General features: G+C 38.9%; 1 pseudogene; it reads right to left on the reverse strand.

The window, feature by feature from the left end:
• Positions 1-28,290: 28,290 nt before the first annotated feature.
• LOC112860718 (interferon-gamma-inducible GTPase 10-like) lies at positions 28,291-35,481 on the reverse strand (annotated as a pseudogene).
• Between the last annotated feature and the right edge of the window lie 36,608 nt (positions 35,482-72,089).

A 72,089-nucleotide genomic window follows, 5' to 3' on the forward strand; every position in this document is an offset into this window, starting at 1 on the left:
TAAGATCTCAGGATACAAAATCAGTGTACAGAAACCCACTGCACTTCCATAAAGTAATAATGAAGCAGCAGAAAGAGAAATTATGAAAAAAAATCCCATTTATAATTATGCCAAAGATAATAAAATACATAGGAATAAACAACCAAAGAGGTGAAAGACCTGTACCCTGAAAACTATAAAACATTGATGAAAGGAAGTGAAGATGACACAAACAAATGGAAAGATATTCCATGCTCAAGGATTTGAAGAACGAATACTGTCAAAATGTCCATACAATGCATAATGATGTAGAGATTTAATGCAATCCCTATTAAAATACCAACAGCATTTTTCACAGAACTGGAAAAAGCAATCCTAAAATTTGGGTGGAACCAAAAAAGACCCCGAATAGCCAAAGTAGTCTTCAAAAAGAAAAACAAAGCTGGAGGCATCCCAATTCTGAAATTCAAGTTATACCCAAAGCTGTAGTGATCAAAACAGTATGGTACTGGCACAAAAATAGACACAAAATCAATGGAACAGAGTGGCGCCTGGGTAGCTCAGTCAGTTGTGTCTGACTCTTGCTTTCAGCTCAGGTCATGATCCCAGAGTTGTGGGATCAAGCCCTGCATTGATCAGCATGGAGTCTACTTGAGATTCTCTCTGCCCCCTTCCCTGCTCATGCATTCTCTCTCTAAAATAATAACAAAATAAATGGAACAGAATTGAAAGTCCAAAAGTAAACCCACATGTATATGGTCAATTAATGTAAAGGAGGCAAGAATATGCAAAGGGAAAAGACAGCTTTTTCAACACTGGTTTTAGGAAAACCATGGATAACTACATGCAAAAGAATGAAACTGAACCACTTTTTAAACCATACACAAAAATAAACTCAAAATGGTTTAAAGACCTAAATGTGAGACCTGAAACCATAAAACTCCTAAAAAACATATGCAATAATCTCTTAGTCATCTTCCTTAGCAACGTATTTATGAATATTCTCTCCAGGCAGGAAAACAAAGGGGAAAAAAAAACCTATTATGAATACAACAAAATAAAAAGCTTTTGCACAGAGAAGGAAACCATTAACAAATCAAAAAGGCAACCTAGTAAATAAGAGAAGATACTTGCAAATGATATATCTGATAAAGGGATAATACAGCAAATGTATAAAGGAATTATACAACTCAACACCAAAAAAAAAAAAAAAAACAATTCAAGTTTAGAAAGGCAGTAATCATCAGGAAAATTCAAATCAAAACAATAATGAGGTATCATCTCAAATCATTAGAATGGCTAGTATTAGAAAGATAAAAAATAAGTGTTAGTGATGATGTGGGAAAAAAGGAACTACCATGTATTGTTGCAAGATTGTACATTGGTGCAACTACTGTAGAAATGTGTATGAAGTTTCCCCAAAAAATTAAAAATAGAAATATTATATAATCCAGTTATTCTACTCCTGGGAATATGTTGTGCACCTGGCGGTGCTCACTCTCTCTGTCTCTCTCTTAAAATAAGTAAATTTAAAAAGAAAACAAATTAAAAAAATAAGTTGTGCACCTGAAACTAATGTAACATTTTATTCTTCAATTAAAAAAAAAAAAAGGAAGGGAAGAAACTCTACACTGGAGGAGAGCATTGCTACTTGCAAAGCATCACCAGCCCATTTCTTCATCTTCTTTTTTAAAATGTCAGTTTTATTGAGCTATAGTTCACATAGGTCTTATTTCTTGACCTACCTATCAGTAAAAGAGATGTCTGTTTGAAAACACATTCACGCCAGTCAGAGTGGCCAAAATGAACAAATCAGGAGACTATAGATGCTGGAGAGGATGTGGAGAAACGGGAACCCTCTTGCACTGTTGGTGGGAATGCAAATTGGTGCAGCCGCTCTGGAAAGCAGTGTGGAGGTTCCTCAGAAAATTAAAAATAGACCTACCCTATGACCCAGCAATAGCACTGCTAGGAATCTACCCAAGGCATACAGGAGTACTGATGCATAGGGGCACTTGTACCCCAATGTTCATAGCAGCACTCTCAACAATAGCCAAATTGTGGAAAGAGTGTAAATGTCCATCAACTGATGAATGGATAAAGAAATTGTGGTTTATATACACAATGGAATACTACGTGGCAATGAAAAAGAATGAAATATGGCCTTTTGTAGCAACGTGGATGGAACTGGAGAGTGTGATGTTAAGTGAAATAAGCCATACAGAGAAAGACAGATACCATATGGTTTCACTCTTATGTGGATCTTGAGAAACTTAACAGAAACCCATGGGGGAGGGGAAGGAAAAAAAAAAAAAAAGGTTAGAGTGGGAGAGAGCCAAAGCATAAGACTCTGTTAAAAACTGAGAACAGGGGTGCCTGGGTGGTGCAGTCGGTTAAGCGGCCGACTTCAGCCAGGTCACGATCTCGCGGTCCGTGAGTTCGAGCCCCGCGTCGGGCTCTGGGCTGATGGCTCAGAGCCTGGAGCCTGTTTCCGATTCTGTGTCTCCCTCTCTCTCTGCCCCTCCCCTGTTCATGCTCTGTCTCTCTCTGTCCCCAAAAAAATAAATAAACGTTAAAAAAAAAATTTTTTTAAAAACTGAGAACAAACTGAGGGTTGATGGGGGGTGGGAGGGAGGGGAGGGTGTGTGATGGGTATTGAGGAGGGCACCTTTTGGGATGAGCACTGGGTGTTGTATGGAAACCAATTTGACAATAAATTTCAGATATTGAAAAAATAAATAAATAAATAAAAATATTTGTATTATTTTATTATTTTTACTTTATTTATTTTTTATTTTATTTGTTTACTTTTTTATTATTTTTACTTTATTTATTTGTTTATTTATTTATTTACTTTATTTATTTACTTTATTTACTTATTTATTTATTTAAACAAATATTGATGTATTTATTTATTTAATACTAAAAATAATAAAATATATTAAAATAAATTAAATTAATTTATTAATATAAATTAAAATAAAATATATTAAAATAAAAATAATAAATATATTTATGTATTTCTTTATTTATGTATGTATTTATTTATTTATTTACATTAAGTTCTTGTTTTAATTCCAGTTAGTTAACATATTCTGTTTTATTATTTTAGAGGTACAATTTTTTAATAGGAGGAACTTTGAGTATGCTGATTTTGAACCCAATATCAAATGAAAAATCAAGGCTCAGGACATCGTGTAGGAATGCTGCCATTTTTGTAAACAAGAGAAAATAGATGACACGGTCCCTCTGGTACAGAAACTTGATGAATGGCCATTGTGTGTGGAGGGACATATTATTGCATGCATCTTATGGCTATTGAATTTGAAACTATATAGTGGATTTCTATTCAGCAAGCAAGTGAAAAAAAAAAAGTAAAATTAAAGCCAGAATATGGCTCCCCCTGACACAGGGCTACTCCCTATTCAGTTTCCACCCCAACTGGGTATACTGCTTTTTAATTCCTACACTAACCACCCAGAGTTAGCAGACTCCCCAGGTTTCAAGGCTTAGTCCTTCAGAAGACTGCCCTCAATTCACACACTAGCTGCTGCACTTTGGAAGGGGGAGGGGTTCTCAGTCTCCATCCCCCTTCTCCCCAGAGGTTCAGCTGGTCCAAAGTCTTAGCACTGTATTCACATGCTTGGTCTTTCTGGTGACCTGCCACTGACCTGAAGCTATCTAGGAAATTGTCAAGAATCAATTAGCATAACAAAGTCAACTCCTTTCACTCAGACAATTCCCAGGGGTTTTGAGGCTTTACTCCAGGATCCAGGGACAAGAACTAAATATATTCCTTGTTAGACTTCACTCCCTATGGAGTTTAGGCCGTCCAAGGTTAATGAAGGGGCCTGAGTGTCCTTTTCCCAGAACTCAGGGCTATGTTCTCTAATTCTGGATTCAGATTCTGCCTGACCTGGTGCCTGGGGCCTGGTTAGGGTGTCCTCTCAGGGGTCACTGAGAAGCCTCTTGCCTGGGGTTCTGTGCCCTCCTCTCACTTATGATGTCAAAAATACACAAAATCTGTGGACATGATGCCTTTCAGTTTCACTTCTTAGCAATGGCTGTGTTTCCCAGAAAAGCAACCCTCAGAACTTTGATTTCACTTTCTGTTCTTGTAAATGCAGGGCTCTGCAATGTGATGGATGCTTCTTTATTATTGGCCAGATTCATGTGAGGGTGGAGCAGAGACCAGAGACTATTTAAATCATGCCAGCTCCTCACACACAGTTTAAACATTTGGGGTGACAGTGAGCTCTTTAATCTCTGCAGTGACCACACCAGCACAAAGGACCTGTTCCAGTTCAAGGACAGTCTGTGGGCAGAAGTATTCCTGTGTGAGCTCTTCAGACTCAGTGTTTCCTGTGCTGCCAGTGGACACATTCAGAGCTCAACACTGACACCAAGTCTCTTTTCTTTCAGGAGCTGGTAAGCAAGAAATCACTTTGGATTGAGTGCTGATCTAAAAATAGAATTATAGATCTGATGGTCTAAACGTGGAAGAGTCTGGATGCTCAATTTTGAGTGCAGTGGGCTTGAAAGGCTGAGGGGAAGGATGACTGGTGGATGGCTGTGAGCCATTTAGAGAAATAACTATTTGGAAATATTCAGAGGGCGGTTGGAGAACAAACTATTCCTGTGAATTGCAGAAGGTTCATGTGAATGTCAGGGGTGTCAGTGGATAGAGACTTTCCCTAAGAACTTATGCCATCAGACACCTGTCATCTCACTTCTAAATACCTTTCACTGGAGAGACAATGTATGTTAACTGTTTAAAAATAAAATTCAAATCAACAAACTGTAAAGGGCTGATTGACTTTATTTAATGATTCATGAATTAGGCAGCAAGTTATCCAGCAAATAGAGAAGAGCTTCATTGTACTGTAGGAAAATAATGTTTTTAAAGTAAGAGAGGAGGAGAAAAAGAAATTATTAACAGTTTTTTGCCACTGTGCAGGCTTCGGCCTTGCTGCAGGGGAAAGCTTCAACCTAACTGGAAAACACACATATAATAAAGAAGAACACATTGGTAATCCAAATTCAGTGGCAAGTGATTAAAGACCAGCAGCAGGTGTTCAAAGTCCACAGGGAATAATAGGTGTGAGGCTTCCTGGGGCAAAAATATTTTTACCAGGATAATGGACCTTGAGAAGTCAGACATTGGTAGTAGGTTATTTCCACAATATTATAGAAGTCTCCTGGGTAATGTCTAGCCATAATTTGAGTCATCTTAAATTCACTTATAATGGGTGAGGGAATGAAAAAACAAAAACAAAAACAATGGAGCTTACCAGGGAGTCAGGAAGAATCAAGCAGCTGTCCTGTGTTTCCTAAAGCCATGAGTGTTCAACTTACAGCCATTGTTTACTCAACTTATTTTCTGTGACTGAAAAGCAGAGTGTTGCTATGTTACTCTGACATCAGAATGGCAAAAATCTTACAGTGTGAGGACTTTTTTGTAGCAGCAGAATGGATTTAATTCACATGTGCCATTGTCTTTGTAGATTTTTTGCTGGCTGTCTTTGCATGAAAATCAGCTGGGGCATTTTCCTGATACTCTGGTTATTTCTTTTAATATGAGCCTCAATTTTGATGACAGCAATTTCAGAAAGTAAGAGAGTAATTACAAGTAATGATACTAGGGCATATCAAATTTCCAGGAATTTCTCATAATTTCTAGAACACTTATATACCTGTACAAATACAACATAAAATACAGGATCTTTGTTTTCTAGGAAAATCTCTTAGACTGTTGAGAACTGAGAACAAACTAAGGGTTGATGGGGGGTGGGAGGGAGGAGAGGGTGGGTGATGTGTATTGAGGAGGGCACCTTTTGGGATGAGCACTGGGTGTTGTATGGAAACCAATTTGACAATAAATTTCATATATAAAAAAAAAAAAGAAAATCTCTTAAATGATAAAGGAACTTTCACAACTGTTATCAAAAGTAGATCAAATGTTAAAAAACACAAAAACTAAATTTGTGCTTTTAACAAACAGAAAACCAAATTCTAATTTTTCACCACCTTACTTTTGTAATAAAATTTGTTCATTCCAATGTGAGTCAAGCCTCACCATGCATGCATAGTGTAAAGTCTAGCTTGTCTGATATAAGTATAGCTACTCCAGCTTTCTTTTGACTTCCAATAGCATGATAGTTCTCCATCCCCTCACTTTCAATATGAAGGTATCATCAGGTCTAAAGTGAGTCTCTGGTAGACAGAAAATAGATGGGTCTTGTTTTTTAATCCATTATGATACCCTATGTCTTTTGATTGGAGCATTTAGTCCATTTACATTCATTGTTAGTATTGAAAGATATGGGTTTAGAGTCATTGTGTTATCTGTAGGTTTCATGCTTGCAGTGATGTCTCTGGTCCTTTGTGGTCCTTGGAACATTTCACTCACAGAGTCCCCCTTAGAATCCCTTGTAGGGCTGGTTTAGTGGTGATGAATTGCTTTAGTTTTTGTTTGTTTGGGAACACCTTTATCTCTCCTTTTATTCTGAGTGACAAACTTCCTGGATAAAAGATTCTTGGCTGCATATTTTTCCTGTTCATCACATTGAAGATTTCCTGCCATTCCTTTATGGCCTGCCAACTACCCTTATGTGTCTACCTTTGTACGTTAAGGCCCTTTTATCCCTAGCTGGTTTCAGAATTCTCTCTTTATCCTTGTATTTTGCCAATTTCACTATGATATGTCGTGCAGATCAATTCAAGTTACGTCTGAAGGGAGTTCTCTGTGCTTCTTGGATTTCAATGTCTATTTCCTTCCCCAGATTGGGGAAATTCTCAGCTATGGTTTGTTTAAGTACACTTTCTGCCCCTTTCTCTCTCTTCTTTTTCTTCTGGAACTCTTACAATACAGATATTGTTCCATTTGGTTGAATCACTTAGTTCTCTAATTCTCCCCTTTTGATCCAGAATTTTTTTAATCTCCCTTTTTCTCAGCTTCCTCTTTTTCCATAATTTTGTCTTCTAATTCACCTATTCTCCCCTCTGCCTCTTCATTCTGTGCTGTGACCTCCTCCATTTTATTTTGCACCTCATTTTTAATATTTTAAAATCCTTCATTACTATTTTTTAGCTGCTTGATATCTGCAGCAATAGATTCTCTGCTGTCTTCTATGCTTTTTTCAAGCCCAGCAGTTAATCTTATGACAATTATTCTAAATACTTATTCATTTATATTTCTTCTATCTGTTTTGACCAATTCTTTAGCTGTCACTTCTTCCTAGAATTTTTTTTGAGGAGAATTATTCCATTTCATCATTTTGGCTAGTTTCTGTCCCTTATGTGTTTTAAATCTTGTTATGTGCTCTGCACCTGCAAGCAAAGCTATATTAAAGGAGGGTCATACACTGTCCCAGCCTAGGCCTTAAAGGGGTGTTTTTTGAGAGTGTTACTTGCTCTCTGTTTTTGTGACTTTGGTTATTTTATTTCCCTACCCATAGTGATGTTTTCCATCTGGTGTGCTTTGATTTGTTCTTTGAAGTAACCCTGGAAAGGAAAACAGACAAACAAACAGAAAACAAAAATATGAAAACACAAAAACAAATTAAAAAATAAAAGAAAAAACCAAAACAAAAGCAAAAAGCCAGAAACACTAGCTATAAGCAAAGAACTGGTGGAGGCTGTGTTGATGAAACAGCACATACAAACAGAGAAATGACAGGGGCAGGGAAAAAGAAAAAATAAACATTGACCAGGCAGAGAGACTAAACTACTTAATCCAGAGAAAGAGAGAGAGATAAAGGAAAATAAAGAAGGAGGGAGAGAAAAAGAAAAGAAGATAAAGTTGCCCAGACAGAGAAAGTATTTGGCTTACTTATTCCAGGGAGAGAGAGAGAGAGAGAGAGAGAGAGAGAGAGAAAGGAAAGAAGGAGGTGTAGAACATGTATCAAGAGAATTGATTAAATATGTCTGCTTAAACAAACCAACAACAAGAGTAACCAGAGTAGAAGAGTGAAGTGATAAGGAGAAAACGAAAGAAGAATATATCCATATAACAAGAATTGTCTGAGAATTAATGCAGGCAGTGCAGCAGCTATGGTCTGGAGGAAGGGGCTTTCTGGTTCCTCAGCGTCTATATTGCTCCAGTAGATATGCAGTTAGCAGGCTCAGAGAGGCATGATTTGGTGTAGGCAGTCCTCCTCACTGTGGACCCCAAGGTCCAATCCCTGAGGCCCCACGTTGGTATTGGTGGGGAGAAAAATGGCAACCCTCCCAGTCTATCCTCCACGGATCTGGTGTCCTAAATTATTCCGTTTGAGCCATCCTCACCAGCCACAGGTGCAGATGAGGCGGTCTGTCTCACTCTTCGGACTCCCATGCCCAGCACTTGGCTGGGGTTCAAACTCCCAGTCCCTACATCCCCGTCCTGGAAAAGCACAGTTCCGCACAGCCTGATATGTGATCCCCGGACAGGCTTTGTCCTGTCCCACAGCACTCCAGGGAGGGGATTTCTATCTCCTACTGCAGACTGAGTCCCTGACCTAGCCACCGAGCCTGGGACTGGCTCCCCTCCTCCCCAGGTGCGTGAACAGGGCAGCCAGTGCCAGTCCAGAAAAAGCCCCGCAGTTAGAGATTAGTTCTTTCTCCATCCCAGTCTGAGGTTTTTCTCCTGTGCAGGTATAGCCCTATGCTTCCCCAGCCATCTCTCTCTTCCCCTTGTCTCTCTGCAGAAGGGGATCTCTCTTTCTATTTGTTTAATCTCTCTCAGTTCACAATCACGCATCTATGGCCTGTCAAGTTGTCCTGGAGTATCCCTGGTAGCGATTCAGTCTCTTTTCCTCCCAGACTCTTGGGGTTCAAAGTCTTTGGCTTCAATACTTCTTTGTTTAAGAGATGTGGGAAGGTCATATCCCCCTACCTGTCTGCCATGTTGGCCCCTCCTCCAGTATTCTCTCTTTATCTTTGTATTTTGCAAGTTTTACCATGTCATGGTGTTTACTTTTGTTGAATTTGAGAGTTCTCTGTGCCTCTTGGACTTGGATGCTTGTTTTCTTCCCCAGATTAGGAGAGTTCTCAGCTATAATTTGTTCAAATAAACTTTCTGCCCTCTTTCTAGCTGTTTTTCTTCGAGGACTCATATGATATGGATATTGTTTCATTTTATGAAATCACTAATTTCCCTAAGTCTCCCCTCATGATCTATTAATTTCTTTTCCTGTTTTTTTTTTCAGCTCATTATTTTTAATAATTCTCTCTTCTACCTATTCTTTCCTCCGCTTCTTAAATCCTCAATGTGGGGCGCCTGGGTGGCGCAGTCGGTTAAGTGTCCGACTTCAGCCAGGTCACGATCTCACGGTCCGTGAGTTCGAGCCCCGCGTCAGGCTCTGGGCTGATGGCTCAGAGCCTGGAGCCTGTTTCCGATTCTGTGTCTCCCTCTCTCTCTGCCTCTCCCCGGTTCATGCTCTGTCTCTCTCTGTCCCAAAAATAAATAAACGTTGAAAAAAAAAATTAAAAAAAAAAATCCTCAATGTAACTGTATGGAGTCAGTTTTGCATCTCAGTTAAAGCCTTTTTTTATTTCAGGCTGCCTAGTTCTTAGGTCTTTGATCTCTGCAATAAGGGTTTCTCTGGTGTGTTCTATGCTTTTTTTTAGACTGTTTTTCTAAATTCTTATTCAGATATATTGTGTATGTCTGTTTTGAGCAAGTCTCTGGCTGTGATTTCTTCTTGACCTTTCTTTTTTTTTAAAGAGGGATTCCTTTGTCTTTCATTTTGGTTAAGTTTCTGTCTTTTATGTGTTTTAATACCTTGTTATCTTTCCTGTACCTGAGTGTAATGCTATATTAAAAAGGGGTCATAAACTGTCCAGGGTTTGGCACTTCAGAAAATGTCCAGGGTTTGGCTGCTCCTTCCCGCCATCTATCCTCTTCAGAGCTCCTCCTTCTTCATAGTGGTGAGTTTTTGGACCTTTAACTATGTTTGCTTTGATTTGTTTGTTAAAATAAGCCTAGAAATAAAGAAAAAAAATAGAAAAAAAAAGCCTGATCCAAAAAAAGAAAAAAAGAGAGAGAATAGGAAAAGCAACAACAAGAAAAATATCAAAGAGACAGTCAACAAACAAACAAACTATAAACCTGTTTCCAAAGAAAAGAAAGGAAAAAAAGGAAGGAAAAAGAACACTGATCTCAAAAAAAAACAATAGAAAACTAAACAAGAAAACAAACTCACAGACAAAAAACTATAAGCCTGGTTCCAAAGGAAAGAAAAATGAGAAGAAAAAAAAAAAAAAAACAGAAGGGAAAAAAGAGAGTAAGCCTGGTCCTAGTTCCACTAGAGATGCAAGTTATCCTTTGAAGTACTCTATGATAATAGACTTGATGCATGCATCATGCTGCCTGTGCTGGTCTTCTGAAGGAAAGGCCCACTGTGTTGGCTCAGAGTCAGACCCACCACATTAAATATGCAGTTGCCAGGCACAAGAAAGCAGGGTTTGGTGTAATTGGGTCCACCTCCACTGGAGGCTGCTGTGTTGCTGTCTGCAGTCTCACTGTGTTGGTAGGGGGAAAATGGTGTCACCCCACTCTCTTTTCCCCTGACAAGGGATCTCACACCTCTGCTTCACACCCCTGCTCTTCAGCAACCCCTCACAGAATAGAATAGGCAGTCAGCACACCCTGTGCCACATCTCTCTTGCGTTTTTTCTTTGGTGCATGGCTGAGATTCAAAACTTCAAATGTTAAAGACCCAGCACTAAGCAGACCTGACCCCTGTCCTGGAGTAGAGCCTCTCCATGCTTTATCTGATGTCCCTTGCCACAGAAAAACAGTCCTACACCTGTGTGTTGCTTGGAATCCATGCTGTAGTACCGTGAAAATAAGCAAACAGGTTATCTACCATCTGTGCTTGCCTCTGTTCCCTGCTGATAAAAGTCCTTTTGCTGCAGCCTTCAGGGTCTTTTGTCCTTGGAAAGGCAAAATATTCTCTTCCAAATGTACCTCAGGATGGGGAATGCTCTCTCCTAGTGCAACCAAGGTGATCCCTACACAATGCTGTGGCACTCCAGGGCCAGTGCCCTCCTTCTCCCCAGGGGTGGATGACATAGCTCACTCTGGAGAAAGTTGCCCACTTCCTAAACCTCAGAGTTTGAGCTCCATACACTATTTGCAAAAAACCTATGGCACTCAGTACCCCTTGCTCCCTAGATGGTGCTCTGTAGTGTTTTTCATCTTGTGTGAACTCAACACCACACTCTCTCAACTACTTTCTGTTTCTCTCCCTATGGAAAAGGTTCCATTCCCCTTGTGGCACTACCATTTTTGTGTCCCTTAATTCACTTCCCTTCACCTTACATCTACCATGCTGTCTCCCTCCAACCATGGAGATCCTTTTGCCAGTCCTTAGATGGATTTCTGGGTGTTTTAAGTTATCTGACCTCAATGCAGCTGTGTTTGAGAGACCAACAGAGCCCAGGGTCTGCCTACTTTGCCACCTTGGAAACCATCCCTACATCTTTAAGAGAAAAGAAGCATCTCAAATAAATAACCTAACTTTATACCTCAAAGAAATACAAAAATAAGAAAAAACTAAGCGGAAGTCAAACAGAAGAAAGGAAATCAACAACAGAACAGAAATAAAGGAATTAAAGACAAAAATGATAGTAAATATTGATGACACTAAGAGCTAAGTTTTTCAAAGTATAAACAAAATGGACAAATATTTAGCTAGACTGAGGAAAAAAGAGAAGACAAATAAAACTGGAAACTACTGCTAAATAAAAATGCAACTTATATGCCAATGGACTGAATTATCTAGAAGAAACAGATAAATTCTTGCACTCATACAACCACCCAAATTGATGCAGGGGGAAATTTAGTAATGTGAACATACAGATATTGGTGAGGAAATTGAATCTGTAATCAAGTATCTCAGTAAAGAATAACCCAGGACTAGATTACTTCACTGATTAATTCTATTTTATATTGAGAGAATAATTATAATACCACTTCTTCTCCAACTCTTCTAAGAAATTGAATAGCATGAAACATGTCCAACTTGATTTTGCAAGGCCAGTGTTCCCCTGGAGCAAACCATATAAGGACACGAGAAGAAAAAAAAAAAAAATTCAAGCCAGCATCCTTAATGAATATAGTCACGAATCTTTTCAACAAAATTCTAGCAAACCAAATTTAACAGCATATCAAAAGGATCATGTATCAGAATCAAGTGGGTTTTATCCCTGGGATGTAAGCATAATTTCACATGAACAGATGAATGTATATAACACACTACATAAACAGAATAAATAATAAAAATCGTATGGTCATCTCAGTTGAAGCAGAAAAAGCATCTGACAAAATTAAATGCCTTTTCATGATAAAGATGTTCAACAATATGTGTCTAGAAGGAAGGTAACTCAATATAATAAAGCCATGCAGGCAGGCCTATGGCTAACATCATACTCAACAGTGAAAAGCAGAAATCTTTTGCTCTAAGATCAGGAACAAGACAAGGATGCTTGCTTACACCAATTCTATTAAAAATAGTACTGGAAATTTTAGACATAGCAATCAGGCAAGAAAAAGATATAAAATGCACTCAAGCCATAAAGGAAGAAGCAAACCCAAAAGATGCCACCAAAAACGATTAGAACTAAGAAACACATTTAGTAAAGTTCCAAGACACAAACTGAGTATACACAAATCTGTTGCATTTCTGTACACTAAAAATGAACTAGCTAAAAGACAAATTAAGGAAATAATTTCAATTATAACTGAATAAAAAAAATAAAATGCCATCCATAATTGATTCAATTATGGGATATTACTCAGCCACAAAAAAGAATGAGATATTGCTATTTGCAACAACATGAATAGACTTAGAGTGTAAAATGCTGAGTGAAATAAGTCAGGCTGAGAAAGACAAATACTATATAATTTCACTCATATGTGGAATTTAGAAAACAAAACAAATTTTTAAAAAGAGAGAAATGGACACTTGGGTGGCTCAGTTGGTTAAGTGCCCAACTCCTGATTTCAGCTCAGGTCATGATCTCAAGGTTTGTGAATTCGAGCCCTACATCAGGTTTGCACTGACAATGTGGAGCTTGCTTGGGATTCTCTCTCTTTCTCCCTCTCTCTGCCCCTTCCCACTCAAGATATATCTTTCTCAAAATAAATAAATAAACTTAAAAAATAAAATTTAAAAAAAGAGATAAAAAGACACCTTTATACTTAGAAAACAAACTCGTGATTGCCAAAGGGGAGGTGGGGGGGGAGTAATTGGTAAAATCAATAAATATGTGTTGTTATCTTAAGTCATTAATCTTGTGTTAATTTGTCACACAACCATGAGAAACTAATGTAGACAGTCTGCATTTTCCTGAAACCACAATACCAAGCCACACACCTTTCCATTCTGTAGGAGGAATCAGGCCGGCATATTAGAGAGCACAGAATAGCGGACATACACCAGTTCACATACACTGCAGTAAATAGGGGCAGGCCTTGTTTTATACGAGAGGCATAAGGTAGAGAAAAGCCTGCCAGGTGTGTGTTCTATAAGGGGTATAGCCAAGCACTTAGTCCTTGTGGTAATAATTGCTCCATGGCAACTTAATCTCCATTTATCTCACCTCATGGAAGAATTTGGGTGAAATTCAGAGCATGTGGTAGGAAATGGCAGAAGAAGTAAATAAGAGTTCTAATTTTCCAGATTCCTTTCTGCACCATCTTAAAACATAGATGTCTGATTAAATCATGACAATTCAAGGAAACCATTACATTATTGATGGGATCTATTGTCATCCACCATGAGTAAGGAAACTTTGATTTTAAAAATATTTATACACATAAGGTTGTCTCAGGGACTCCCAGTGAGCTCTTTAAAAAATTTTTTTAAATGTTTATTCATCTTTGAGAGACAGAGACAGAGCATGAGGGGGGAAAGGACAGAGAGGGGGAGACACAGAATCGGAAGCAGGCTCCAGGCTCTGAGCTGTCAGCACAGAGCCCGACGCGGGGCTTGAACTCACGAACTGCGAGATAATGACCTGAGCCGAAGTCGGACACTCAACTGACTGAGCCACCCAGGTGCCCCCCCAGCTCTTACCAGCAAGAGTGTGCTCAATGTTCATTCCCATCCTGCAGGTCCTGCAAGGAAATTTTCCAAAAAGGGAGAACCATGATTCTCAAAGAAATATAAAATAAATGTGTTAAAGATTTCATTTATCTGATTACTAATGAAGGAACCAGGTGGAAGATATTACTTGTTAAATGGAGAATCCCAAAGAGACATTTAAAGTGCAAGGATATTGAAATGCATAGTGAAATAGGGCAAGAGTGCTGTTCTAAGCTGAGGATGGGAAGCCAATTGAACCTCGACAGACAGATTTCACCTATATAATTGCTGTTGATGGAATGTTTGTGTCTTTCACAAAATTCATAGATGACTCATAAGCTCAAAGTTCTGGTACTTGTAGGTGGATTTTTGGGTGGTTCCTTAGTCATGAGGGCAGAGGGATCACAAATGAATTAGTGCTCCAGTAACTCCAGAATAGGAGACTGCAGATGGCTAACTTGCTGCTTCTGCCATGTGAGGTGACAGGAGATGTCCACCTTGGAAGTGAGCTCTTGCCAAATATTGACACAAAGGTGACTTGATGTGTTCCTATCCTCCAAAAGTATGAGAAGTATATTTCTGTTCATAAGCCAACCAGTCTGTGGTATTTTGTTATAGCCTTAACAGATGGAAAGGAAATCCCAACAAAAGAACTATTTTGCATTGCTACCAATTATTAAAACTCACTAAGTTTTGAAATATCTCTATGGTATAAAGGGCTAAATTGCATTTAAATACGGCATAGTTTTCACTGGAGATTCCCAGTAAACATCCTGCTTATTCCAAATTTTCTAACAACTTTCTCATTTAAAAAGATGAAGAAGAAGAAGAAGAAGAAGAAGAAGAAGAAGAAGAAGAAGAAAAGAAGCAGAAAAATGTCACCTTCAGACCATGGTTCTCTTCTCTAAAGAGGATGGCATGAGCAGCAGGATGGAATCTTACCCCTCGACCAGTCAGACATTGCAATACCTCAACCCTGTAAACACAAAGCCAGTATCCCATTATTGCAAGTACACAGTTCTAGAGAGAAAAGAAGTTTCTGATGTTAGAGATCATGAACGTTTCCACTAACACAACAGAAAATGGTGAGTCCAGTGATTTGTTCCTGGGAGCCCCTGGCACAGGAACACTCCACAGACTGTCCTCCCTGATAAATGCAGGCACTGGGTGCTCCTGAGGTCAATGCAGTGAGCAAAGGGCTGGAGAGCCCCTGTCCTGCCTGGGTAAAGTTTGAAAGACAGCAGGAAGGATGACAGCTTCTAACTTGAGCCCCTCCCTCAGAAGGTCTTGGCTAATAGTTGAGGATCCATATTTACAGAATATAAAGGTGAAACTGTTGTTTCTCCACAGCACAAGCAGTTCCAGGAAAATAAACAGAAGGGTGTTGTGACTTCAGGTATCTCAAGGAGTGGAGGGAGGGCAGAGAGACATGAGGGGACCATTAGAGGCAGGTCACCGATTATCTTTGTGAGGTCATGTAGCTATGACTTAGGAACACTGGGAACAGGAAAGAAGGCTGCGAGCAAGTTTCCAAGGCTTCCAGTGAATGAGAAATGCATTTTCTATCAGAAAGGAAAGGGGCCAGGGCTCTGGTCGGTTAAGCATCTGACTTCCTCTCAGGTCATGATCTTGTGGTTCATGAGTTTGAGCCCCACATTTGGCTCTGTGCTGATTGAGAACTCAGAGCCTGGAGTCTTCTTCAGATTCTATATCTGTCTCTGTCCCTCCACTGCTCACGCTTGTCTCTCAAAAGTGAATAAATGTTAACTTAAAAAAAGAAGAAGAAAGAAAAGGGGCTATAAAAGTTTTCTGTGTTTCTGTTTCTTTCATTTTTAGGAGCTCTTGTTGCTGGCTGCCATGTTGTTAGACTTGGACATGGATGACCCTGGCAGGTCATGGGGTCACATCTTATGAACAATTTAAACTACCTGGAGGGGTTCTGGGAACATTTGGCAAAATATCAGAGAGGGAGACACAGAGAGGGAAGAAGGTGCCTGGATTCTAATATTTTGTATGAAACATCAAGAAGAAAATACCAAAGTTCTTTAGGAGAAGAACATAGGAGGATTTGCTGTACCAGATAAGATTTATTTTAATGCTATAGTACCTGAGACAGTTGATGCTAGCACAAGGATAGACCACCTGGCCCACAGAAAGGAACACAGAGCCATGTATAGGATTCAGGCATGTGTGGAATTCTGTTGCATGGGAGAAGTGCAGGGGATGTTAGTGGATAAGGTAGGCACTAGGTCAGTGGGTCTAGTAAGTGGAGCTGACAAATTGGTTCTCCATATGGACAGAGGTTACTGAATTTCTTCTTACATCACCATGACAATCAATTCCAGATGGATCTAAGACCAAATGACCTGAAACTGAAGAAGAAACTGAACAAACTGAAGAAGAAAATATAGATGTTCTTAGAGAAAGATTTCTTAAATGAGATGACACCTGTATAAAGATACCAAAATGACAGCTGTATAAAACAGACTGACCAATGTGATGCCTTTGACTACATTACAATAAAAAGCTTCTCTTTATGAAACAAATGCAAAAAGAAAGCTTAAAAATCTCCACAAATCTGGAGAAGATATTTGCACAAATGTAGTCAACTAAGGATCAGTGGAAGTAATGTATTTTAAAAATTCCAGAAATCATTAAGAAAAGATGAAACAATCCCACATGAAAGTGGGCAAAAGACATGAACAGAACTTTTTCAGAAAAGGAAACACGTATAGGCAACAAAAATATATATATAAAGTACCACAGATTAACTAGTAGTGAGACAAATGCACCTCTGTGCACTATGTGATGACATCATACATTAATTCAATTAAAAAATTTTAAGTCGGACAAAATTGGGTATTGGTGACAACGTTGATTGATAGAATCTCTGAAACATGGCTGCTGGGAATGTAAATCAATACAATCGTTTTTAAGAAATAATATGCCTAAATCTTATAAAACTGTACATCATGCACCTCAGGATTCAGATTTCCACTCCTAAAACTATAACTAAGAGTCACTTTGCAAAAATGTACAGGAGACATGTGAATGTGTGCTCCTAGCATTAGTTTTCTTAGCTGTGAAAAAAGAGAGGATAGCTGTTGTCTAAATTCAGCTATACAGTGTTGAAAGGAACGAACCATAAGTATATAGTGGGGAAATAATCTTTTTGTAGTGTTGAGATCAAATATTAAGCATCAGTAAAATGCCCCTTAAATAAAGCTTCAAGAAAACTAAACAATATATATTTAGGCATGCATATGTAAGTGATAACATCATAAATTAAAAAAAAAATGAATCACAGGGTCTCCTAGATGACTCAGCGTCTGGCTGAGCATCTGGCTTCAGCTCACGTCATGATCTCACAACTGAGTTCCATCCCTGCATCAAGCTCTCTACTGTGAGCTCATCACCTGCTTTGGATCTTCTGTCTCCCTCTTTCGCTGCCCCTCACTCACACACTCTCTCAAAAATAAATACACATTAAAAAAAACGAAAGGAATCATAAATAAATACTTCATTAAATTGTTACTGGGGGACTGTGGACAGAACTGGAGTGAAGATGAAAAGAGAGGGAGATATAAGTTGTTAGAGATGTTCTATTTCTTCCCTTGATTATTCAGTGTAGATGATCGATATATTACACAAGCAAGTAAAAGATTTAAAAAAGAGGAATATCTCAAATATTTTCAGATTGTTTGCTGCTTATATTCTTTTGTGTATAGTCAGTCCTTAATCGCTCCCTCCTGCTGTATTTTGGGGACTTCAGAAAAATATTCTCTATCTGACATAGACAATCACTGCTATGATGGGACAAAGACTGAGACATCATTCAGGGAGGAAGATGGGACAAGAGAGACTGAAGTTCCAGGTAGAAACAACTGTAGGACAAAGATGCAAGTTTACAAATGAACTTGACAACTAGCTGTGGATGCAGATGAACACATCAGACAACCAACTACAGGTTTCAGTAGTAAGGTAAGAAATACCTCTGAGACTCAGATACCCTGGAAGTGATGGGGCTCTTTGTATCAGGAGACAGAAAACTTACACTAGGGGGCTCCCCAAGGCTGGGCTGCTCCCCAGTAGTGTGTGAGACTCACTCTGGGGCTGGTGCCCTGTTTGGTTAGCTCTAGTTTGCTTTGCCTGCGGCACCCAGTGGGCTGGGGTCTGATGTCCCAGGATACACACAACTCAGTGTCTATATTCAGACTTGCTGCTCCTAAGTCAATATTAAAAGGTCAGAATGGATGATTTATGAGAATATTGTTACATTGTCTCTGTTCAGAAAGGGAAAACCAATTCTTCTTGAAAATGAGTGACCTTGAGGGGGAAGATGGCAGTGTAGGAGGACGCTGGGCTCACTGCATCCTGCAGAACACTTAGATTCCACCCACACCTGCCTAAATAACCCAGAAAATCACCAGAAGACTAGCAGAACGGATTCTTCAGAGCCAAGCGTAGACAAGAGGTCCACAGAAGAGGGTAGGAAGGGCAGAGAAGCGGTGCGTGCTACACGGACTGGTGGGAGGGAGCCTGGGCGGAAGGGCAGCCACGGGCAAAGCAGAGCCCCCATGTCTGGCTTGCAAAAACAGAGGGACCAGACGGAGTGTGTTCTGACAGCAAGCGGGACTTAACATCTGGAAGGTTATAAGTTAACAGATCTGCTCAGAGAACAGGAGGGCTGGAGGACAACGGGAGGGAGAGTTATTGAGCCCCGGACAACAGAGAGCAGCTTGGCGGGGAACAAAGGTGCTTGCCAACACCATCTCCCTCGCCCATCCCCCAGCCAAAATCCCAAAGGGAACCAGGTCCTGCCAGGGAACTTGCTTGCACCGCGCAAAACCCAACGCTGTGCTTCTGCAGATCCATCCCTCTGGCGGGTCTGACTCCCTCCCAGTGTTGCAGGGCCCCTCCTGAAGCAGATCTCCAAAGGAAAAGCGAGCTGAGCCTGCCCCTCCCACCCCTGTGCACCGTGCGGATCCACCCCAGCTAATATGCCAGATCCCCAGCACCACAAGCCTGGCAGTGTGCAAGTAGCCCAGAGGGCCATGCCACCCCACAGTGAATCCCGCCCCTAGGAGAGGGGAAGAGAAGGTACACACCAGTCTGACTGTGGCCCCAGTGGTGGACTGGGGCAGACATCAGGTCTGACCAAGGCACCGCCCACCAACGCAAGTTATTCAAGACAGCACAGAAGTGCCTTGCAGTTCCGCACCACTACAGGGACTATCCAAAATGACAAAACGGAAGAATTCTCCTCAAAAAAACCTCCAGGAAATAATGACAGCTAACGAACTGATCAAAAACGATTTAAACAATATAACAGAAAGTGAATTTAGAATAATAGTCATAAAATTAATCACTGGGCTTGAAAACAGTATAAAGGACAGCAGAGAATCTATTGCTACAGAGATCAAGGGACTCAGGAACAGCCAGGAGGGGCTAAAAAATGCTACTAATGAGCTGCAAAATAAAATGGAGATGACCACAGCTCGGATTGAAGAGGCAGAGGAGAGAATAGGTGAACTAGAAGATAAAATTATGGAAAAAGAAGAAGCTGAGAAAAAGAGAGAGAAAAAAATCCAGGAGTATGAGGGGAAAATTAGAGAACTAAGTGATGCACTAAAGAGAAATAATCTATGCATAATTGGTATTCCAGAGGAGGAAGAGAGAGGGAAAGGTGCTGAAGGTGTACTTGAAGAAATTATAGCTGAGAACTTCCCGGATCTGGGGAAGGAAAAAGGCATTGAAATCCAAGAGGCACAGAGAACTCCCTTCAGACATAACTTGAATCGATCTTCTGTACGACATATCATAGTGAAACTGGCAAAATACAAGGATAAAGAGAAAATTCTGAAAGCAGCTAGGGATAAATGTGCTCTAACATATAAAGGGAGACCTATAAGACTCGTGACAGATCTCTCTACTGAAACTTGGCAGGCCAGAAAGGAATGGCAGGAAATCTTCAATGTGAGAACAGAAAAAATATTCAGCGGAGAATCGTCTATCCAGCAAATCTGTCATTTAGAATAGAAGGAGAGATAAAGGTCTTCCCAAACAAACAAAAATGGAAGGAATTCATCACCACTAAACCAGCCCTACAAGAGATCCTAAGGGGGATCCTGTGAGACAAAGTACCAGAGACATCGCTACAAGCATGAAACCTATGGACATCACAATGACTCTAACCCATATCTTTATATAATAACACTGAATGTAAATGGACTAAATACACCAACCAAAAGACATAGGGTATCAGAATGGATAAACAAAAAACCAAGACCCATCTATTTGCTGTCTACAAGAGACTCATTTTAGACCTGAGGACAACTTCAGACTGAGGGTGAGGGGATGGAGAATTATTTATCATGCCACTGGAACTCAAAGAATGCGGGAGTAGCCATACTTATATCAGACAACTAGACTTTAAATTAAAGGCTGTAACAAGAGATGAAGAAATGCATTATATAATAATCACAGGGTCTATCCATCAGGAAGAGCTAACAATTATAAATGTCTATGTGCCGAATACAGGAGCCCCCAAATATTTAAAAGAATTACTCACAAACATAAACAACCTTATTGATAAGAATGTGGTAATTGCAAGGGATTTTAACACTCCACTTACAGAAATGGATAGATCATCTAGACACACGGTCAATAAAGAAACAAGGGCCCTGAATGATACATTGGGTCAGATGGACTTGACAGATATATTTAGAACTCTGCATCCCAAAGCAACAGAATATACTTTCCTCTCGAGTGCACATGGAGCATTCTCCAAGATAGATCACATACTGGGTCACAAAACAGCCCTTCATAAGTATACAAGAATTGAAATCATACATACCATGCATACTTTCAGATCGCAATGCTATGAAGCTTGAAATCAACCACAGGAAAAAGTCTGGAAAACCTCCAAAAGCATGGAGGTTAAAGAATACCCTACTGAGGAATGAATGGGTCAACCAGGCAATTAGAGAAGAAATTAAAAAATATATGGAAACAAACGAAAATGAAAAAACAACAATCCAAACGCTTTGGGATGCAGCGAAGGCAGTCCTGAGAGGAAAATACATTGCAATTCAGGCCTATCTCAAGAAACAAGAAAAATCCCCAATACAAAATCTAACAGCGCACCGAAAGGAAATAGAAGCAGAACAACAAAGACAGCCTAAATCCAGCAGAAGAGAAATAATAAATCAGAGCACAAATAAACAATATAGAATCTAAAAAAAACTGTAGAGCAGATCAACGAAACCAAGAGTTGGTTTTTTGAAAAAATAAACAAAATTGATAAACCTCTAGCCAGGCTTCTCAAAAAGAAAAGGGAGATGACCGAATGAAAATGGAATTATTATAACCAATCCCTCTGAGATACAAGCAATTATCAGGGAATACTATGAAAAATTATATGCCAACAAACTGGACAACCTGGAAGAAATGGACAAATTCCTAAACACCCACACGCTTCCAAAACTCAATCCGGGGGAAATAGAAAGCTTGAACAGACCCATAACCAGCGAAGAAATTGAACCAGTCATCAAAAATCTCCCAACAAATAAGAGTCCAGGACCAGATGGCTTCCCAGGGGAGTTCTACCAGATGTTTAAAGCAGAGATAATACCTATCCTTCTCAAGCTATTCCAAGAAATAGAAAGGGAAGGAAAACTTCCAGACCCATTCTATGAAGCCAGTATTACTTTGATTCCTAAACCAGACAGAGACCCAGTAAAAAAAGAGAACTACAGGCCAATATCCCTGATGAATATGGATGCCAAAATTCTCAATAAGATACTAGCAAATCGAATTCAACAGCATATAAAAAGAATTATTCACCATGATCAAGTGGGATTCATTCCTGGGCTACAGGGCTGGTTCAACATTCGCAAATCAATCAGTGTGATACATCACATTAATAAAAGAAAAGAGTTATCTTGTCAATCGATGCAGAAAAGGCCTCTGACAAAAATCAGCAACGTTTCTTAATAAAAACCCTCCAGAAAGTCGGGATAGAAGGAGCATACTTAAAGATCATAAAAGCCATTCATGAAAAGCCCACAGCTAACATCATCCTCAATGGGGAATAACTGAGAGCTTTTTCCCTGAGATCAGGAACGCGACAGGGATGCCCACTCTCACCACTGTTGTTTAACATAGTGTTGGAAGTGCTAGCATCAGCAATCAGACAACAAAAGAAAATCAAAGGCATCAAAATTGGCAAAGATGAAATCAAGCTTTCGCTTTTTGCAGATGACATGATATTATACATGGAAAATCCGATAGACTCCACCAAAAGTCTGCTAGAACTGATACATGAATTCAGCAAAGTTGCAGGATACAAAATCAATGTACATAAATCAGTTGCATTCTTATACACTAACAGTGAAGCAACAGAAAGACAAATAAAGAAACCGATCCCATTCACAGTTGCACCAAGAAGCATAAAATACCTAGGAATAAATCCAACCAAAGATGTACAAGATCTGTATGTTGAAAACTATAGAAAGCTTATGAAGGAAATTGAAGAAGATATAAAGAAATGGAAAGACATTCCCTGCTCATCGATTGGAAGAATAAATATTGTCAAAATGTCAATACTACCCAAAGCTATCTACACATTCAATGCAATCCCAATCAAAATTGCACCAGCATTCTTCTCAAAACTAGAACAAGCAATCCTAAAATTCATATGGAACCACAAAAGGCCCCGAATAGCCAAAGGAATTTTGAAGAAGAAGACCAAAGCAGGAGGCATCACAATCCCAGACTTTAGCTTCTACTACAAAGCTGTAATCATCAAGACAGCATGGTATTGGCACAAAAACAGACGCATAGACCAATGGAATAGAATAGAAGCCCCAGAACTAGACCCACAAACATATGGCCAACTCATCTTTGACAAAGCTGGAAAGAACATCCAATGGAAAAAAGACAGTCTCTTTAACAAATGGTGCTGGGAGAACTGGACAGCAACATGCAGAAGATTGAAACTAGACCACTTTCTCACACCATTCACAAAAATAAACTCAAAATGAATAAAGGACCTGAATGTGAGACAGGAAACCATCAAAACTCTAGAGGAGAAAGCAGGAAAAGACCTCTCTGACCTCAGCCGTAGCAATCTCTTACTCAACACATCCCCAAAGGCAAGGGAATTAAAAGCAAAAATGAATTACTGGGACCTTATGAAGATAAAAAGCTTCTGCACAGCAAAGGAAACAATCAACAAAACTAAAAGGAAACCAATGGAATGGGAAAAGATATTTGCAAATGACATATCGGACAAAGGGCTAGTATCCAAAATCTATAAAGAGCTCACCAAATTCCACACCCGAAAAACAAATAACCCAGTGAAGAAATGGGCAGAAAACATGAATAGACACTTCTCTAAAGAAGACATCCGGATGGCCAACAGGCACATGAAAAGATGCTCAACATCGCTCCTCATCAGGGAAATACAAATCAAAACCACATTCAGATATCACCTCACGCCAGTCAGAGTGGCCAAAATGAACAAATCGGGAGACTATAGATGGTGGAGAGGATGTGGAGAAATGGGAACCCTCTTGCACTGTTGGTGGGAATGCAAATTGGTGCAGCCGCTCTGGAAAACAGTGTGGAGGTTCCTCAAAAAATTAGAAATAGACCTACCCTATGACTCAGCAATAGCACTGCTAGGAATTTACCCAAGGGACACAGGAGTACTGATGCACAGGGGCACTTGTACCCCAATGTTTATAGCAGCACTCTCAACAATAGCCAAATTATGGAAAGAGCCAAAATGTCCATCAACTGATGAATGGATTAAAAAATTGTGGTTTATATACACAATGGAGTACTACGTGGCAATGAGAAAGAATGAAATATGGCCCTTTGTAGCCACATGGATGGAACTGGAGAGTGTGATGCTAAGTGAAACATGCCATACAGAGAAAGACAGATACCATATGGTTTCACTCTTATGTGGATCCTGAGAAACTTAACAGGAACCCATGGGGGAGGGGAAGGAAAAAAAAAGAGGTTAGAGTGGAAGAGAGCCAAAGCATAAGAGACTGTTAAAAACTGAGAACAAACTGAGGGTTGATGGGGGGGTGGGAGGGAGGGGAGGGTGGGTGATGGGTGTTGAGGAGGGCACCTTTTGGGATGAGCACTGGGTGTTGTATGGAAACCAATTTGACAATAAACTTCATATATTGAAAAAAAGAAAAAGAAAACAAACCTGTAGGCATAAGAATTTCAGACTTCAAGTTATATTACAAAGCTCTAGTGATCAAGACAATATGGTACTGGCAGAAAAACAGACACATTGATCAATAGCACAGAATAGAAAACCCACAGATGATCCCACAACTGTATTGTAAATAAATCTGTGACAAGCAGGAAAGAATATCCAACGGAAAAAAAAGAGAGTGTCTTCAACAAATGGTGTTGGGAAAACAGGACAGCAACATGTAAAGGAATGAAACTGGACCATTTTCTAATACCATACACAAAAATAAATTCAAAATGGATGAAATATCTAAATGTGAGACTTCAAACTATTAAAATCCTAGAGGAGAACACAGGCAGTAACCTCTTTGACATCAGCTGTTAGCAGCTTCTTACTAGATATGTCTCAGGATGCAAGGGAGAAACAAAAGCAAAAATAAACTATTGGGGTTTCATGAAAATAAAGACTTCTGCACAGTCAAGGAAACAGTCAACAAAACTAAAAGGCAACCAATGGAATGGGAGAAGATATTTGCAAATAACATAGCTGATAAAGTGTTACTATCCAAAATCTATAAAGAAGTTATTACTCAACACCCAAAAACCAAATAATCTAGTTAAAAGAAATAGGGAGAAGACAGGAATAAATACTTTCCCAAAACATACTAATGGCCAACAGATGCATGACAAGATGCTGAACGTCATTCATCATCAGGGAAATACAAATCAAAACTACGATTAAATATCACCTTACACTAGTCAGAATGGCTAAAATTAACAACACAATAAACAAAAATGGTAGTGAGGATTTGGAGAAAGTGAAACCCTCTTATACTTTTGGTTAGAATGCAAAGTTGTGCAGCCACTTTGGAAAACAGTGTGGAGGTTCCTCAAAAAGTTAAAAATAGAACTACCTTAGAACTGAGCAATAACACTACTAGGTATGCACCCAAAGACTTCAAGGATACTAATTTCAATACTAATATGTACCCCCATGTTTATAGCAGCATTATCAACAATATCCAAATTATTGAAGGAGAGCAAATGTCCATCAACTAATAAATGGATAAAGAAGATGTGTGTTACACACACACAGTAAAATATTACTCAAGCATAAGAAGTGTGATATCTTGCTATTTGCAATGTTGTGGATGGAGCTAAAGAGTATTCTGCTAAGTGAAATAAGTAAGTCAGAGAAAGACAATAACCATGTTATTTCACTCATATGTGGAATTAAAAAACAAACAAACAAAGGAACATAGGGGGAAAAGAAAAGAGAGGAAAACCAAGAAAGACTCTTAATTGTGGAGAACAAACTGATGGTTACCAGAGGGGAGGTGGCTGGGGAGATGTGTTAAATACACAATGGAGATTAAGAAGTGCACTCATTGTGACCAGCACTGAGTGTTGTATATCAGTGTTGACTCACTAAATTCTACACCTGAACATATTACAGTGTATGTTCACTAACTGGAATTTAAATACAAACTTGGAAGGAGAAGAAAAGGAGCATATGAGAATAGCCATATGTTTAACTCATCGAAACTACACTGTGTATAAATCACCTTTCAAATAATGTCTTCTTTCATTAAAAACCAAATGCCTGGAGTCCAATCCCACTTTCTTCATTACCCAGCTCTGTGACTTTGAGGAAAGGATGCAATAATTTGAGCTGCATTTGAAAAAAAGTGAGAGATAAAAGGGCCACACCTCAGCTTGTTATGAGTGTCAAATATGATAGCAGTAGCCTACCCTACAATTATCTTTCAATAAAAGTTCTCGGTCATTAGATTATATAGGAGAAAAGGCATCCCAACAAAGATCACTAAAGTTTACCTCCTCCTTTCTTGATGGTGACTCCCAGGAAGTGATTTCATTTGTCCCTACTATGTTGACTTAGGACCGCTGCAATAGGAGTGACCCAAGTGGCCTGGGAACTGAACTTTTCACATCACTTGTTCCAACAATGACCTACTTCAGAGAACCAATATGTCATCTCACAGTCCCTGGAGTGGATAGAAGTTAGGTAGGGGGCTGTTTTACCACTGACCCAGCTGGTAAGAAGACTATAAGATGCCTGAGGAGTTTTTCTTTATCACCAACACCAATTCTCTGGTTCTCTAAGCCACTATCCCCAAATTCAGGTCATGAAAAGGAGTTTTATGTTCAAGGGGAAGTCTCGTGGGGAACACAAAGATTAAGGCACAGTGAGGTGGTATTGAGGGCTGCTGAATGGCAAGACTCACTCCAGATACCCATAGTGATGAACAACCATCAGGGTGCCTCCTGGAGAAGTTTTAGAAGCCCCCTCAGACAGAATCTGGATGACTGTTGGATGCTGAGATGATAAATACCCAAAATCTCTCACAATAACTGACTGGCTGGGCCCACAGGTCTTAATTTACAGACACCTCTTAGCTCTATTTCTTCTCCCAGACCTTAACACATCTCCATCCTCTTAGCAGCCACCTCCTTTCACACTGCCAGAGAAATCACGAATGTCAGGCAGGCACATGAACACTCTTCTTCACCCTGGGACAAGGGTTATAAGACCAAAGCACTAAAACTTATTCCCCTACTTCCACCTTCCTCTGAGTTCTTCCCTCCCACAGTGAAAGATTCATTTTACAATCTCATCTGTAAATAAGGGAACTTTAAAACAAATCCCACAGATGTAAGTATTTGATAACTCTAATCTTATCACAATTGTTTTCCCAAAGGGATCCATATAAAACCCTTGGATTTTTCTTTTGCTGTCTTAATGGAAGACCATTGAATTGGAAGAAGAGACCCATGGATCTTGAAAAGGTCATGACTTGTGGGGAAGGGGAAGTTTGTGTAAGTCCCAGTGCTGACCACCTCTGGTTGATAAGATGAAAAAAAGCGGGGGGGAATTCCTCAGTGTTCATGCTTTTTATAATGATAGATGTGATCTGATGGCAAGATGACAAACAGACTGGATCCTGGGAGTGTAAATTCTACACTGAGAATGTGTATCAAAATCAATGGAACAAACATTTTTAAATGCAATGTGGTCACACAAGAGGGTCAAGAGCTCCTTCCCTCTGAGTATTTCATACACCTGTTATGCATGAAGCTGCACAGTCCTTCACTTTATCCCTTACTGACCCCCTTCCGTCCTACAAGAGACCTCTCCTGAGCAGTGGAGCAGCAGGGAGTGGATAGGAAATTGTATCCCATTTGGGTCCCATTCTATACCTCTGTGCCCACCACTTTCTTGGGAGAACATTCAGAGTAACAAGTATCTGACGGACAGCATCCCCCAGGTACACCTCTTACACCCTAAAGCATCCTCCATACACCAGTGATGGGGGAAGATGTAGGAAATTCTTGATTACAGTAGCAGTGCTCTAACAATCCTTGAGTCTTGAGGTAGTCCTGTTACATAATTTGATGTAGATTTGGGTGGAAGCAAAACATATTATTCTTACAACTTCACTAATTCAATTCATCTTTGCTTTGTAGTCTCCTTCTCAATTCATCTTCACTCTCCCATATCTCCTGACCCTCACTGTGTCTTGTTCACTAGTCTCTTGGCCCATCTAATGTTGATAAAATCTTAGGAATACCAACCCTGACTTTGTTCCCTTCCCTCTGTTCCCTCATAGCATCTGGAAACATTTCCCTAATCCTCTTTCAACTTCCTCACTCTTGCTTCAGTGCTCCACTACACACTAAGCTATTGACTTAGACATGTTCCCATACTTAGTTTTGTGAGAAAGCTATTAATATGATGACTGGAGATAATCAGTTGTAAAAAGCCAATGGACAAGAGTTATCTTGATTGTGTTCAAAAGCTTATTATCTGAATAAATCAAACAAATGTAAATTGCCTCATAACACATGGAGATTAATGAAAAACATAGGGTACATTTCTGTCATGATTTAAGCAAAATAGTCTAGGTAATGCAGAGAAGCCATTGTCAAGTCCCCTTTGTATAGCAGTGGAGTGTCAATGTGAAACAATGGTTTTTCTCCAGTGGAATGACATTCCTTCCACTTATTGAAGAGTTGACCTTGGTGGTGGGTGTAAGAGGACCCAAACCTCACTAAGAGGAGACAAGACCTGAGTCCCATTTGTTATTTTTTTTGGCAAATCAACCCATCTCTGTGACATCTTTAGGCTTAAGTTCTGTAATGTCTTGTGCAAGGTAATTTTAGCATCAATGATCACTGTACTGATGAAGTTCTACTGCAGAAATATTTCCTTTTTCTTAAAGAGATTTCTGTCCATTCCTTTTTATTTTTTTATTTTTTTATTTTTTTTCAATATATAAAGTTTATTGTCAAATTGGTTTCCATACAACATCCAGTGCTCATCCCAAAAGGTGCCCTCCTCAATACCCATCACCCACCCTCCCCTCCCTCCCACCCCCCATCAACCCTCAGTTTGTTATGAAGGAAATTGAAGAAGATATAAAGAAATGGAAAAACATTCCGTGCTCATGGATTGGAAGAATAAATATTGTCAAAATGTCAATACTACCCAAAGCTTTCTACACATTCAATGCAATCCCAATCAAAATTGTCCATTCCTTTTTAAAGTGTATTCTATTTAACTTATTTGTTTTGAGAGAGATCGAGATTGTGAGTGGAGAGGGAGCAGAGAGAGAGAGAAACCCAAGCAAGATCCATGCTCAGTACTGAGACTGACCTGGGTCTCGATTCCACGAATGAGGAGATCATGATCTGAGCTGAAATCAAGAGTCAGATGTTCAATAAAAATTTTCTAAAACTGACATTTGTGTAAATTTCAGCCACTCAGGTGCCTTGAAAGTAGATTTTCAAAAATGGGAAATGGGTACACGGGAGGCCTCCGTTCATCGAGCAATAGTATTTAGCACAATTCATGGTTTTAGCTGTTATGCTTTCATCTTCATAAGTAACCAGAAATTCAAGGACTTGGTAAAAGTCTTGATCTCTTCCACAGACATGCCCAGGTTCATGGCAATCTCTCTGACTGACTTTTCATCCAAACTGAAGTAGCTTTAGTAAAGGTTCAAGCACTTCTCATGCTGGAGCAAATCAAAGTCACTGAAGCATGCCATGAAGGGGATGAAGGTCAAAGCAGATGATTTCAGGGTATCCAGCCCGATCTTCTCCTCGAAGAACACTCTCTTCATCTCAATGGAAGCATCAGACAAACTGAGCAACAGGACCACAGAGGAGTAGCACTTATGAACAGGGCGCTTATTCAGGAATGTCTCTTCCCGTCTTGGGAAATCGAAGTCATCCAGGTCAAAGTTGGAGACCAAGAAGATGCATGACTTGGGCACTCTGATGGTGCTGAGATTAGCCAGGCAGTTGTCTCCTAACTGCTGAAGCACTCTCTGCCTTTTGAAAGGACCTGAGTTTGCTATTCTTCTTCTTATATAAATTATTGGACACACCGACTCTAATAAAGTAGAACTTCTTGCCTATCTCCCTGATTTTTTAACTTAATCATTGAAGTTAAACTGAGAGGAATAAATGATGGAAGAAGTCATAGTTAGCAAATCCCACCATTTCTAAATATGTATGTGGGAGGAAATTGGGTGTTCCTGTTTCAGACATGTCCCAGAAGTTCACATTGGGATATTTTGGATGTTTTCAAGGGGTTTTCTTCATGGTGGCCCCACAACTCCAATACTATCAGAAGATACATTCTCTTTGTGACTAAGTCTTTTCATGGAATAGATGAAATTCGACTTCCCAGTCCCTGACTTCCCAATCATAGCCACATCCATGTAAGCATTTTCTGCTTCTAAAAGGGATTCCTGAATTATGTCAGCCACATCTTTTACCTTGTCCTCTTGTAGAGCTACTTTAATTCTAATAAAGCTTTCCAGAGATAGGAACCCTCTGCATTACTAATTTAATGTGGTGATATAGTCAGAGAGGAACTTATAGAAAGAGGCAAGGATGAGTGCAGAAAAAAGGTGAAGTGATGGAATCACATATTGGATTGAAGTTCCAGAAAGATGTAAGAAGAACTAGAAGCTAAGGCACTCAGACAGCTTCTAAAATCTGGAGAAAGCAAATAAATGAATTGTTTTATGGACCCTCAAGAAGATTCAGCCCTAATGACACCATGGTTTTGGTTACTTTAAGGTTTATTTTGGACAACTTCTCTCTAGATCTATAAGTGAATAAATCTGGGCTGCTGTCTTAGCCAGTAAATTTGTGTTAATATGATACTAAGCAATGAGAAATTAATGTAGACAGTCTGCATTTTCCCAGAATGCAGATTTCCTAGAATGCCATTTCCTCGATACAATGTCCAAAACCTTCCCATTCTGTAGGAAGAATCAGTCAGGCCTGCACATTACAGAACACAGAAGAATTATAGACATACCTCACTTCCCATATACTTCAGCAAATAGGAGCAGGACTTGTCTTGTGGGAGAGGTAGGAGGCAGAGAAAAACCTGCCAGGATGTGTGTTCTATAAGGAGGATAGTCAAGCACATAGTCTTTGTGGTAATAATTGCCCCATGGCATCTTAATCTCCTTAATGGAAGAATTTGGTGAGATTTAGAACATGAGACAGGAAGTGGCAAAGGCAGTATACAAGAGCTCTAATTTTCCTTATTCAACTCTGCACAGTTTAAAATATAGATATGATTAAATCAAGGCAATTCAAGGAAATAATTATTGCGTTGTTGATGGGGCCTTTATAAATCACTATGAGTAAGGAAACTGTGATTTTAAAAATATTTATACACATAAGGTTATCTCAGGGGCTACCAGTGATCATACCAGTAGAAGCATGCTCAAAGTTTATCCCCATCCTACATGTTCTGCAAGGACAATTGTCAACAGAGGGGAAATCATGACCCTCGAACATATATAATAGGAATATGTGATAAGAATTTTATTTAACTATTTACTAAGGAAGGAAACAGGCAGATGAAATTACTAGTTGAATGGAGAATCTCAAAGAAGGGATATTTATAGTTCAAGAATATGGAAATGCATTTAAAATAGGGCAAGAGCTCTATATTCTAAAGTGAGGGTGGAAATTCACTTGAAACTCCACAGACAAATTTTATCTATATTACTGCCATGGCCTGAATGTTTGTTTCCTCTGCAAAATTCATAGATGAAGTGTATGCTCAAATTTATGGTACTAGTTGGTGAATTTTTGACAGTTCCTAGGGCAGAGAGATCATAAATGGATTAATTCCATTCTTAAATGGTCTCTTAAGAGCCCAGAGAGCTCCTCCATTATGTAGGGTGACAGGAAGAAATGTCTACCTTGTAAGTGAGTTTTCACTAAACACTGTATCTGCAGGTGCCTTGATCTGGGTCTTCCTATCACTTAGAATTATGAGTAATAGATTTGTGGTTAGAAACCACCCAGTCTGAGGTATTTTGTTATAGCCTAAATGGACAAAAAAAATATATTTACTCTGCATTGTTACCAATTATCAAAACTTACAGAGTATTGAAATGACCAGATGAACACAAGGGAAGGGAAGCAAAAATAATATAAAAACAGGGAGGGGGACAAAACATAAGAGACTCTTAAATATGGAGAACAAACAAAGGGTTACTGGAGGGGTTGTGGGAGGGGGGATGGGTTAAATGGGTAAGGTGCACTAAGAAATCTACTTCTGAAATCATTGTTGCACTATATGCTAACTAACTTGGATGTAAATTTTAAAAGTTAAAAAAAAGAAGATTCCAACTGGAGACTTCCAATAAGCATTCTGCTTATTCTAAATTTTTATAAATTTTCTTATTTAAAAAAGAAGGAAAAGAGGCATTTTCAGAAAATGGTTCTTTCTTCTCCATAGAGAGTGGCATGAACAGCTGGATTAAATCTTAATTCTCTACCTGCCAGGGCTACCCCTCAACCTTCTAAGAACAAGCCAGCATCCCAACATTGCAAGTAGACAGTCTGCTCACTCAAGAGCTTCAGAAAAGAAACAGGTTTCTGATGTCAGAGATCATGATGTTCTCACTAATGCAGCAGAAAATGCTGAGGCTAGTGAAGTGTTCCCTGGAACTCCTGGAACAGGAATATTCCTCAGACCTGTCCTCCTTGGGAAATACAGGCACTGGGTGCTCTTGAGGTCACTATGCTCAGCAAGGGGCTGGAGAGCTTCTGTCCTGACCATGTAAAAGTGGGTAAGACAGCAGGAAGAATGACAGCCTCTTACTCAAGCCCCTCCTTCAGGAAAACTTGGCTGATTGATAGTTGTTGTAGGCCCACATTTATAGGACATGAAAGTGAAACCATCATTTCTCCACAGAACAAGCAGTTCCAGGAAAGGAAACATAAGGCTGTTGTGACTTCATGTGCCTTAGGGAGTTGGGGGAGGGCAGAGAGACACCAGAAGCCCTGGGAGGCAGGTGTCTGATAACCCTTGGGAGGTCATCTAGCCCAGAGTCCCATGGGATAACTGAGGGCAGGGAGGAAGACAATGAGCAAGTTTCCAAATACCCACTGAATGAGAGAAGCATTTCTATCAGAAAGGAGAGGGACTATAACATTTGTCTTTCTGTTTCTTTCATTTTAGGAGCCATGTTGCTGGCTGCCAGATTGTCTCCATTGGGCATGGACAACACTGGAAAGTGATGGGGTCACATCTCATGAACAACTTAAACAAGTAGAAGGTATTCTGGGGGAAAATTGGCAAGCAGCAGGAAGGGAGACACAGAGAGAGGAAGGAGCCTGGATTTTAAGATTTGTATGGAAGATCAAGAGGAAAATACCAAAGTTTCTTTAGAAGAAGAACATAAGAGGATTTGCTGTTTCAGATAACATTTATTTCAATTCTATAGTATCTAAGACAGTTGGGTGCTAGACCAGCTGACCCACAGAAAGAGACACAGAGCTCTGTATAGGATTCAAGTATGTGTGGAATTCTGTTGCATGGGAGAAGTTCAGGGGATGTCAGAGGGAACTATCTAGTAAGTGAAGCTGACAAACCTGTTCTCTATATGGACAGAGGTTACTGAATCTCTACTTACATCACTATTATAATAAACTCCAGATTAACTAATTAAATTAATTAATTTAGGCATTTAATACCTAAATCTCAAATGGAAACTGTAGAAGAAAATATAGTTCTTCCTAGATAAAGATTTCTTAAATGTGATGATGAATGAAGATACCTAGATGACATCTGTGTAAAACAGACTGACCAATGTGATTCATCTGACTATATTGAAATGAAAATTTTCTCTTCATGGAAACAAATACAAAAAGAAAACTTAAAAATCTCCATAGATCTGGAGAAGATATTTGCACAAATGTAATCACTAAGGATTAATGGAAAGAAGGTATTTTAAAAATTCCAGAAATCACTAAGAAAAACTGAAAAAATTCAGCATGGAAGTGGGCAAAAGACATGAACAAATTTCTCAGAAAAAGAAATAGTTTGGTCAAAAGAGAGAGAGAGAAAGAGAGAGAGAGAAATATAGATTCACTAATAACGAGGCAAATGCACATCTGTGTACTATGAAATTACATTGTATACTGATTAAATTGCAAATTTAAAACTCTGGACAATATCAGGTATTGGTGATAATGTACTTTGATATAATTGCTGAAATATGGAAGCTGAAAATTTAATTCAGTGCAATCACTTTGAAGAAACAATATGGCTAAATCTTTTTAAATTGTATATTCAAGTGCCTCAGACTCAGGTTCCACTCCTAATACTATACCAAAGACTCACTCTTCAAAATTGTACAAGAAACATATGCACATGTGCTCCTAACAACATTTTTCATAATTGTGCAAAATGAGAGTCTAAGCATTGACAGGGAATGGATAAATAAATTGAGCTACATAGAATTGAAAAGAATAAACCACAAGTATATACAGAGGAATTAATCTTTTAGGGTAGTATTGAGATTAATTAAATACCAAGAATGAGGAAAATTCCCCTTAAATAAAGTTTCAAGAAAACTAAACCATTTATAGGTTAAGCATGCATATGTAAGTGATAGTGTACAAATAAAAGAAAGGAATCATAAATGTGTACTTCATGAAGTTGTTCCCCAGGGCTGTGGACAGAAATGGAGTGAATAGGAACAGAAAGGGAGGTATAAGCTGTTAGAGATATTCTATTCCTTTGTATGATTATTTAGTGTATAGGTGATCATTATATTACATAAGAAAGTAAAATATTTAAAACAGAAAAATAGCTCAGTTCTTTTCAAATTCTTGCTGTGCATATTCTTTTGTGTGTAGTCAGTCATGATTCTCTCCATCCTGCCATATTTTGGGGACCTCAGAGAAATATTCTCTATCTGACAAAGAGAGAGAATCAATTCTATGATGGCAGAAAGACTGAGAAATTATTCAGGGAGGAAGTAGGGGACAAGAAAGACTAAAATTCCAGAAACAACTACAAGGCAAAGATGCAGACCCACACAGGAACTTGACAACTAGCTTGGATGCAGATGAACACACATAGACAGCAAATTACAGCCCTCTGTAGTAAGGTAAGAAATACCTGAGACTCAGGTACCCTGACAGTGATGGGTTTTTTTTTGTACTGAGTGACAGAAAGCTCCCACTTGGGGGCTCCACAGAGCTTGGCTACTTCTCAGCAGTGTATGATAATCATTCTGGGGCTGGGGCCCTGTTTGGTTGGCTCTGGTCTGCGGTGTCTGCAGCACCCAGTGGGCTGGGGCCTGATGCCCCCCCAGGTGCACACCTCAACGTCTAGAGTCAGACTTGCTAACAGACAGAAAAATGCCTGTATCCTGAGATTAACACATATTTGGGTGCAGATGTACACACACTAAAACTGGCATTTATTAGAAAGTGCCTCATGCCTAAACCCTTGTTTGTTTCTTTGTTTATTTAAAGCTTTATAGGCTTAGGGTGGAATTTAAGTGCCAGTGATATCATAAAGGAGTAAAATCACAACCCACAGTTTGCAAGAGACTGGATAGAGGGAGATGAGAGTAATAAGCTATAATCGAATCTGGGAGTGAGTAGGTGGGGTGGGATTTAGGAATATTATGAAGAACAAGTAGAACTGAAAATCTACCTGCTGCCCAGCTTCAAACTGACCACATATTAGGATAGACATGCACAGACTCACAACCACGAGCACAAAAATTATGCAATTACTCTACATGACTGAGGACAGAGACAGCACATAGGCACTTGGCAAATTACCTCACTGGTCATTTGCAAAGAGCTTTGCTGCTGAGACCAAGCTCTCAGCTCCTTCTCCTCTGGTCATTAGTGGCCACAGTACTCAGTGGCCTGGGGCCTGATGCCCTGAGTGCACACCTCACAGTCCACAGTCAAACCTTCTGGTCCTGTGTCCCCCTGTGATCACATGACCCTTCCTCAAGACAAGTGGGTGAGAACAGATGTGCAATGCTCACTTTGGGGCCCTTATCAAGTGGAATTGTTCCCTGGCCATAAGCACAGCTGCTGCCTCTGCAGGTGAAACACTTTCTCAGCCATATAAGAGGTCTGCAGACCTCTGCTAGGCTCCTTCTCCCACATGGAGCAGGAATCCATGGTAGAATATGGAGCCCATGAGAGGCAAACAAAAATTGCAGACTGCACTTGGGGTCACAGTGCAAAACTTTTCTAAGTTTGGGTTTTTCTTTCCAGGCTAGTCCACCTCTTAGACAACTGATATGGTTTGGAACTGGGCCCAGGAAAATTCACAAGGTCCAAGCAGGCAATCAAATTGAGTCTTTTTTTGGGGGTGTGCCACCTCCTCTTATTCATATGTTTTCAAGAAGTGTCAATCTATCTGATATTTGTACAATCATCCTTTCAACACCTAAAGGCCTATCCAGAAAGCTGAGTGCAAGGCCTCCATCTGACACCAGACTAGGACTGGGGATCTGAGTAATCAAGGCAGGGACAGGAGTGAGAGGAAGGAGGATAGGCATATCTAGGGTTGTCTAGAGCCGTCAGTCCATGGTTGGACAAGCATTTTTCAGGCAGTGTTTATCTGCCTGAAATGCCTTCTGCAAGCTTGCTAACTATAAGCAGTTGCTGAGGTGGAATAAATAGATGTGGTCCTTTCTTACCCCACACATTTGAGTAAGTCTTCAGGTTGCCATTGGATGAAGGCTCTGAAACTTTGATCTGAGGGCATGACACATGCTGGAAAGGGCAAGTAGTCATGGAGATCAGCATGGTCTCTGAAATGTATGACACAAAACAGACACTTCCTGTTTGGTGACAGAAGGAATGGCTCAGGAAATATCCTGTCGCCTGGTTTCACTCAGGTGAGTAGGTCCAGTTAGTCTAATAAACAATCTCCAGACTCATAGAATTTAAATCTCCCCTTCCATGGCTCAGTCCCTCCTCCAACTGAGACACCTGCATCAAGGACAGGAAAAGTCAGCTTCTCTCATCTTTCTTCTTCCTACCACCTCCATTACACAGAATGGGGTAGCTCAGGGGAACAAGAGTACTAGGAATGAAACACATATGTGGTACAGGTGCGATCCTGCTGATGGCTCGGGGTGATGAATGTCCCTCAGGTAGGAGTGACCATCTGGGGCTCACTCACACTGGCATCCCTCTTGGGATATTGGGGACAGGCACAGTTCAAACCTGTTGGCCCCCTACCTCCTCAGTGTCAGACAAAGAAGGGCAGTCCAGCCTCTTTCTCTGGAGATCATCAGAGCTAGGAAAGCCAATGTCCAGCCCTTATTGTTGTCTTAAAGGGAAAACACATTCCTTGCAAAAGCTTGTCTTCTTTTCTCCTAGGTTGTTAGCTATGCTCTTCTGACACAGGGGAGGGATCAAGGGTTGTGATGCCATGTTCACAGTCTCTTGGCTGCATAAGAGTTTTACACCTTGTTGTGGACATTAGCAATCTTGGCAGACACTTTGTAAAGCGGACCCTCTCTATCACCCTGTTACAGTCACAAGATCCCTCCCTGTGTCTCCTGACTGCAAACATGCTGAGTTTTTTTCCTTTCTGCTCCCACATGAGAATGAGGGCATGACCATCACTGAGAGGTTAAATAGATGTCCAGAGTCATCCAATCAGTAGTGACCATGCTGGGACTCAAGCCTTCACCTGGTGGGGGCAGGTGCATTGACACCAGGGGAGGTCACAGCTAGGGTCAGAAAGAAAACTCCACAGTGGATGTAGCATCCGCACTCTGATCTCAGCGGGTAGAAGCCAGTGAGCCCCTGAGGTAGACATGTTGGGCAACCACAGGAAACGATTTTATGGGCAGTGTGTGCACCCATCTGAGGGGCTACCCTCACAGAGGCTGCATGTGGACTTCTTAGTGGTATGGGCCCAATCATTCCTGCAGATCCTGCATTTTCCCTGCCCTCCAGATTAGAAGTGAACCTGGGGCATCAGATTTTTGAGAACTGGAGTGATTTCTAGGCATAGACACTGAAACTGGTCTTATCTGCATTCCTTCCTCCTGGAGCTGGGGCCTTTCTGACTCCTTTATATAGAAATGATTGAACTCTGAGCAGGAGTGGTGCTAGTGCAGAAAATACTACAAAATTCCACTGTCCTTCCAGCTCCTCTTCCCTCCTTCTCGCTAGGCTCTTCCTAGTACAACCCCACCCCAACACATTTCTTTCATCCTTCTGGAACAACTGGGACCTATAACCAGTTCTGGATGGTCCCAGAGGGTACTGTCTCTGCCTGAGGGCTGAACCTTATCCCAGGGAGGGGTAACTTTATACGAAGACAATACTATCTGCTGTGTTATGGTAAACTGCTGCTTTCTGGAGCAGGTAAGTGAAAGGCTACAACCCAACTTTCCTAATAACCCTGTTAGCACAAAAACATGAAAGGTAGAGCCTGACACCAGGGTAGGAGAGCTTGGGGACTGGATTATCCATTTTAGTGAGTATTTGCTGCAGGGACCCTCTCTGACATTCTTCAGGGACTGAATTTAGAACGCAATCTCCTTGTCTGCTCCAAACCCATCCAGCTCTCCAGTGTGGAAACAATGTGTCTCTCATCATCTTCCCAGGTTAGTTCTGGTCTGCTCAGCACCATGCACATGGAGCATGTGAGGTTTGTTATACTTTTCTGGGATAAATCAGGATATTGATTTCCTCTTAGCCTTTCCCTGTGATGATCAGATAACACACCTGGGGCTTTAACCCACATTGGGTTTTGTGCTGACAAAAGTCCTTGTTGCTTCAGGCTTCACATCTGGTACAAGGTGGGTCCCAGTTCTCTGTGAGTCTCTCTGGTTGGTTCTCAGGATAATTAGGTCAGGTGTGACCTGCATATCACCCTGAATGGGAAGTCCACTAACAAGTGTCTTCATTCTGTGTCTTAGGTGGTGAAATGTGTTTTATGAGTATGATCAGCATTTTTGAAAAAGTTAACTGATTATAACAAATAAAAACACCAATTTTGTGGTGAAACACTTTTTCCGATTAGTGGTGTGTGTGTGTGTGTGTGTGTGTGTGTGTGTGTGTGTGTGTCCATTGTGTACTTAGTTTTTGTGTGGAACTAAGAGATGCATATATTACTGCTGGTCTCATTGAGAAGACTTTGGAAGACTTGCTCACAGTTCTGTTTCTCCATCTAAGCACCCCTGCCCTCTCTAGTTGAATCTGCTCCCTGGGCTCCCTCCATAAGGGCCTATGTCCCTTTCTGAAGGGGACCTTCAACTACTCTTCAGAGATGGATACCAGAGGAATAACATGAGTAGGGTCTGCAAAGAAAGGAGAATGGAGGCCACTTGCATCCCAGGTTGATCTTTGGTGGCCTCTCTCAACCTCTGGGTTAGTGCTCTACCCTCAGTGTCCTAGAGGCTCACCTATACAAACACTTGCACACTGGCCACTGCTGGAGAACCCTGCAACTTCTTGCTAAGTTGCCTGGCCCCAAACTGGCCTGGTGGGGAAATATGCATGCAGAAATGCACTGGAAGGCACTGGGCCTAGGGCTTGGTCAGGTGTTGTGTGAATGTCTGAATAACACCAGGACACAAAGCATGAACAAGAAGAGCAGGAAGTGGGGACTGTGAGGTCTCATCACCCTCTTTAACAGGACCCAACACAGGTTCTCAGGTGAGCATAAAGGTGCAAAGTCCATGGATGGGTCAGACATGGTCACAGAAATGGTGTGAAAAAGTGTAGTGTTGTGCTGACATCCCACACCCACCTCAGGGTCCTTGTATTCTGTCCTAGCCACTACTTGCTATCATCAGGGATGTGGAGGAGCTCGCAATAGACTTTAGAACTAAAAGTTATTTGTTTGTCAGCAGTAAATTAAGGATATACAAAAATATATTGTGTTTCCTTCATCTAACAAAAGTGTACCAAGTATCTGCTGACAGCTAAGGTCACAGGAAAACGAACCTAATGGAATCATTTTATTAAAAGTTCCCAGACCCAATTGTGTATTTCTATACCAAGCATTTAACATGAGATCTGCAAGTACTTTCTAGGACTTGACCCCTTCGTTTGTGTCAGTCTCAGCCTATTGATAGTGGTGTTAGTGTCTGGAAATGACTGGGGCACTCACTTGGGCCCCTAATACTTGTGGCTATCCAGCATAGACATTTCCCCTGGCCATAGCCAATGCTGTGGCTGGTCTGGACCTTGTGCTTCTTATTATGATTGCAAGACACACCACAGCAAAAACCACCAAGGAACTTTCAAAAATAAGTTGCATTACTCACAGGTGCTGGAGTGTACATGGCATGCATAGGGACACACAGTGAGGTTGAGCGATGAGGACTTGTGATTCTATCTTTATTGGGGCTAAAAGTGGGATGTCTAGGGTTTGGGAATTCACTCTCTCTTGGTACATTTAAAACATAAGGGTGGTGATTAAAACATGGGAAGGGAAAAGCAAAGTGACTCAGGTGGTCAGTTTATGAAGACATCCAAGGCTTTCAAAGAAGAGAATATCATGGGTGGAGTGACCAGGCTCTTTATCCAGTTGTATAGTTGGTAACATGTTTATTTTAACTGGATGTCTTGGAAAAGATGCCTTGGCATCAATGTCACATATGTACTTTACAAGAAAACAAGCCAATTTTCGGTGACTTATACTATACTCATTGAGGATATCAACTTTTTTCAGTGACCTAATAGAGAAGTCAGGGTGATATGGGTGCATGTAGAAGTGATGATGGGATTTAGACAAATCAGAGGAAGGATTCAAGGGCTCCTGTCCTGTTCGTGTCTTTTCTGGCTGACCTGGCCACAGGGGACTGCTGATAAGAACATTGAACCTTTCCCAGCCCATACTAAGGACAAGTTTAGATGCCAGCAGAATCCATAGCATGGTCAGGGGCAGAAGAAACTTCTTTACACAACCAAGTCAGTGAGAAGATAACTCACCCAGGAGATTATCTCCTAGGAACCAGGATGGCACATAAGGCCTCCGGGAACCTCCTTGTCCCCCACAAACAAAAACCAAGTTTTTTGAAGAAGGGACAAGAGAGGTCTTAAATATTTTGGTGCAATGGCAAGGGAAGCATACTCTTAGGAAATTTAGATAAAAGAGGCCTTACAGCCTTTCCTATTTCCTCCACTAACCCTTCCTCATCCTCCACTACTGCCCTTGTGAGCAAAGTATATAGTGTCCTTAAATATGACAAACACGGAATTCCAATTTGGTAGATAAGAGGTAAAGGGTGAGGAGAATCAGAATTGAGCCTGAGGAGAAGATGGTAATCCAGACACCACTAAAATACCTTCCACTGGCTACCACTCCCATTCCAGAAGACTCCACTAGTCTGATCCAGCCCAGGGTTCCATCTTTCTGGCTTCTAGCCAACTTTATGTGTGCTCTGCCCACCACCAAGTTATTCACTCCTTCACCAACCTCAGGGTACCTCCACTCCTCGCAGGAGGTGGCACCATCCTTGCTGACCTATTGTACCTCTAGTCTGTCACAGGGGCCCATAGTATAGGACCCTGAAGATTTTATGGGCACAGGCCTCAGTAGATCCTGGTCCCCAAGCAAATGGGATGGTGATCACATAATATTCCCATTAACTTCTTTCCCTCTGAACTTCCAGAATCCACTAATCATTTCACTCAACATTTCTATCTCCCTTTGGGTGTCAAGTTTCCAGGAAGTTTCTGAGAACTGGGGACACAGTGGAATTTTTCCTCACACTTACAAATAAGTGAGTTTTCTTTAATGTGGAGTGAGGATGGGAGTTTATAGAGAACTATGATTTCCATTCTCTCCCCAAATTAGGAAGGGTTTTTCAGGGAGGGGTCAATGGCAGTTCATAGCAATAAGTGGACCCCCATCCCCAAGGGAAGCATCCCAGCATCTAGCAATGCCTTAGGCTATGGTACTGGAGATTTAGCATTATGTAGGATTGTCCTCTCCTTCTGTCTAGACAGAAACAGAGAATCACACTAAGGGTTTAAATATTGGATTTGAGGTATTTTCTCATATGTAAGACAATGTTTCTTCATCTGTAACCAGGAATAATAATATTGCTTAACTAATAGAGTTTGAAGATTAATTAAGAAAATGCATACAAAACACCGAGTCCAGACAGACTCACAGACATAGTACCATCATACACTGTAATAAAAGTTGGAGGGAGTAAGAAAAAACAGAGGACTGTCTTCCTCAGAGATCCTAGTAAGACAAGAAAGGATTCACCGAGAGGTGCTAGGAGCCCTGCTGAGAGCTTCACCTGGATCATACCATGAAACCCTCACTGGAGTCTTGTGATGTGGCTCCCATGCTGCATAGAGAAAACTGGGGAGTTTTCAATGTGAAAAAGTTCACATTGCCTTGAGTGGAACTTGTGTCTTGGTCCATTACTTCCATGGGGAAGGTGAGTCTAGGTCTTGGAGATGGTTGTAGCCAGAGAAGTCTGGGGGGCAATGAAGCAAGCATGATCCACCCCAGAGGGAGCTAGCTTGGTTGCCCCAAGGAGAAGAGCGTGAAGTTGCATCACAAGGCCTACAGATGGGTGTGAAACTTATACCACTGTGGGGTCAGTGGGAATTTTGGGGCAGAACCAGGGCATGTGGGTTTGAATGTGGGTCTCCAACAGTTTCACATGCTCCCATAGGCTGGTCTTGTAGGCAGCCTTTCATGGAACAGAAGGGCTCTATGGAGTTCTCAGGGAGTTCCCAGTCAAAGAAGTGGTTTTGAATTTTAAAAATGTTCACTCATGCACATCAAAGTAGTAGCTTTTTATGGAAAATTAGCAAGTAGGTACTTACTACTTGTGGAATTGTGAAAACCCATCAGCCAATATCACTGTGTGTGTAGCATGAGGAAGAGAGTCCACTAGGTAATCCCAGAAAATTCTTCCTAATCTTGCCCTATAAAATGCCTGCAATCTCACTGTAGGGTTAAGTCTACAAGAGATACTTACATTCACAGAAGAGCTTACATACTTATAATAACAACAGCAAAAATGATGAACAATGAAGTACAAACATAAATGCTAACTTAAAATCGGTAGGAAATTATTTGGAAAGTTTGTGGTAACTTAGATGTTCAAGTTGAAAAGACACAGGCATTTCTTAGGTATGCACTTATTGTTGAAAGATATCAAATTTTTTATAAAGAAATGTTCTGAGAGGAAAGAAAATGCACTTTTTATGTATTAATTTTAGTTTTTAGTTTTTTCTTCTTTTTCCTTTTTTAAAAAAAAATTAAATGTTTGTTTGCTAACATACAGAGCAATATTGGTTTCAGGAGTAAAGTTCAGTGATTCATCACTTACGTATGACACCCATTGCTATCACAAGTGCCCTCCTTAGTGCCCATCACCCATCCAGCCCATCTTCCACCCACATTCCTTCATCAATCCATAGTTTGGTCTCTATCATTAAGAGTCTCTTGTGGTGTGTTTTTTTCCTCTCTTCTTTTCACCTTCCTCTTCCCATATGTTCATTTGTTTTGTTTCTTAAATTATACATATGAGTGAAATCATATGTTATTTGTCTTTCACTGATTGACATATTTTACTTAGCAGACTATATTCTAGCTCCATACATGTCATTGCAAATGGAAATATTTCATTCTTTTTGTTCTTCTTGATGGCTGATTAATATTCCATTGTATATATACACAACACCTTCTTTCTCCATCATCAGTCAATAGACATTTGGTCTCTCTCCATAGTTTGCCTATTGTTGACTATGCTGCTATAAGCACTGGGGCACACATACCCCTTCTAATCAGTATTTTTGTATCCTTTGGGTAAATACCTAATAGTGCAATTGATAGATCATAGGGTAGTTCTATTTTTAGCTTCTTGAAGAACCTCCATACTGTTCTCCAGAGTGGCTACAACAGTCTTCATTCCCACCAATAGTGCAAGAGGGTTCCCCTTTCTCCACATCCTTACCAACATAAGTTGTTTTCTTGTGTTGTTAATTTTAGCCATTATGACAGTTGTGAGGTGGTATCTCATCATGGTTTGTATTTCCCTGATGATGAGTGATGTTGAGCATCTTCTCATGTAACTGTTGACCATCTGGATGTCTTCTTTGGAAAGGTGTCTATTCATGTCCTCTGCCCATTTCTTAACTAGGTTATTTGTTTGGGTGTTGAATTTGATAATTTCTTTATAGATTTTGGAATACTAACCCTTTATCAGATATGTCATTTGCAAATATCTTTCCCATTCTGTAGGCTGGATTTTAGTTTGTTGATTGTTTCCTTCACTGCGCAGAAGCTTTTTATCTTGATGAAGTCTCAATAGTTCATGTTTGCTTTTTTACCTTTGTCTTCAGTATCGTGTCTAGTAAGAAGTTGCTCTTGGCTGAGGTAAAAAAGGCTTATGCTTGTGTTCCTCTCCAGGATTTTGATGGTTTCCTGTCTTACTTTTAGGTCTTTCTTCCATTTTCAATTTATTTTTGTGTATGGTGTAAGAAAGTCGTCCAGTTTCATTTTTCTGCATGTTGCCCTCCAGTTCTCTCAACACCACTTGTTGAAGAGACTGTCTTCTTTCCAATAAGTGTTATTCCTGCCTTGTCCAAGATGAGTTGGCCATATTGTTGGGGGTCCATTTCTGGGTTTTCTATTCTGATCCATTGATATGTGTCTGTTTTTGTACAAGTATCATACTGTCTTGATGGCTACAGCTTTTGTAATACAGCTTGAAATACACAATAGTGATGCCTCCAGTTTTGGTTTTCTTTTTCAGGATTGTTTTGGCTATTTGGGCTCTTTTGTGGTTACATACAAATTGTTTGTTCTAGCTCTGTGAAAAATACCAGCAGTATTTTGATACAGATTGTGTTAAATATGTAGGTTGTTTTGGGTGGTATAGACATTATAACAGTGTTTGTTATCCAATGATTGAATATGGAATACTTTCCATTTCTTTGTGTCCCCTTCAATTTCTTTCATAAGTGTTCTATGATTTTCAGGATATAAATCTCTTACCTCTTTAGCTATGTTTATTCCTAGGTATCATTGTTTTTGGTGCAAGTCCAAACGGTATTGATTCCTTGATTTCTTTTTCCATGGCTTTGCTATTGGTGCATAGAAATGCAACAGATTTCTGCATGTTGATTTTATGTCCTGAAACTTTTCTGAATTCATGTATTAGTTCTAGAAATTTTTTTATGAAGTCTTTCAGGTTTTCTACATACAGTATCATGTCATCACAAATAGTGAAAGTTAAACTTCTTCCTGTCCAATTTGGATGCCCTTTATTTCTATTTGTTGTCTGATTGCTGAGGCTAAGACTTCCAGTACTATGTTAAATAGTAATGGTGACAGTGGACATCCTTCTCTTGTTCCTGACTGTAGCCTTTCCCATTAAGGATATTAGCTGTGGGTCTTTCGAATATGGCCTTTATGATGTTGAGGTATGTTTCATCTATTCGTACTTTGTTGAGGAGAGTGTTTTCAAAGGTATGGGTAAGATGGAGAAAGACCACCAAGAGAATGTGTTGATTTCAGGGCAAAGAGAAGTAGGGGAGTGACTCCCAAAAGACCTGAAAGAGCAGGAAGAGGTGCAGGTTGTTGGCCTCTGAAGATGGCATCTGTATACAACTTTGGCTGCAAAAGTGGGTGGCCGTCTAGCAAACTAAAGAAAATAATACCCTGTCACCATTTTTCTTTCCTTCAATCTTCTGCCAGTGCTGTTGATTGGCCAAATTCCAATAGCATCAAGAGGGTGAGAGGCTCCTCAGTCATGGTTCATGCAGATCAGGCAGTTAGGATGCCTAACAAGGTAGGGATGGACAAAGTGGATCTGGAGAGGAAAGACATAGTCATCACTATATTGAAAATAACAGCAAAGCAAGTGTATGCCAAAGCCATTAGTACAGAAAATGCCAAAGGACTGATCCAAATGGCAATTCTGAACAGTTACTGTGTAAGCATAAAGCAATGCTCAACACCTATGTTGTTCATTTCATACACTTTTCCAGACATATACTTGAATTAGGTATGAGTATCCCATTGCTCTGAGCTAAGCTACTCATCACTGTCCATATACTCTCAGTTCCCAAAACCTCCTTCTTCATCAGCCCTCTCACAGATGATTCATTGATCAAAGGACCAAGACACAGACTTAGATTTCTCCCTCTCTTTCATTCTTACCACACCAAAAAGTATCCAAATCCTGTTAGTTCAATGTGTTTCATATATCATACATATAATCCCTCCCCTGAGCACCATTTCTCACCTGGACTGTTGCAGTTCCTTGTCACCTCACATCCCCGCAACCCATTTCCCATATCACCCAGAGACTGGTTTAAATAACCCTCATCTGGGAAGGGTGACCAACATTCTGATAGGGCTGGAATAGTCCTAGTTTTCTCTTTTCACAGTATCGTCTTTTAGATGATAAATTCTGTTTTCTCTTTTCACAGTATCGTCTTTTAGATGATAAATTCCTTATGAGCCTCAGTCCCCTACATAGTGCCTCCTAGATGGCACAGTCTCTTTAGCTCAATGGATTATCCAAGAATAAGTTAGTTGGCCCCTCCCCTCATTCCCTACCACTTCTGAGTTTGCAGTCTCGGTTCCAACAGCAGGTCTATTTGCAGTTCTCCAAATGTACCTAGATGCCTCATACTTTTTTTAATGTTTACTTATTTTGGGGGGGGGGGGAGGACAGAAAGGGGGAGACATAGAATCCTAAGCAGGCTCCAGACTCTGAGCTTTCAGCACAGATCCTGATGTGGGGCTTGAACTCACAAACTGTGAGATCATGACCTAAGCTGAAGTCATATGTTTAACCGACTGAGCCACCCAAGTGCCCCTTGATGCCTCATTCTTTTGTGTCTTTGTTCATGATATCCTTTTGACCTGGAAGACTTTCCCTCTTCCATTTGCCCAACTCATTCCAATCCATCCTTCAAACCTCACTTAGAACTCATTTCCTTCATGAAAGCCTTTCATGATAACCCAGACTAGGCCATGGAGCTTTGGCTTGTACCCTCTAATCAGAACGACCTTTGTGTCACATGAGTTTGTGTCACTTATCAAGTAGGCAATTATGAGCACTTGAGCACCTGACTAATCTTTTGAGAGCATGGACATTAGTGACTTCCTGAGAAAGATCTGGTGCCCCACTCTGCAACCTCCTTCCAAGTTCAGCTTAAAATGGAAAATAATAACATTCTCCACACAGTTTTGGGGAGTTTTGGAGTGTGCCATGGCATGAAAGGAAGATACTATGCAAGACCAAAGAAAGACTAAGATTGTCTTGTTTTTCAAGATTCCAGACTGTCTCGGGATGACAGCCCAATTGCTGATGTGCCTTCCAGGGAAGTAAATTAGTAGCTGAGATAGGGACTTTCATTCTGAAATGAAGGGTGATGGGTTATATCTTGTGTAGTCTGTGGCCAGAATCTGACACAAGAATGGACATCTTGGCAGATGCAGGCATGGACAGTTAACAACACCTGGAGATCGCCTGGCCAACATCACAACATTATATAGTCTCTGAAAACTTAGATCCAATCCTGAGTGTTAGGAAAGGGGAGCCCCTGATATAGCTGAGATTATCCAGAATTCCTTTATGGAATGTGGATTCAGAATAGATATTAAATTCAGTAATGGAACTTATAGTAACTCAAACTGCTTCACACATCTCAGAAGATGGCCTCAGATTTGTAACTTTTTTAATATCTATGTTCCAGAGCCTATGGCACCCTTGAACATCAGAAGTACCAAACACAAATTTCTTCAGCTACAACCCTCACATGCCACCAGATGATGCTCCCCTACCTGAAACCTCTTAGTGTTCAGAATAGGAGAGGAAGGTGGGAAGACTCTCTACCAGAATCTCCCCAGAGTGGAGGAAGGAAATGGAATTACAGGGGAAGGAGGGAAGGAGACCTGCACACTTGATGCCAGGGATGTGTACCAGTGGGAGTGAATAGAATTTTTAGTTTAGGTGGAACTGGTGATATGCACCTTCAGTGATATTTGTGGGAAAAAAGTTTGAACAAGATCAAGGTTCCTGGAGTCAAAAGAAGCAGCATTACCTTGTATTGAATTAATAATGCATAAATTCTAAAAACACTTTAATCCAACCACAGTTCAATATAAAGATTGAAAGCATAATGATATTTATTTTGAAAGAACATTCAGGTGGAATAAACTTGTAATGACACAACCTCATTGAGAATTCAAAGTTCAGTCCAAATTATCTCAGTGCATCAAGAAAAATTAAGTAGTGTTTGCTTTCAGTGACCATAAGGTCACTCATTCCAAGTTATTCTTGTAGCAAAATAGTATGCATATATAATCTGTAGTAAACTATTGTTCTGATTAAATATGGGCCTCTTTGGCCCATAGATGTTTATTTTTATTATTATTAATATTATTATTTTAGTTCCAGTATAGTTAACATACAGTGTTACATTAGTTACAGGTGTCCAGTATAGTGAATCAACACTTCTATACAACACCCAGCGCTCATTAGGAAAAGTGCACTTCTTAATCCCCATCCCTTATTCACCCATCTCCCTACCCACCTCCCCAGAAGTAATAATCAGTTTATTCTTTATTTTGAGTCTTTTTTTTTTTTTTTTGGCTTGTGGTCTCTCTCTCCTTTTTTCCACCTGTGCTGATTTTTGTTTTTTTTTAATTCCACATATGAGTGAATTTACAGGGTATTTGTTTTTCTGTGACTGACTTATTTCACTTAGCATTATACTCTCTAGCTCCATCTATATAATTGTAAATGCAAGATTTTATTCTTTTTTGTGGATGAATAATATTCTATTGTATGTATATATGACTTCTTCTGTATCCATTCATGTATCAGTGGACACTTGGGCTGCTTCATAATCTGGCTCTTATAAATAATACTGCTATAAACATTGAGGTGCATCTAACCCTTTGAATTAGTGTTTTTGTATTTCTTGGGTAAATATCCAGTAGTACAATTACTGGATCATTGTGTAGTTCTAATTTTACCATTTGAGGAATCTCCATACTGTTTTCTAGAGTGGCTGCATCAGTTTACATTCCCACCATGAGTGCATTAGGGTTCCTTTTTCTCCTCATCAATGCTTTATTTTATTTTTACTTATTTTATTTTACTTTAGCCATTCTGACAGGTGTAAGGTTAAATCTCATTATATCTTTAATTTGTATGTCTGTGATGATGAGTGATGTCGAGAATCTTTTCATGTGTCTGTAGGCTATCTTCATGTATTCTTTGGAGAAATAGCTGTTTACATCTTCGGTCCATTTTTTAAATTGGATTATTTGTTTTGGGGAATTGAGTTTTATAACTTCTTTATATATTTTGGATACTAACCCTTTATCAGATATGTCACTTGGAAATATCTTCTCTCATTAAGTAGGTTGCCTTTTAGTCTTGTTGACTATTTCCTTTGCTGTGCAAAAGCTTTTTTTTTTTTTTTTTGGATGTAGTCCCAGTAGTTTATTTTTGCTTTAGTTTCTCTTGCCTCAGGAGACCAAAAAAAAAAAAATGTTGCTATGGTAGGTGTCCAAAATATTACTATCTGAGCTTTCTTCTAGGATTTTATGGTTTCAGGTTCTTAAATTTATGTCTTTAATACATTTTGAGTTTATTTTTGTGTGTGATGTGAGAAGGTGGTACAGTGTCATTTTTTTACATGGAACTAACAAATTTTCTCAACACCATTTATTGAAGAGACTGTCTTTTTCCCATTGCATAGGTAAATTGAGCATATAATTGTGAGTTTATTTCTGTGGTCTCTATTCTATTCCATTGATCTTGTGTCTATTTTTGTTACTGTACCATATTGTTTTATTATGCTTCCTACTTTATCTTGAAATCTGGAATTGTCATATTTCCAGCTTTTTTGTTTTTTTTTTTAAAGTTTACTTGGGCTATTCAGGGCTTTTTGTGGTTCAAATTTTAGGATTTTAGGACTGTTCTAGGATTTTATTTAGTTCCCTATATCCAGACTCTATTTTTATCACTTGCTTTTCCTGTGTTTTTCTTTGGGTGTCCAAACCAAAACCCCAGTTATACCCCTATCCACATTTGACAGTGCCTATCTGGATCATAGTTCTTTGTGATACTTTGACCTCAGCTTACACGCTGCCCAGTTTAGATACTTCATCCAGAGCAATAAGAATTTAGCGATCAAAACAAAACAAAACAAAAAAATCCAAGAGTGTGCTAATCTATGAAAAGGTAAGAATACCTACCCAATAAAGAATAGAAAGCTTACTAATGGGAGTATGGTGAGATTGTTTTGTTCAAGGACCTTGGTTTGTGATCCAGTCCTCTTCACTCATTTACTATTTCACTTGTTCATTTGACATTAATTGAATGGTCACAACATGTGAAGATGAAAGCTTCTCCATTAGCAGCCCTCAGCCATTGCCTGAATACTTTGACATGAGCCCTAAGGATATTTTAAGGAATAAAAGGAACCAAGTCCTTGTCCACATTGAACTTTACTTCCTAGTGGAGAAGTACAAGAAATAGGGGAGAAATTAAAAGCTCACATAGAGTCTGGTGGTGCTCGTGCTATGAAAAAGAATAGAGAACTGTGCATGGAAAAGAAGTATATTTCAAATTGGTGGTCAGCAAAAGCCTCTCTGAAGACCTGACAGTTGAGCAGGCACAAACTGTGAATATATATGGGAGGTGTGTCCCACGTGGAAGGAATGGCAAATGCTAAGGCCATGAAAATTCAAGAGCTTGCCATGTCCATTGACTAATGTATGGGCCTCTGGGGTGCAATAGAGTGACCAATGGGAATGTGGCAGGAAAGAAAGGCTTAGAAGTAATCAGGGACCACGTGATGTAGGACACTAGAGAACATAGTATTTACTACAGAATTTGTTTTAAGTATGATTGGAAGGAATGAAGGAGAGAAGAAAGAAAGGAAAGAAAGAAAGAAAGAAAGAAAGAAAGAAAGAAAGAAAGAAAGAAAGAAAGAAAGAAAGAAAAGACAGAAAGAAAGAAAGAAAAGAAAGAAAGAAAGAAATCGAAAATCCAGGCCCATGTTTTTTCACTAGTAAATTATACTAAACATTTAAGGAAGAAATAGTACTAGTTCTACACAAGTTCTTCCAGTAGAGAAGGGCACTCCTTCCAACTCATTTAATGAGGCCAATACCCCATACCAAACCAAAGAAATAAAACACAATTATAACAGAAGACTAAAGAAGCAATACCAATAATAATACTCAACAAACTGTTAGCAATGCAATTTCAGCAATATAGGAAAAGATGATACATCACAACCAAGTGAAATTGTCTCCAGGAATGCAAAGCTCTTTGAGCACTGAAAAAAATCAATTACTATAATTCATGGGGTTGGCAGATGCAGAAAAACCCTTGACAATTTCAATAGATGCAGGAAAACATATCATAATACTTACCATCTATTTACTATAAAAAAACGTTTCATCAAACTAGGAATAGAACTTCCTTAACTTAATTAAATACCCTTCATATTAACAAACAAACAAACAAACAAAAGAACCTTCAGTTAACATTCTTAATCATGAAGGACAAGTGTTTTCCCCTAACATCAAGAACAAGACAAGGATATCCTCTCACCACTCTATAATACATTCTACTTGAAGTCTTAGCTTGTGCAATTAGATAAGAATTTTAAAAGGGATATTTACTAGAACAGAAGAAATAGAACTGTCTCTGTTTATAGGAGATGTAATTTTTCACGTTAAAGAATTACAACAAATTCATAAAAAGCCCTTAAACAAATGAGTGGAAATGTCACAAAATATAAGGTCATATTACAAATGTATTCCTGAATTCCAATGATGAAAAATAGGAATTTGAAATTCGTAAAAATAAATTGTAATAGCATTAAATAAATAAAATATCTTGTATAAACAACAAAATAGGAGGAGGAGCTCTACACTGAAAACTACAAAATACTGGTGAAACAAATAAAAGAAGATTCAAATACAAAGAAATCCCAATTGTGTTCATAGATGAAAGCATCAGTAATGTGATGAGGTCAATTTTTTCCAATTATATCTATAATTCTAAACAATCCCAATCAAAATCCCAGCAAGCTTTGTTGATAGATATAGACAAGCTAATTATAAAATTATATAGGAAAGACAAAAAAAAAAACAGAAGAGACAAAACAATTTTAAAAGAAATAAATTTTGAAGGCTCACACCTTATTCTTAATTATTTTTAATACTTAATAAAAATTTTTCATAACTGGGACATTGTGGTATTGAGGAAAGGATAGATATACACAATAATGTAATAGAATAGAGAGGACAGAAACTGATCTATATAAATATATCTCACATTTTCTGTATCCATTTATCCATTGATGAACACTCAGTTGTTTTCATGTCTTGGCTGTTGTAAATAATGATGCAATGAACATGGGGGTGCATATATCTCTTCAACTTAGTGTTTTTCATTATTTTTTCGCTGAATATCCAGAAGGGGAGTTCCTGGATCATATGGTACTTCTATTTTTACTTTCTGAGGATGCTTCATATGTTTTCCATAGTGACTGAATCAATTCCTGTTCCCACCAACAGTGCACAAGATATCCTTTTTCTGCACATCTATGTCAAAGCTTATTATTTCTAGTCCTTCTGATAATAGCCATTCTAAAAGATGTGTGGTACTCTTTCATTGTGTTTTTGATTTGCATTTTCCTGGAGAGTAGGGATGTTAAGGATCTTATTATATACTTGTAGGCCATCTGTATAAGTCTTTGGAGAAATCCAGATTCTCTGCACATATTTTAATCAGATTTATTTTTTTTGTCATTGGTTGAGTTGTATGAAATTATAAAAAATGTATTTTGGATATTAAATTCTTATAAGATATGATTTAAAAATATATTCTCCTTTCAGTAAATTGCTTTTTCATTTTGCTAATTTCCTTTGCTATGCTAATGCTCTTTAATTTGATGTAATCCCACTTGTTTATTTTTGCTTGTGCTGCCTTGTTTTTGGAGTTAGATCCAAAAAATCATGGCCAAGATTGATGTCAGGGAGCATACCACATACGTTTTCTTCTAGGAGTCTTATGGTTGCAGTTCTTAAACTCAAGTCTTTGATCCATTTTGAGTTAGTTTTTGTTTATGGTATAATAATCTAGTTTCATTCTTCTGCATGTATCTATCTTATTTGCCCAATACCATTTATTAAAAAGATCATTCTACCCCATTGTATATTCTTCTGTTCTTTGTCATAAATAAATCGACCATATATTCTTGGGTTTATTTCTGGGTACTCTATTATGTTTCTAGGTCTATGTGTTTGCTGTTATGCCAATACCATACTGTTTTGATTATTATAGCTTTGTAATATAGTTTGAAATCAGGATGTGTGATGTCTCCAGTTTGTTGTTTGTTGAGATTGCTTTGACTACTCAGGTTCTTTTACAGTTACATACCAATCTTGGTTCTCTTTCTGTGAAAAATGCAGGGATTGAATGGAATCAATAGATTGCACTGGGTGGTATGGTCATTTTAATAATATCAGGTATTCCATTTCATGAGCAAAGAATGTCTTAAATTTGCTTGTGTCTTCTTCACTTTCTTACATCAATGTCTAAGAGCTTTCAGTGCACATGTCTTCCACCTTCTTGGTTAAATTTATCCATAGGTATTTTATTATTTTTTTTTCCTCAAATGCAACCAAATAACTTTTGCTGCTGAAACAGATGTACAATATTTTTATTGAAGTATCATTCACATAGAGTGTTATATTAATTTCAGGTGTACAATAAATGAGTCTACAATTCTATACATTTATCAGTACTCATCACAATAATCTTATCTATTTTACTAGTCACTGAACTCACCTCCCCTCTGGCAACCAACAATTTATTTTCTGTGTTTAAGTGTCTTTCTTCTTTTAATCATTTGTTTGTTTGTTTGTTTGTTTTACTTGTTTAATTCTACACGTGAGTGAAATTATGTGGTATTTGTCTTTCTCCCTCTAGGTACAACCATGTTATTCAAATGGCAAGATCTCATTCTTTTTTATGGCCAAGTAATATTCCTCTGTGTGTGTGTGTGTGTGTGTGTGTGTGTGTGTGTGTCTTCTGTATCCATTCCTCCATTCATCTAAAGAAGGTATTTTATTTATTTTTTGATGCAGTTAAAATTGGGATTGTGCTCTTAATTTGTCTTTCAACTAATTCATTTTTAGTGTACCTAAGTGCAACAGATTTTTGTATACTCACTTTGTATCTTGAAACTTTACTAAATTTGTTTATTAGTTCTAACAGTTTTTGGTAGGATCTTCACTGTTTACTTACTTTATGATTTGAATGATTTTTATGTCTTCTTGCTTGATTGCTATGACTATAACTTCCAGTACTATTTTGAATAAAATTGGTGTGAGTAGGCATCCTTGTCTTGTTCTTGATCTTGAGCAAAATATTTCTGCTTTTATCTGTTGAGTACAATGTCAGCTATAGGCTTGTCTTATATGGCTTTTATACACAATTTGTTGAACATTTTTACCATGAAAAGGCATTGAATTTTCTCAAATGCTTTTTCTGCTTCAACTGAAATGACCACTTGTTTTTTTTTTTTGAGTTAAATAGAAATGTATATATTTTTTATTTTTATTTATTTATTTTTTTAATATGAAATTTCTTGTCAAATTGGTTTCCATACAAAACCCAGTGCTCATCCAAACAGATGTCCTCCTCAATACCCATCACCCACCCTCCCCTCCCTCCCACCCCCCATCAACCCTCAGTTTGTTCTCAGTTTTTAACAGTCTCTTATGCTTTGGCTCTCTCCCACTCTAACCTCTTTTTTTTTTCCTTCCCCTCCCCCATGGTCTTCTGTCAAGTTTCTCAGGATGCACATAAGAGTGAAAACATATGGTATCTGTCTTTCTCTGTATGACTTATTTCACTTAACATAACACTCTCCAGTTCCATCCACGTTGCTACAAAGGGCCATATTTCATTCTTTCTCATTGCCAAGTAGTATTCTATTGTGTATATAAACCACAATTTCTTTATCCATTCATCAGTTGATGGACATTTAAGCTCTTTCCATAATTTGGCTATTGTTAAAAGTGCTGCTATAAAAATTGCTGTACAAGTGCCCCTATACATCAGCACTCCTTGCTGGGTCATAGGGTAGATCTATTTTTAATTTTTTTGAGGAACCTCCACACTGTTTTCCAGAGTGGCTGCACCTGTTTGCATTCCCACCAACAGTGCAAGAGGGTTCCCATTCCTCCACATCCTCTCCAGCATCTATAGTCTCCTGATTTATTCATTTCAGCCACTCTGACTGTCGTGAGGTGATATATGAGTGTGGTTTTGATTTGTATTTCCCTGATGAGGAGGGACTTTGAGCATCTTTTCATGTGCCTGTTGGCCATCCGGATGTCTTCTTTAGAGAAGTGTCTATTCATGTTTTCTGCCCATTTCTTCACTGGATTACTTGTTTTTTGGGTGTGGAGTTTGGTGAGTTCTTTATAGATTTTGGATACTAACCTTTTGTCCAATATGTGATGAAATGACAATATGCTTTTATCCATTATTCTGTTTAGGTGGTATATTATGTACACTGATTTGCTCATATAAAATTAGGCTTGCATCTTAAGGATAAATACAACTGTCCCTGATGTATGATCCTTTTGATATGCTGTTGTATTTAGTTTTCTAGCATTTTGGTGAAAAAATTTACATCTATATTCATTAGGGATACTGGCCTTAATTTTGTTGTTGCAACTTTTGAAAAAAATTGTAATTTTGTTGTTGTTGTTCTCAAGGTAGTTAACATGCAGTGTAGTCTTGGCTTCATGAGTAGAATCTAATGATTCATCACTTACATATAACATCCAGTGTTTTTCCAACATTGCCATCTTTAATGCCTATAATTTTGTTTGTCTTCTAGTATCTGGTTTTAGTCCAAATGAAATTCTGGCCTTGTACAAAGAGTTTGAACATATTTCCTGCTATTCAATTTTTAGAAGAGCTTGGGAAGAGTTGGTATTTGTTCTTCTTTAAAGGTTTTATAGAAGTCATACAGAGAAAGACAGATACCATATGTTTTCATTCTTATGTGGATCCTGAGAAACTTAACAGAAGACCATGGGGGAGGGGAAAGGGGAAAAAAAGAGAGGGAGGGAGGCAAACCATAAGAGACTCTTAAAGACTGAGAATAAACTGAGGGTTGATGGGGGGTGAGAGGGAGGGCAGGGTGGGTGATGGGCATTGAGGAGGGCACCTGTTGGGATGAGCACTGGGTGTTGTATGGAAACCAATTTGACAAGAAATCTCATATTTAAAAAAAAATTCTTTATTTAGAGTCTTTATCATTGGTTCAATATCTTTCATCATTATCTGGATGTATAGGTTTTTTGTAATCGTCCCTGAGTGAGTCTTGATAGTTGTATGTTTCCAGGAACTTATCCATTTCTTCTAGAAAATCCAATCTTTGGGCATATAAATTACTTTATATTTTTATCAATTGTTTCCAATTTATTTATTTGGGCCTTATCTTTTTTCTCAGTGTAGCTTAAGATTTGACAATTTTGTATATCTTTTTTAAAAATGAGCTCTTATCACCAAACTCCACACCCGAAAAACAAATAACCCAGTGAAGAAATGGGCAGAAAACATGAATAGACACTTCTCTAAAGAAGACATCCGGATGGCCAACAGGCACATGAAAAGATGTTCAACGTCGCTCCTCATCAGGGAAATACAAATCAAAACCACACTCAGGTATCACCTCACGCCAGTCAGAGTGGCCAAAATGAACAAATCAGGAGACTATAGATGCTGGAGAGGATGTGGAGAAACGGGAACCCTCTTGCACTGTTGGTGGGAATGCAAATTGGTGCAGCCGCTCTGGAAAGCAGTGTGGAGGTGTCTCAGAAAATTAAAAATAGACCTACCCTATGACCCAGCAATAGCACTGCTAGGAATTTATCCAAGGGATACAGGAGTGCTGATGCATAGGGGCACTTGTACCCCAATGTTCATAGCAGCACTCTCAACAATAGCCAAATTATGGAAAGAGCCTAAATGTCCATCAACTGATGAATGGATAAAGAAATTGTGGTTTATATACACAATGGAATACTACGTGGCAATGAGAAAAAATGAAATATGGCCTTTTGTAGCAACGTGGATGGAACTGGAGAGTGTGATGCTAAATGAAACATGCCATACAGAGAAAGACAGATACCATATGGTTTCACTCTTATGTGGATCCTGAGAAACTTAACAGGAACCCATGGGGGAGGGGAAGGAAAAAAAAAAAAAAGAGGTTAGAGTGGGAGAGAGCCAAAGCATAAGAGACTGTTAAAAACTGAGAACAAACTGAGGGTTGATGGGGGGGTGGGAGGGAGGAGAGAATGGGTGATGGGTATTGAAGAGGGCACCTTTTGGGATGAGCACTGGGTGTTGTATGGAAACCAATTTGACAATAAATTTCATATATAAAATAAAAAAATATATAAATAAATAAATAAAAATGAGCTCTTAGTTTAATCATTATTTTCTATTGTTTTTCTTGACTTTAATTCATTTCTTTCTCTTCTGATGTTGATTTCCTTCCTTCTGCTTGCTTTTGGCTTAGTTTTTTCTTCTTTTTCTATTTCTTTGACGTGTAAAAGTAGGGCTTTTTTGAGATATTTCTTCTTTCCTAATGGAAGAATTTATCACTATAAATACCTCTCTTTCAACTGTTTTTTCTGCGGCACATACATTTTGGTATGATGTGTGTTCATTATGCCTGTTCAAGACATTTTTTCATTTCCCTTTTGATTTCCCACCGACCCATTGGTTGTGAGGAGCATGTTGCTTAATATGCACACATTTGTGAATTTTCTTTTCAAACTCTTCCTCCTGGTTTCATTAATTACTTTGTTTTTTGTTTTTTTCAATATGTGAAGTTTATTGTCAAATTGGTTTCCATACGACACCCAGTGCTCATCCCAAAAGGTGCCCTCCTCAATACCCATCACCCACCCTCCCCTCCCTCCCACCCCCCATCAATCCTCAGTTTGTTCTGTTTTTAAGAGTCTCTTATGCTTTGGCTCTCTTCCACTCTAACCTCCTTTTTTTTTTCCTTCCGCTCCCCCATGGGTGTCTGTTAAGTTTCTCAGGATCCACATAAGAGTGAAACCATATGGTATCTGTCTTTCTCTGTATGGCTTATTTCACTTAGCATCACACTCTCCAGTTCCATCCATGTTGCTACAAAGGGCCATATTTCATTCTTTCTCATTGTCACGTAGTACTCCATTGTGTATATAAACCACAATGGAGTACTACGTGGCAATGAGAAAGAATCATTAATTACTTTGAATGTAAATAGACTAAAGCTCAAATAAATAGACACAGAACAATGGAATGGATAAAAAGTATCTATATGCTGCCTAGAAGAGACTCATCTTATACCTAAATACATATGCAGATTGAAAGTGAGGGATGGAGAAGCATTTATAATGAACATGGATGCAAATAGTGAGCTGGTATACCAATAGTTATATAAACAAAATAGACTTAAAAACGAAGTCTATAACAAAAAAACAAAGAAGAACACTATATAGTCATAAACAAAATAATTCAACAAGGAGACATAATGATTGTAAATATTTATGCACCTAACATGAGAGCACAAAAATACATAAAGCAGCTAAAAACAAACATAAAGGAAGCAACCAATTGTAATACAATAATGATAGGGAACTTTAACACCCTACTTATATCAATAGACAGATCATGAAAACAGAGTATCAACAAGGAAAGCATGGCTCTGAATGACACACTGGACTAGATGGATTTCTATATATTCAAAAGATTCCACACTAAAACATCAGAATACACATTCTTTTCAATACACATGGAATGTTCTCCAGATTAGATCACATATTAGGCAACAAAACAATTATCAACACATTTCAAAAGATTGAAGTCATACCATGCACCTTTTCTGATCACGCTGTTATGAAACTAGAAATCAACCATGAGAAAAAAATCTGGAAAGAGCACATGTACATGGAGGTAAATAACATGTTATTACAGAATGAAAGAGTCAACCAAGGAATCAAAGAGGAAATAAAAAAGGACATGGGGATAAATGAAACTTAACAGACAGTGGCCCCAAATCTTTGGAACACAGCAAAAGCAGTTCTAAGACTTAAGTTTATATCAATAAAGGCTTAGCCCAAGATTCAAGAAAATCTCAAATAAACAACTCTTACACTTAGAGGAGCTAGAAAAGAAGGACAGATAAAACCCTCAAACAGTGGAAGGAATGAAATAATGTAGACTACAGCAGAAATATATGAAACAAAATTCTGAAACCAATAGAAAAGCTCAATGAAACCAGAATCACGTGCTTTAAAAAATATCAACAAAATTGATAAACCTTTAGCCAGACTCATCAGAAAAAAAGAGGGGTGTTCACATAAACAAAATCAGAAATTAAAGAGGAGTGACACAGCAAAATGCAAAGGATTTTAAGAGAATATTATGAAAAATTGTGTGCCAAGAATTTGGATATCATAGAATAGGATAAATTCCAAGAAATATGTAATCTCCCAAAGCCAGATCAGGAAAAAATAGAAAATCTGAACACATAGATTCCCAGCAGTGAAATTGAATTAGTAATCAAAATACTCCCAACAAACAAAAGGACAAAAGAATTCATAGGGGAATTCTTGCAAGTATTTAAAGAAGAGTAAATAACTGTTCTTCTCTAACAATTATAAAAAAATAAAAGAGGAAAGTAAACTTCCAAATTCATTCTATAAAGCCAGCATTACCCTGATACAAAAATCAGATAAAGACACCAAAAATGAAGGGGGGGGGAGAGAAAGAGAGAGAGAGAATGAGAGAGAGAACTGCAGGCCAATATCTCTGATGAACATAGATGCAAAAGTCCTCACAAAATATTAGCAAGCCAAATCCAACAATACATTACAAATATTATTCACCATGATCAAGTGGGATATATTCCTAGATGCAAGTGTGGTTCAATATATGTAAATCATTCAAAGTAACAATCAATAAAATATATCACATGAATAAAAGAAATAATAAAAATCATACTATCATTTCAATGGATACAGAAAAAACATTGGCAAAGTACTATGTACACTCATATTAAAGACCCTCTACAAAGTTTGTTTAGAGGGACCAAACCTCAACATAATAAAGCCTATATATGAAAAACCTACAGCAAACATTACACACAATGGTAAAAACTGAGAGTGTTTCCTCTAAGGTCAGGAACAGGACAAGGTTGTCTACTCTCACTGTTTTTATTCAACATAGCACTGGAAGTCCTAGCCACAGCAAGCAGACAAGAAAAAGGAATAAAATACATCCAAGTTGGTAAGGAAGAAGTTCAACTTTCATTTATTTGTAGATGGCATAATACTATATAAAGAAAACCCTGAAGACTCCACCAACAAAACTAGAATTGATAAATGAATTCTGTAAAGTGGCAGAATACAAAATCAGTGTACAAAAATCCATTGAATTTCTATAGCTAATAAGAAAGCAGCAGAAAGAGAAGTTATAAAAATAATCTGATTTACAATTTCACCAAAATAATAAAATACTTAGGAATAAACTTAACTAAAGAGGTGGAAGACCCACACCCTGAAAACTATAAAACACTGATGAAAGAAACTGAAGGTAACACAAACAAATGGAAACATATTTCACGTTCAAGCATTGGAAGAACAAATACTGCTAAAATGTCCATATAATGCATAACAATATACAGATTTAATGCAATCCCTGTCAAAATACCAACTGCATTTTTCACAGATGGAACAAGCAATGCTAAAATTTGTATGGAACCACAAAAGACTTCAATAGCCAAAGTAATCTTGAAAAAGAAAAACCAAGCTAGAGGTGTTTTAGATTTCAAGTGATACTACAAAGTGGTAGTAATTAAAACAGTATGGTACTGGCACAAAAATAGACACAATATAAATGTAACAGAATTGAAAGCCCAGAAATAAACCCACAAGTATATGGTCAATTAATGTACAACTGAGGCAGGAATATGCAAAGGGAAAAAGCAGTGTTTCAACAAATGGTTTCAGGAAACTGGACAGTGACATGCAAAAGAATGAAACTGGATCACTTTTTACACCATACACAAAAATAAACTCATAATAAAGATCTAAATGTGATTCCTGAAACAATAAAACTTCTAAAAAAAACTAGGGGTGCCTGCATGGCTCAGTCAGTTAAGTCTCTTACTCTTCATTTCAGCTCGTGTCGTAGTTCATGAGATTGATCCTGGCATCAGGGTCTATGTTGACAGCATGGAGCCTGCTTGGGATTCTCTCTCTCCCTCTCTTTGTCCCTCCCCTGCTTATTCTGTCTCTTCTTCTCAAAATAAATAAATAAACATAAAAAACTCCTAAAAATATATGCAGTAATCGCTTGGACATCTCCCTTAGCAACATGTTTGTGAACCTGTCACTACAGGCAGGGCAAACCAAAGCAAAGATAAATTATTGTGACTACAACAAAATAAAAAACTTTTGGGGTGCCTGGTTGGCTCAGCTTGTTGAGTGCCAGACTTCAGCTCAGGTCATGATCTTCTGGTTTGTGAGTTTTAGCCCCACACAAGGCTCACTGCTATCTGTGCAGAGCCTGCTTAAGATCCTCTGTTCCCCTCTCTCTCTGCCTCTCCTCTGCTCATTCTCTCTCTCTCTCTCTCTCTCTCTCTCTCTCTCTCTCAAATAAACATAAAAAAAATTTGCACAGGAAAGGAAACTGTAAACAAACCCTTAGCAACCCAGTAAATGGGAGACAATATTTGCAAATAATATATCTAATAAGGGGACAATACAGAAAATGTATACAGAACGTACACAATTCAACACCAAAAAAAAAAAAATCCAATATAAAAATGGGCAGATGACCTGAATAGACATTAATTCCCCCCGGGGGAAAAAAACTCAAACAAAAACATACAAATGACCAATAGGTAAGATGTTCAACATTACTACTCCTCAGAGAAATGCATATCAAAACCATAATGAGATAACTTCTTACACCAGTCGGAAAGACTAGTATCAAAAAGATGAAAAGCAAGTGTTGGTGAATATGTGAAAAGAAGGGAACTATCACGCACTGTTGCAGGAATGTAAATTGTTGCAACCAGTGTAGAAAACTTTATGGAGTTTCCTTAAAAGATTAAAAATACAAATACCTTTTAATCTAGTAATTCCACTATTAGCATTTAAACACTAATTCAAAAGATATGTGCACCTCTATGTTTATTGCAGCATTGCTTACAATAGTGAAAATATGAAAACAATCCAAGTGTGCACTGATAGATGAATAGATATAGAAGATGTAGTGTGTGTAATCTACATCTACACACACACACATACACACACACACACACACACACACACACACACACACACTGGAATATTACCTATAAAAAATTATAGCTTGCCACTTTGTGACAAAATGGATGGAAATAGGAGGTATTATACTAAGTGAAATTAAGCCAGAAAGGGAAAGGTAACGGTTACATAATTTTACTTATATGTGGATTCTAAAGAAACAAAAAACCAAAAGAACAACAAAACAGACTGTGAAATACAGAGAACAAACTGTTAGTTTCCAGAGAGGGGGTGGGTAGTGGGAAAGGTAAATAAATAAAGGAGATTAAGAATCACAAACTTCCAGTTTGTGATTTACTTATAAAGTAAATAAGTCAGAGAGATGAATAGCACACTATAGGAAATACAGTCAATAATATTGTAATAATGTTGTATAGTGACAGATAGTGCCTGCACTTATTGTGGTAAGCTTTGAGTAACATATAAAATTATTGACTAAATATGTTGTGTACCTGAATCTATTATAATGTTTTATGTTAATTATTCTTCAATCAAAATATGGTGGTGGGGGGGCAGATAAACTCCACGTTGGAAGAGGGAGTTGCTCTTTTCAGGGGCTCACGAGAGTGTACTGGGCTGATAGCAGGTCCCATTTCATTTGTTCTTTTTTTGGCACTTTGGGGTGCCTGCGTTGCTTATTGGTTAAGCGACTGACTTGATTTTGCCTCAGGTCATGATCTCGGGGTCATGAGATAGAGCCCCACTTCAGGCTCTGTGCTGAGCATGGAGCCTGCTTGAGATCCTCCTTCTCCTTCTGCTCCACCCCTGCTCTCTCTCTCTCTTTCTCTTTCTCTCTCCTCAAAATAAGTTAGCATTTAAAAAAATGAAATGACAGCTTTATTGAACTATAGTTCACACAGTACTTATTTCTTAAACTATTTGCCAGTGGAAGAGATGTTTGTTTGAAAAGATATTAATAAAAATATTTTTCACAGGAGGAACTTTGAGAAAGACAACTAAAGAAAATAAAAACACTAATTCAAAAAGATATGTGCACCTCTGTTTATTGCAAGATTATTTACAAGAGTAAAAACATGGAATATTTCTCATCTATAAAAATTACAAAATAGCAAATGAAGAACCCAAGGTGCAGGATATTGTGTAGGGAATGATGCCATTTTTGTAAGAAGTAGAAAATAGCGCATATTTGCTCCTTGTTCATTAAATGGACCTGTAAGGATGACACAGTCCCTCTGGTACAGAAACTTGATGAATAGCTATTTCGTGTCATGGGACATATTATTGCATACATCTTATTGCTCTTGAATTATAAACTACCCAGTATATTTCTATTCAACAAAATATGAAAAAAATTAAAATTAGCCAGAATCTGGCTGCCAAGGACACAGGGTTACTCCCTATTCAGTTTACACCACAACTGAGTATACTACTTTTTAATTCCTGCACTAACTACCCAGAGTTAGCAAAGACTCCCCATGTTTCAGGGCTCAGTCTTTCAGAACACTCCCCTCACTTCAGACACTAGCTGCACATTTGTGGATTCACTAGGTCACTTGGACCTCCAACCAATTGTCTATAAATTTGAGAGGTTCTATAACCCCCTTGGCCTTGATAATTCATTAGAATGATTCACATAAGTCAGAAAAGTTTTATACTGACAAGTACAGTTTTATTTAAAGGGATACATATAGGGTTAGATCTGGGAGGGAGTACACAGCTTCCATGCCTCTCCCCATGAAATCAGGGCACACCACCTTCCCAGAACATCAGTGCAAACATCAAAAATCTCTGAGCCTTAGTGTCCAGAGATTTTTTTAAATTACATTTTTGATTAAATTATTGAACACTTGATTGAACTCAATCTAACAGTTCCTTTAGTCAGCCAACTAACTAAAACAACACACGTACAATAAAAAGAACATAATGTTAACCCACAGTAGGTGGCAATTGAATAATGAGCAGCTGCAGGTGTACCAAAATTCCGCTGGGAATAGCTATGAGTTCTCTGGGGACAAAAATAATTTTTCTAGGATAATGGACCTGAGAAGTTAGATATTGCTGGTAGAGTGTTTTCACAATTTTACGCAAGTCTTTCCTGGAAAGTCTAATCATAGTTTGAGTCATTTTAAATGCGTACTATGGTGGGTGAATAACAAAAAAAGAGGGTTTGCCAGGGAGTCGGGAAGAAATCAAGTAGCTGGCCTGTGTTTCCCAAAGACCTGATGGTTCAATGTACAGCCATTGTTTACCCATCCTATTTTCTCTGATTCAGAAGCGGAGTGTTGCTATGTTACCCTGACATCAGGATGGCAAAATCTCACAATGAGGAGACATTTTAGTGGCAACAGAATGGATTTTATCTGCACGTGACACAGTCTTTATAAATTTTTGCTGGCTGTCTTTGCATGTAAGTCAGCTGAGGTATTTTCCTGATACTGTGGTTCAGTCCTTTTAGTGTATACCTGTTTTGATGACAGCAATTTCAGAACATAAGAGCGTAATTACAAGTGATAACTTTAAACTAGGACATATCGGGAGAGGGAAGATGGCGGCGTAGGAGGACGCTGGGCTCACCGCGCGTCCTGCTGATCACTTAGATTCCACCTACACCTGCCTAAATAACCCAGAAAACCACCAGAGGATTAGCAGAACGGAGTCGCCGGAGCCAAGCGCAGACCAGAGGCCCACGGAAGAGGGTAGGAAGGGCGGCGAGGCGGTGCGCGCTCCACGGACTGGCGGGAGGGAGCCGGGGCGGAGGGGCCGCTCGCCGGCCAAGCAGAGCCCCCGAGTCTGGCTTGCAAAAAGCGGAGGGGCCTGACGGACTGTGTTCCGACAGCAAGCGCGACTTAGCGTCTGGGAGGTCATAAGTTAACAGCTCTGCTCAGAAAGCGGGAAGGCTGGAGGACAAAGGGAAGGAGAGCTGCTGAGCCCCCGGACGACAGAGCTCAGTTTGGTGGGGAACAAAGGCGCTCGCCAGCGCCATCTCCCCCGCCCATCCCCCAGCCAAAATCCCAAAGAGAACCAGTTCCTGCCAGGGAACTTGCTCGCTCCGCGCCAACACCCAACTCTGCACTTCTGCGGAGCCAAACCTCTGGCAGCGGATCTGACTCCCTCCTGCTGCCACAGGGCCCCTCCTGAAGTGGATCACCTAAGGAGAAGCAAGCTAAGCCTGCCCCTCCTGCCCCTGTGCACCTTGCCTACCCACCCCAGCTAAGACGCCAGATCCCCAGCATCACAAGCCTGGCAGTGTGCAAGTAGCCCAGACAGGCCACCCCACCCCACAGTGAATCCCGCCCCTAGGAGAGGAGAAGAGAAGGCACGCACCAGTCTGACTGTGGCCCCAGCGGTGGGCTGGGGGCAGACATCAGGTCTGACTGCGGCTCCACCCACCAACTCCAGTTATACACCACACCACAGGGGAAGTGCCCTGCAGGTCCTCACCACGCCAGGGACTATCCAAAATGACCAAGCGGAAGAATTCCCCTCAGAAGAATCTCCAGGAAATAACAACAGCTAATGAGCTGATCAAAAAGGATTTAAATAATATAACAGAAAGTGAATTTAGAATAATAGTCATAAAATTAATCGCTGGGCTTGAAAACAGTATAGCTGACAGCAGAGAATCTCTTGCTACAGAGATCAAGGGACTAAGGAACAGTCACGAGGAGCTGAAAAACGCTTTAAACGAAATGCATAACAAAATGGAAACCACCACGGCTCGGATTGAAGAGGCAGAGGAGAGAATAGGTGAACTAGAAGATAAAGTTATGGAAAAAGAGGAAGCTGAGAAAAAGAGAAAAAAATCCAGGAATATGAGGGGAAAATTAGAGAACTAAGTGATACACTAAAAAGAAATAATATACGCATAATTGGTATCCCAGAGGAGGAAGAGAGAGGGAAAGGTGCTGAAGGGGTACTTGAAGAAATAATAGCTGAGAACTTCCCTGAACTGGGGAAGGAAAAAGGCATTGAAATCCAAGAGGCACAGAGAACTCCCTTCAGACGGAACTTGAATCGATCTTCTGCACGACATATCATAGTGAAACTGGCAAAATACAAGGATAAAGAGAAAATTCTGAAAGCAGCAAGGGGTAAACGTGCCCTCACATATAAAGGGAGACCTATAAGACTCGTGACTGACCTCTCTTTTGAAACTTGGCAGGCCAGAAAGAATTGGCACGAGATTTTCAGTGTGCTACACAGAAAAACTATGCAGCCGAGAATCCTTTATCCAGCAAGTCTGTCATTTAGAATAGAAGGAGAGATAAAGGTCTTCCCAAACAAACAAAAACTGAAGGAATTTGTCACCACTAAACCAGCCCTACAAGAGATCCTAAGGGGGACCCTGTGAGACAAAGTACCAGAGACATCACTACAAGCATAAAACATACAGACATCACAATGACTCTAAACCCATACCTTTCTATAATAACACTGAATGTAAATGGATTAAATGCGCCAACCAAAAGACATAGGGTATCAGAATGGATAAAAAAACAAGACCCATCTATTTGCTGTCTACAAGAGACTCATTTTAGAACTGAGGACACCTTTAGATTGAGAGTGAGGGGATGGAGAACTATTTATCATGCTACTGGAAGCCAAAAGAAAGCTGGAGTAGCCATCCTTATATCAGACAAACTAGACTTTAAATTAAAGGCTGTAACAAGAGATGAAGAAGGACATTATATAATAGTGACAGGGTCTATCCATCAGGAAGAGCTAACAATTATAAATGTCTATGCGCCGAATACCGGAGCGCCCAAATATATAAAACAATTACTCATAAACATAAGCAACCTTATTGATAAGAATGTGGTCATTGCAGGCGACTTTAACACCCCACTTACAGAAATGGATAGATCATCTAGACACACGGTCAATAAAGAAACAAGGGCCCTGAATGAGACATTGGATCAGATGGACTTGACAGATATATTTAGAACTCTGCATCCCAAAGCAACAGAATATACTTTCTTCTCGAGTGCACATGGAACATTCTCCAAGATAGATCATATCCTGGGTCACAAAACAGCCCTTCATAAGTTTACAAGAATTGAAATCATACCATGCATACTTTCAGACCACAATGCTATGAAGCTTGAAATCAACCACAGAAAAAAGTCTGGAAAACCTCCAAAAGCGTGGAGGTTAAAGAACACCCTACTAACGAATGAGTGGGTCAACCAGGCAATTAGAGAAGAAATTAAAAAATATATGGAAACAAACGAAAATGAAAATACAACAATCCAAACGCTTTGGGACGCAGCAAAGGCAGTCCTGAGAGGAAAATACATTGCAATCCAGGCCTATCTCAAGAAACAAGAAAAATCCCAAATACAAAATCTAACAGCACACCTAAAGGAAATAGAAGCAGAACAGCAAAGGCAGCCTAAACCCAGCAGAAGAAGAAAAATAATAAAGATCAGAGCAGAAATAAACAATATAGAATCTAAAAAAACTGTAGAGCAGATCAATGAAACCAAGAGTTGGTTTTTTGAAAAAATAAACAAAATTGACAAACCTCTAGCCAGGCTTCTCAAAAAGAAAAGGGAGATGACCCAAATAGATAAAATCATGAATGAAAATGGAATTATTACAACCAATCCCTCAGAGATACAAACAATTATCAGGGAATACTATGAAAAATTATATGCCAACAAATTGGACAACCTGGAAGAAATGGACAAATTCCTGAACACCCACACTCTTCCAAAACTCAATCAGGAGGAAATAGAAAGCTTGAACAGACCCATAACCAGCGAAGAAATTGAATCAGTTATCAAAAATCTCCCAACAAATAAGAGTCCAGGAACAGATGGCTTCCCAGGGGAGTTCTACCAGACATTTAAAGCAGAGATAATACCTATCCTTCTCAAGCTATTCCAAGAAATAGAAAGGGAAGGAAAACTTCCAGACTCATTCTATGAAGCCAGTATTACTTTGATTCCTAAACCAGACAGAGACCCAGTAAAAAAAGAGAACTACAGGCCAATATCCCTGATGAATATGGATGCAAAAATTCTCAATAAGATACTAGCAAATCGAATTCAACGGCATATAAAAAGAATTATTCACCATGATCAAGTGGGATTCATTCCTGGGATGCAGGGCTGGTTCAACATTCGCAAATCAATCAACGTGATACATCACATTAACAAAAAAAAAGAGAAGAACCATATGATCCTGTCAATCGATGCAGAAAATGCCTTTGATAAAATCCAACACCCTTTCTTAATAAAAACTCTTGAGAAAGTCGGGATAGAAGGAACATACTTAAAGATCATAAAATCCATTTATGAAAAGCCCACAGCTAACATCATCCTCAACGGGGAAAAACTGAGAGCTTTTTCCCTGAGATCAGGAACACGACAGGGATGCCCACTCTCACCACTGTTGTTTATCATAGTGCTGGAAGTTCTAGCATCAGCAATCAGACAACAAAAGGAAATCAAAGGCGTCAAAATTGGCAAAGATGAAGTCAAGCTTTCGCTCTTTGCAGATGACATGATATTATACATGGAAAATCCGATAGACTCCACCAAAAGTCTGCTAGAACTGATACATGAATTCAGCAAAGTTGCAGGATACAAAATCAATGTACAGAAATCAGTTGCATTCTTATACACTAACAACGAAGCAACAGAAAGACAAATAAAGAAACTGATCCCATTCACAATTGCACCAAGAAGCATAAAATACCTAGGAATAAATCTAACCAAAGATGTAAAGGATCTGTATGCTGAAAACTATAGAAAGCTTATGAAGGTAATTGAAGAAGATTTAAAGAAATGGAAAGACATTCCCTGCTCATGGATTGGAAGAATAAATATTATCAAAATGTCAATACTACCCAAAGCTATCTACACATTCAATGCAATCCCAATCAAAATTGCACCAGCATTCTTCTCGAAACTAGAACAAGCAATCCTAAAATTCATATGGAACCACAAAAGGCCCCGAATAGCCAAAGTAATTTTGAAGAAGACCAAAGCAGGAGGCATCACAATCCCAGACTTTAGCCTCTACTACAAAGCTGTCATCATCAAGACAGCATGGTATTGGCAGAAAAACAGACACATAGACCAATGGAATAGAATAGAAACCCCAGAACTAGACCCACAAACGTATGGCCAACTCATCCTTGACAAAGCAGGAAAGAACATCCAATGGAAAAAAGACAGTCTCTTTAACAAATGGTGCTGGGAGAACTGGACAGCAACATGCAGAAGGTTGAAACTAGACCACTTTCTCACACCATTCACAAAAATAAACTCAAAATGGATAAAGGACCTGAATGTGAGACAGGAAACCATCAAAACCTTAGAGGAGAAAGCAGGAAAAGACCTCTCTGACCTCAGCCGTAGCAATCTCTTACTCGACACATCCCCAAAGGCAAGAGAATTAAAAGCAAAAGTGAATTACTGGGACCTTATGAAGATAAAAAGCTTCTGCACAGCAAAGGAAACAACCAACAAAACTAAAAGGCAACCAACGGAATGGGAAAAGATATTTGCAAATGACATATCGGACAAAGGGCTAGTATCCAAAATCTATAAAGAGCTCACCAAACTCCACACCCGAAAAGCAAATAACCCAGTGAAGAAATGGGCAGAAAACATGAATAGACACTTCTCTAAAGAAGACATCCGGATGGCCAACAGGCACATGAAAAGATGTTCAGCGTCGCTCCTTATCAGGGAAATACAAATCAAAACCACACTCAGGTATCACCTCACGCCAGTCAGAGTGGCCAAAATGAACAAATCAGGAGACTATAGATGCTGGAGAGGATGTGGAGAAACGGGAACCCTCTTGCACTGTTGGTGGGAATGCAAATTGGTGCAGCCGCTCTGGAAAGCAGTGTGGAGGTTCCTCAGAAAATTAAAAATAGACCTACCCTATGACCCAGCAATAGCACTGCTAGGAATTTATCCAAGGGACACAGGAGTACTGATGCATAGGGGCACTTGTACCCCAATGTTCATAGCAGCACTCTCAACAATAGCCAAATTATGGAAAGAGCCTAAATGTCCATCAACTGATGAATGGATAAAGAAATTGTGGTTTATATACACAATGGAATACTACGTGGCAATGAGAAAAAATGAAATATGGCCTTTTGTAGCAACGTGGATGGAACTGGAGAGTGTGATGCTAAGTGAAATAAGCCATACAGAAAAAGACAGATACCATATGGTTTCACTCTTATGTGGATCCTGAGAAACTTAAGAAAAACCCATGGGGGAGGGGAACAAAAAAAAAAAAAAAAAAAAAAGAGGTTAGAGTGGGAGAGAGCCAAAGCATAAGAGACTGTTGAGAACTGAGAACAAACTAAGGGTTGATGGGGGGTGGGAGGGAGGAGAGGGTGGGTGATGGGTACTGAGGAGGGCACGTTTTGGGATGAGCACTGGGTGTTGTATGGAAACCAATTTGACAATAAATTTCATATACAAAAAAAAATGTAGATATAAAGTAAAAAATATGCATGTATACATATATATATATTTCAACAGCCTTATGAACATTTATGCCTAGAAAACTCTTAATGGAATCAACACTTTCATGACTGATTAGTTAATAAACACATCTTAGAATTTAAAAAAAAAATAAACTAGGACATATCAAATTTTAAGGAATTTCACATAATTTATAGAACATTTATATACCTATACAAATACAACATAAAACAGAGGATCTTTGTTTTCTAAGATCACTTAAATGGTAAGAAAACTTTCACAACCTATTACCAAAGGTAGATAAAATGTTAAAAAAAAAAAAAAAGAATGTTTTCTTTAACAGATAGGAAAGCAAATGCTAATTCTGCACCAGTTTACTTTTGCATTAAAACATATTTATTCCATTGTTAGTGCTGATCATGCATAAAAGTTTTTTTCCAAAGATTCGTTTTCATAAGCTTTCTACAACTTTCTTTTCCTTCAAATAAAAGTGTTTCTCCAGCCCACATGCATTTTGTTTTTACCAAAAGCACACATCCTACTTTTCTTTGATTGAGATGTTTCCTTTTTTTTTTTTTTTTTTTTTTTTTTTTTAGTTTTTAATAGCTTTAACCACACACATTAATTAGAGTTCTTAACCTTTAGAAAACTTAATTTCTGGTGAAAACTAAGTAGTAAGCATGAGTTTACTGTGTGTTAGACCAGTGTTCCTTAGATTGGTAAATTTATAAATACACTTATAACTTCTAGAAGCATGTGCTTTTTTAATAGTACAATTTTTCCACACAGTGTGCCAAAAAAATTTATCATCAGACTTACATTAATCTTTAGTTTCTCACTAATAAAGAAGCCAAAACTAGAGATACCTATGTTCAATAATGTTTCATTATTTTATTTTTTTATATGATCTAGACGTTTAATGAATTTAATTTAAATCATTGTTCAGTCTAACTCAACAAAATTTTAAGGTTTTAGTTTATCAAAAATATTTCAGAAATGATTTAAATTTTGCCTAATTTTTTAAAATATTTAATTTATATCTAAAAATTAACTTACATCTATGTAATTTACATGTTCTTAACAGTTAAGCTTAGACTACCCATGAGTAATCAAAGGTCATGAGACGTCAAAGTCGATCTAAGGACTTTTACTTAGATTTTTAAAACCTAAGCTATTTTTATTTTCATTTTATTATTTTTAAGCTCTCTATCTTAATTCCATTATAGTTAACTAGAGTGTTATATTAGTTTCAGGTGTACAATATAGTCATTCAACAATTCTATACATGAATCAGTGCTCATCCTGTTAACTGTACCCTTTTTTGTTCCCCCCTTTCTCCCACCCACTTCCCCTCTGGTAACTTTTGGTTTGTTCTCTATAATTAAGAGTCTGTTTCTTGATATCTCTCTCTCTCTCTCTCTCTCTTTTATTCCCATGTCTCATTTGTTTCATTTCTTAAATTCCACATGCGAGTGAAATAATATGCTACTTGTCTTTCACTGACTTATTTCCCCTAGCATTAAACTCTTTAGCTCTATCCCTGTCATTGCAAATGATGATTTAATTCTTTTAGCCTGAATAATATCTCATTATATATATATATATATATATATATATATATATATATATATATATCTCACATCTTCTTTACCCATTCATCTAGTG

This window comes from Puma concolor, chromosome A1, assembly GCF_028749965.1.
Source record: "Puma concolor isolate L17-30 chromosome A1, mPumCon1.1.hap2, whole genome shotgun sequence".
In the NCBI taxonomy this organism is placed as follows: domain Eukaryota; kingdom Metazoa; phylum Chordata; class Mammalia; order Carnivora; family Felidae; genus Puma; species Puma concolor.